This window comes from Hirundo rustica, chromosome 3, assembly GCF_015227805.2.
Source record: "Hirundo rustica isolate bHirRus1 chromosome 3, bHirRus1.pri.v3, whole genome shotgun sequence".
Classification (NCBI taxonomy): Eukaryota; Metazoa; Chordata; class Aves; order Passeriformes; family Hirundinidae; genus Hirundo; species Hirundo rustica.
The window spans coordinates 11,307,811-11,365,105 of record NC_053452.1 but is presented as its reverse complement, the minus strand read 5'-3'; the positions used below and the strand labels follow the sequence as shown (position 1 = coordinate 11,365,105).

The window sequence follows — 57,295 nt, the reverse complement described above, 5'->3', positions numbered from 1 at the left end:
TTTATTAAGAAAGATTTGCACTTCATTTCCCTCTTCATTAAATATTTTCCTTTTTTTTTTTTTTTTTTTTTTTTTTTAATTCCACTGTTGGAAATTCAAACAAAACCCCCCAAACAAGCCGCAAAAATAAGAGCATTATTAAAGCTTCCAGGAGAGCAGCAGTAGTTTTTGCACCTTTCCTAGCAGCCTCTGGCACACTGAAATAAATACATTTAATATCTCCCTGTGACATTTTTCCATGTTTTTCTGCTGTATGGGCCCTACTGATATTTATTTCTTGGTCGTCAATAAAGGTAGGGGTTTTACTTAGCAGCAGCTTATGCAGCTCCCTTTTGGCCACTTTATATCTGCCCTCTACTCTCCAGCTCACTGGATGTGCTGGTGCAGCACAGAACCCTTCTACATTAATGTTTTCCAAATTCCTTGAGGGAATTAGTTATGATCCACTCAGTCTTAAGGCACTTATTTATTTTGGCCAGGGTCCATCTGTAGCTGAACATCCAATCCTATCCATCCCCATCCTGCAGCTCAGTAAATCTCTCGCTTCAAGTGCAACAGACACTTGTAAAAAAAATGATGTGTGGCTATTTTAAGGAATAGTAAACATGGAACCAACTGCCCTAGGAAGAGTCTGTGGCCATTTTCCATGCGTTTCTCCACTGGATGTAGCTTCTTGTGGCTCAAGCTTATATGCTAAACAAGATTAAATTGAGCCCCTTACATAGTCTTGGCATAAAGCTCTACACACTTATTATTTGATTTATTATAATTTATTTTAAAGTGGAAGCCATTGTACAGACCTAGCTCTATAAAAGCAGCTCAATATAGAGCTTATAAAAACTTATAGTAAAAACAAACCCAACAAACAAACAGCCTGACAGTGATTTATTTCCCCCTTTTTTCCATCATTGCCAGTAAGGACAATGCTGATTAAGAAATTGTACCTGCAGCTGCTCGAGGAAAGATTCCCAGTAGTGTTCCAGCCATTCCACCATGCCCAGGTGGAGCATCCCATTCTGGCTTTATTGGAAACTGTGAAGAACAATATGGCATCATTAAATAGTCCTGGGAGCCCTCGGGTGCTGCACCTGAGCAAGTAATTTCTTTAGAACTGATAAACTTGTTTTAGCAGGACACAGATCTCTCATCCTAACTTTCTAAAGAAGCCTTAGGAGAAGGCTTCTTCTCCTAGGAGATTCCTAGGAGAATCCATTGAAGTTGCATGACTTTAAACCAACTTATTTTCTACTTCACTTGGTTTTCTCTCCTTATTATTGTCATGTTTAGCTGTACTTTAATTTTCTGTTGTATCTCTTGTGATGGCTTTCAGATGCCACTGGATTTCCTTAGCTGGCGTAATTCAAGTGTCTCAGTATTCTTCAGAGAACTCCAGTGGATGAACTTTGCAATCACAATGTCTGTGGCAGTAGGGTGTAATCTTTGAGTGAAATAAAAAGGGGGGCTGATTGCATTAAACAAATTGCCCATCTGCCTCCTGGACCTTGTTGCAGCACCCGTGTCTCATCCTATTTTATGGCAGCACCAGCCCTCCTTCCTTTTTTTCTCAGGTTTCTCAGGGCTCTGTGCTGCTCTGCTCCCTGAGCAGCAGGTGTGAAATTGCAGCATTCCCTGTGCCCTGGGAATGGGAGGAGGATTCAAGCAGATGTAGGCGAATAAACTGAACTCTGTGCTCATCCCAACCTGTCCTGAGATTTCTACAACCATTTCTCTTATGGGACTGCTTGAACACATGACAAAGAGTTGAAGATGCAAATCTTTCCCAAACCAGTGCTGTGGTTTCTAAAGTGAGCTGGATGTGTTGGGATTTTTAATTTTATTTTTGTACTCTATAAGGAGCAAGTAAGGCAGAAGGTTGAATAATTGTCACAGCAAACTTTTTTTTTCTGGAAGGTTTATTTGGCTATATCAGTAGTCAAAGTGCATGTGTATGTAAAGCCTGTGTGTCATGCCCACAGTGTAAAGACACATAAGGTATCATCTTTTTCTCTTTTAAGCAGGAAACTTTGAAACAGTTTGAGTCTTGGTTTTTATTGCTGTGAAGTCTAAACTCAGTGAAGGACTTCAGGAAAACTTGCCTTTTTTTTTTTTTTTTTCCCTCCTTGTGGTAGGAGACAATAGAAGCAAAACACTAAAAAAAATACAAGCTCCTTATTTGAACTAGTGGAGTCAGCTTCTTCATGTTTTCTTGAGCTCTCTTTTGTCCTATTTATTATCTTAAGTTGAGAGTTAAAGCATCTTATAATCAGCAAACTGTGATCTACCAAGCCCTGTTGCTGGTGTATGGGATGTAATGTGTCTCCATAGAAAAACTTCTAGGTGCTTCACCTAAAGGAAGGAAAAACCCAGACCTGGGCAATTGGAACTTCTGGCAGGCAAAAACAGGCTCAGCAGGTGCAAAGGGTAAGAACAGCCTCTAAAATTGAGGGGCTGTAGTGGAAAATTGTCTATTCAGCTGCAGGGACCTTGTAGCTGTGCAGGGGATTTTACCCAAACCTGTTTTGGGAGCTGGCAAGAGCACTTTTGTAAGGTAGTGGGCTGTGGTTATAGATTCTGAGAGCAACCCTCTATATTACTCAGAAACAGAGACTCTATGTCATTCTTCTTTCCAGGATTTTAAAATAACCTTGACCAGGTACTGAATTAGAGCTGCGCTGGTTTGTGGGAGCTGTGGGTTTGGGTTCTTTGACACTTAAAACCACTTGAATTCACTTGCTCAGTCTGGATTGTGCTAAAATAATTATGTACATGTGCTACAAGATTGTATTAATGTGCATTTCCATCTAATGAAATGAAAACTCTTCCCTCTAACCAACTTTGTCCTTTAAAAGGCATTACCTTTATATTTTATACCTCTTTATTGAGCTGCTTTCTCTTTCACCAACTCCCCAGGAGCCAGTAATATTCCAGGTCAGTGGGACATGTACCATGTGAAGGTTCTGCTTGTACAGATTTACTTATTAAATGCATAGACCTGTTTGTTGCAGCCTGTGAGATTCAGCAAGTTTCTTTTATTTGCAGTGTGTCTTTGAAGTAAATGTGCTTTATTTGTAGTGATTAATATGCTTTGGCAGTGGGTGTTGAGCTGGGGGTCAGGTGTGTGCTGGGGGCTGCTCCTGGAATTGGAATGAAGAAATTAGTAGATGGGCCTGGAGCACTGGCTTCACCGGAAAATCAGAGGGATGAGCAGTGGTAGTGAGAGTTACTTCTCTCTCTCTCTCTCGCTCTTTTTTTTTTTTTTTTTTTTTTTTTTTTTTTTTTTTTTTCTCCCAGCCACTTTACTAAATAACAATTGCTTTAAGGCAGTGTGAAACATCGCATTTTAATTCTAGTATCTAGCCCTTTTCTCGGAGGATCTTCACCATGCCCTGGATTTTCTGTAGTACAGAAACTGAGAATGCCGTGCCCACGTTGGCAGGAAGCTCTCTGGACAGAACAAAACCCTAAAATGCGTGATTTGGTTTGTCTTTATTGAAAATAACCCTCTGCCCCGCGGTGGCACTGGTGCGCTGAGTACGGGCTGCGCTGCGCCCGGCACCGTCCGGGCTCCGTTCTGGCTGTTTCCGGGTGCTGCCTGCAGGGTGCAGCTTCTGCCCACGCGACTCCTCCACGGCTCGCTTGGAAACTGCCAAGGACACCCTGAATGTTTATGGAATAGAAAGCAACAGCTTGGCTTTCATTTCAATTTTTAGTTTGCATGGGTGAGTAATTGGCCCAGAAAGTATTTTTTATTTGAAGTGAAGAGATAAATTTACAGAAATAGTAAATTTTACAGAATTTATGGTGGACGCTGCTCTTCCCTTTCTGTGTGCAATGGGAGTGGAGAGGGGATGAAGAAACCCTAAATTTATGGATTAAAGAGGAGCACCTAGAGGTGTGATTTTTAAGCCTTTTCAGACATGTCTGTGAACTCTGATCATTTAGTGCTGTGCCTTTAACAAAGGGGTTAAGCAGATCTAAATGCAAGAGCATTCTTCGTGTGTGGGCTAATATTTAGATTCCTGTTTTCTAAACTGAATTAGCGCCACTTCTAACGCTACAAATGATTTTGACCTGTGGCGTAAAATATGTACGTGAACATCATGTGTAATGCACAAACCTTCCTGATATGTGTGCTTGCTCTCTGTCAAGTCAATTTTTGGGTGCCCAAGTTAAAATGACCTGTAGTCTAGAAAACACTCCAGAAATCCCATTTGAGGGCTGAGCACTGCTCAGGACTCCTCCCTGTCGCCCTGAGAGGCTGTGCTGATCTTTGTTGGCTGTGAAAAGCCAAAGCTCTAATTTTAAATGCTTATTATGGGAATTTTGTTACACACCAAGGAATACAAGAAGGTCTGAAATTACCCAAGGCCCTGAATTCTTTGAGTGATTGAAGGGCAAAGTGTGATTGATCTGTGGTGTGTGTTGGGTGATGGCACAAAATCAGTCCGAAAAGGGGAATTTGGAGTGCTTCAAATCCCAAGTTTGAAATGCTTCTCGCGATTGTTTAGCTGTAGGTGTGACATTTTGAAATAGCTATTTAGTGGTTATTTGGGCTTTTTTTTTTTAACTTAGTGTGTTAATTTTAAGAGGCATTTTCAAGTAAGAGAAACAAAAGCAAGACAGTGATTCATAGATCCTCTCTATGAATCAAAGAACAAAGCTCTGGGAGCCTCCAAGCTGCTGGAGGTGCCAAGCAGAAAGGTCCAAATAGTGGAGGAGGATGGGAGAGATGTTTGCTTGACCACAACTTATCCATCATTAAAGTGTCTTGGCCTCTGAATCCTTTTTATCTTTGCTCTCTGAGAAACTCCAGGAAAAACCTTTCAAATCTTGTTAAAAGTTGAATGTTGAAGTCTGAACTTGCAGCAGTGCTGAGTGTGGTGGACAGCACACTTGAAATAAAGCAGCAGCCTTGCAGCTCAGTGTCCTGTGGATCATGGCTGTTCCCCTTTGGCATGATGCTTTGCATTTTTCTCCTCAATTTCAAAGCCAAAGTATAAATAGGAGTTGGGTACTGTGTAGATGTAGTGATTGATATGTGGTTGGTTGTTGTGGGTTTTGGTTTGGTTTTGTGGTGGTGGTTTTTGTGTTTTTTTTTTTTTTTTTTTTTTTTTTTTTTTTTTTTTTTTTTTTTTTTTCTGTTCTCACCCACTTGCATTGTAAAGGAGGTCTAAGCTTAAATTAAAAGCCAGTGGTGGACTAGTTTGTCAAACTATGCCATGGACTTGATCCATTTCCAGTGTGTTTGGCTCCATCCTCTTGCTGAGACAAGTTTCACTGGTTTCACCAGGGCTGGGTCAAGCCCTTTGTATGGAGGCTTTAAATTTTACCATGAATGCAAATACTTATTTCCCCCAAAAATAACTCTTTGGAATCCTTAAATGCTTGTGCCTTTTTTTTTTTTTTCCCCTCCTATTGACTTGAGTTTTAGCCTTCTCTGATGTTTACATTCCTGTAGTGGAGTCTTCTCACACTTGTAACATAAACAAGTAGTTGTTTTTTGCATTCCTCTCTGATGAGGGACAGTTGATGGACTTCTAGCCCAGCCAGTGGGATGGAGAGGTGGTAACCTTGTTCTCCAATCCCTGGCCATTGTCCAGAATCTCTATATACGAGGTCATCTAAATAAAGTTAGCCTTCCTTTGTTCTGGACGACTTGAGTGTGAGTATCATTTTCTATTTGTGTCCTCTAGTGACACCCTCCCTGTAGAAATTGCTTCCTCCTGCTGCTGAGGACTCCAGGACGGTGTAGATAAATGTAGATGAGAGATCTCTGAAGTTAGGTTTTAGAAGATGAGGTTTATTGTAAGGGATGTGGGGGCCTTGCTCTGAGCTGCCAGGCTGCAGCTCGTGGCAAGGCCTAGGAAGGTGGGGAAAGGGAGAAGTAGGGAGAGGAAATTCCAAGAGAGGAAAGTCCTCGGGAAAGGGTGCAAGCAAAGAGCAAAGAGCAAAGAGGCCGAGCGCCTTCGCAGCCCCCTGATCAGGGGTCTTGAGGTGGGCTGGAACAGGACTTGTGCCAATGGGGTTACAGATACCTGATACTTTGGGGGAGGGGTACAGGTGTGGGATGAACCATACATTGAGGGGTGAGACAGAACATTCCATTTGACCTGGGTCTGGCTGCAGGTAACTTTCAGCTGGTCACATAACTGTTTTCCCAGAGATCCAGTATCTAAGACATCTCAAACATCAAAACTTACTTTCAATTCTATCTCACCTACAGGTTTCTCATTCTCAGATTATAGGCAATCATATTAATAGGGTTTTTTGGCTTCCTCCTCCCCAACACTCCCCTTGGGGAAAAAATCTGTTTTATTTTTGGGGGTATGAAGTAAGAGCTACACCTTGATATAGGTCCTCTTGATGAGAGGAGATATGACATATAAAATGAAGGATGAAAATGGCAATAAAAAGTTTCTGAGGCTGATAAAAAATTGATTTATAGTCAGGACCCCATTATAAATCTCATCAACACTTACTATAGCTATACTTACTTACACGTTGCTACCTTGTTGAAAGAAAAGTTAGTAAAGAATTCAGCATGTGGTGTTTAATTCATTTAGTTACCTGCACAAGTTGCAACTGGCTTGAAAAATGCCAGTGTTAGTAAAATTAGGAGAAGAATGGTAGTTGTTTATATTAATAGGGGTCTCTGCCTTTTAAAACTATAGTCAACCCTGTTTTGGGGTCTGAAATTTGCAGAATGTAAAATTTTTATAGGGTAGTAGCAGCTGCTACTAGTAACAGGTATTTGCTCTTCAGCTGGTTCAGTGATGCAGTTGCAACCTTTGATTTATTTTGTTGTCACATAACTTCATACTGTGTGTTTGACCTTGATCTTATTTCATGTGTTGTCTTCGGAGCATGCCAAACCTGATCTTTGTAAGCTGTTTGTAAGTTTTTGTGAGGTGGGTGGAAAGAGCATCTGAAGGGAATCAGGAGTTTCATTTGGTACACCCTGATTTTTAGCTGTGTCACTGGAATGATCTTTATCAACAACTCCCAGCATATTATTCCCAGGACAGGTGATACTATATCCTTCTGGCTTCAGGGATTCCAGCACAGTTCTGAAAAATACACCTTTTAATAAATGTTTTTTTTTAAATTGTTACTGGTGTTTTCAGGATATTAAAAATGATTGTGTGTACAGGCAAATAGAAACACAAAGCCAGGGCAGCAATAGCCAGGGTATCATTAACTATGGACTCCTTGCTGAATCTTCTTTCAATGACTTTTTTCCTTTAGGATTGTACCTACTTTCCAACTCCAAGCAATTGTTGAGTAGTTTCTACCTGTGAAATCCTCAAGCAGATGTAATTCTGCCCCTGCCATGAGCAGCAAAAAATCTCTCATCTATAAATCTTTTCTTCCAGACCCTGATACTTTTGAGAGCAGTGGCACATGGTCAGCTGGACTTGTGCAGGAATTTCTACTGTAATGGGGGTACAGTGCAAGATGCTCATGGGCACCAGCAAATTCACCAACTATGAGGCTGTGCAAAAAAAAAAAAAGGTAATGCCAAGAAATTCCTCTCTTCACTTGCCATGCCACAAAATTTTGAGGCCCAGGCTGATTTTTTTTAACCCTGGGAAGAATTTGAAGCCTCTGAGGTTTGTGAGCCTCTGGCCCTGGGTGGCTGAGCTGGAATAAAACCCATTTTCTTGGCTGACTCTGCAAAGGTTGGGGTTTGTTGGCTTCTGCATTGGGATCCCTGGCCAGGGCTGGCCCTGAACATCAATGGCCTTGGTTACATGCAAGAGGGAATATGCTTTTGAGAATTACTGCTGAGGGTGCTTTTGTGGCAATCTGGGGTTTGTTCAGTACCTGCCTTTAACTGGGTGGGAATTAATTGATGCTTCCTGAAGTGGCTTTCCCTTCTACAACCTGGGGGGAAATTTCAGTTGTAATTTTTTAACAATTATCTTTGCTATTTAACATCATTAAACTCAGTCATCACAATTAAATTTGCTCTAAGGTTTTTCTTGGTGCTTTTCTTGGATTTTTTATTTAGTTGATTTACTTCCATTCCTGAATATATAGAGTTTTAATGTTCCTGGTTTTGTCAACCTTCTAAAAAAATTGAGCTTTAAAAAATTGATTTCTGAGAGCTTCCAATCAGAGAAATAGCACTCTTGATTGCATTGTGAAGAGTCTGGAGTTGTTAGTGATTAAACGAATGAGCTGTATAATTACAGCACAGGTTGAGGTGCAGAGGTTTTGCAAGCCATTCTTCCCCAGTTGCTGTAAAGCCAGTGCTTTCTGCCTTGCTGTTCCAGAGACTCTTTCCATGCAGGAACTGATTACATTTGCAGATTTTCTTTCCCCTTGTAAATAATATTCTTTCCACATGTCCAGTGCTGATTTAGTTAGAAATGGGTTTACATTGAGAGGAAACTTTTTCCCTTGTTCCAGGTAGAGCCTTTCTCAAAGGTCCCAGACTGAATCTGGTAGGCAAAATCTGTGTATAACTATTGCCATCGTCATCAGTCCTGGTCTCCAACCCTTGTTGTCTCTGGATCATGGCAAACAGATGGTGTTCAAGTTTTATTTGAATATCTGACTGCGTTGGAAATGAGGCAAAATGAATTCAGCCGTCACTAATAGTAGCAATGCGAAACCCTCAGGAAGTTCCTTTCTTCTGCTGCTTTTCCATGATCATCTTTATAACTGTTACACAACTGTTTCATCCGAACAGTTTAACCAATGGTGTTAGAGGTGCATCTGCAAAATTTTCTGGTGCTTTGTGAGCCACGATCGTGGTTCCTATGTATGCAAGTGTCCCTTTAGTTCTGTCCATCTCGGTGTGTATCGAAGTTGGATTTAATGCTGGAAAAAAAAATCTCCATAAAGTAGAGTTACTGTTCTAGCAAGATAAATGCAACATTTTAATTGTGTTTATAATTTGAGCCCAACCAGTTGTGTATTAGTAACTGTCTTCCTCACAGCAGTAACCAGCAACAACCACAGGAACTGGGCTTTCTTTGATCTAATTTTTGGAAAAATTGTCACCGTTAAAAGCTGCCTGATACTTGCGTAGCATCCAAGTTCAACTATATATTTGCCTTTCACAGGGCAGACTTGCAAACATGATCTGGCACCCAAACAGGCCTGTGCTAGACTAAAGTTGTTTACGTGTAGTTGGATAAGTAAACAAATAAGGAATTTGGAGACTTTCAAGATTATTGGATACTTTTAATGGGGTATCTGCCTTTTTAACTTGGAACCATTCAGAATAGTCTTGGAACCAAGCTTTTAGGCTTCAAACAGCATTTATTTGTTTCTAGGTTTGGTGTTTGTAATTAATTAATGGATTTCATGAGGTCAGAAGAATCTTAAGAGGGGGAATACTTTCTCCAGGATGATGGATATATCCAAGCAAACAGGTCCTGTAGACTTTGCTGTCAGGCTGATGCCCCTGAATTGTTGATCTCTATGGTACTGATGGTTCTATCCTGCTCTTCAGCAAAATGTTATTCCCTTGATGTCTCGAAATCACAGAAGAGGTAACTGAGCCCTTAAATGGAGCAAGTGCCTTTGCGATGGGTGATGCAAGGTGAAAAGGGGAAGCGGCAGCGCAGGGGCTGTGCTGGCTCCTGAGCTGCAGAGCATAGCAAATGGTTCAAATATCAGATGTGTAAGTTAAAATTGCCTCAAGGTAGCTTAATCTTATAGGGGAGGAATTGGCATGGTGCATAAACCAAACAGAAATGTGCCTTGGCAGATGCGGAGCAGCAGCTCCGGGACAAGTTGTCCTGGGCACTTTGTCACTCATGGGGCTCATGTTTGCTGCACTGCTGAGCTAGGCAATGTCTCCTGGCTTGATCGTGGCCTGATATCCCCGTTAACCAGGCCATCCTGTGCTTTATCCCAGCCTGAGCCAGCTTACCAGGGAATTTCTCCTTGCTGCCTGGGATTTTCCGTGCTAGGGAGTGCTGCAAAACCACCCTGGGGTGGCGCAGGTGGTGGCTGAAGCAGTCTTAGAGCTGCAGAAGGGAAGTAAGCAGTGTCATAGAAGTAACGCTTTCCCAAATATAGGCCATTCCCTGCCTCTTTTGGGATGGGGTGGTGTCATGGGTTGGCACAGTTTTGTTTTTAGTTACGCAGAAATGTAGAATGTATTTCCGGGTCAGGACTTGGGAATTGCTTTAGAAAGGACAGGGACCTATCAGAAGGTTAGTAAGAATATTGGCATCTAGTTTGACCACTAAAAATGTCAGTTGCAACTTTGGGAGGACACACATAAAACCCCTTGATTTCCTGCAGATCACTCTCCTTTTTTCCCTGTGGTCAGAGAGAGAAAGGTAACATCGTGTGGTAGCCGGGGGTTGGCTGGGCCCCTCTGCCCTCGCCAGGCAGCTGGGGCTGGGCTGACCTGGGTCCAGAGGAGCAGCCCTGGCCGGGCTGTGCCTCCTGGCCCCATCTGCTGCCAGCAAAGGGGGCCGGGCAGGCTCTGCCAGCTGGGCCCCTGATAAGAGCTATAGGCCCCATTTAACCCGAGGCCGCCCCAGTTTACACCGAGAGGTGGGCCAAAAAGGCATTTCTCATCCTGACTGTTTTTTTTTTTTTTTAATATTGTGGACTGCCCGGGTGGTCTCATCTCTGATCTTTTGGTGTGAGTTTTTCATCCTCCCCCACCCCTCACCAGTGCGGCCTTGAACATCTTAACACCATGAACTGCAGCAAGAGAGAAAAAGACTCTGGGCAGATTTAACCCTTTCCTGGCAACATGAAGCTTTTAAAGCCTAACCCTTCCCTGAGAGAGAAAAGGGAGAGAGTGTACATAAAGAAGGAACAGCATGAAGTCAGTGGAGCCAGAGTGAAAAGACTATTGGGACAGGGGGTTGAGGTGTTTGTTGTTCTATCCTTATTGAGCCGTGGAAATGAACTTTATATTTAGATGATCCCTTTAAATCATGGGAAAGGTATGCATTTGGGGAGAAGATTGTTTAGGTTTGTGTGTGGATTTGAGCAAAGGTGTTTGTGATGGACTAAGTGATATTAATCTCATAAGATGCTTGAACAGAGATAGAGAGGAGAAGCCCTCTGAGCCAGTGGAGAAGTGAGAAGATATCTCTGTTCCTTGAGATGAAGAATCCTTTGGTTTTGGAGTTACTCATCTTTAAACAGTGACACCCCAGCATGCAAGAGTCTAAGACCCATGACCCATAAGCAGCTTGGGAAACCGTTAATGGGAGGGGTCAGAAAAGCAACTTTCCCCCACAAGAGAACTCTTCTTAGTTATCAGTGGGATCCATGACTCTAAAAGAGACTCCTCTCCTAAAGACCGGTGAAAGATTATTTTCCAGTGGTGAAACTGACTGAAAATTACAGGTTTTATCTCTTTATGTTGTTTTGTAGGAAAGTGAACAGTTTGTAGGGAGAGGGAAGAGTGTTTTCGGAGCTTCATTCTGTTTTGTTTTAGTTTTTTCCCAACTTTCTTTTTCTATTCTTCTAGTGTATGTTAATAAAACTATTTGTTCATTTTTAAGCTTGAGCCTGCTTTGCTTTTTTCCTAATCTCTCCCCTACAGAAAAAGAGCGAGCACTAAGACCACTACACTAAACTTAGCAACCAGAATTTGGTGAACGTGGAACCACCACATGTGAGCAGGTTCCACAGCACCTCTGTGTTCAAATCCGCTTGGGCTGTTTGGTGCCTCAGGACTCATTTCTGCTCTGTGATTGCTCTGTGCTGGGACAGTGTAGAGGGGTTATTGGGGCAGAATTAAAAATGTTTATGTTGTTCTTCTGCATGGTTTTTTGGCACTGGGAAAACCTGTAGATCTTGCAAAACGTTCAGCATCCCTGAGCTTAAACATTTTCATAACATCCGACCTCACTGGATTTTGGCTTGAGGCTTGCATCCGGGAGTATTAAAATGCCTGTGTTAGACAGGAATGTCACCCTTGATATAAATTTGACTTGACTTGTTGTTTCTCCATATATTCCCTTTGTTTGTCTCACCCTGATTTCTTTTTATTGCTGTTACTGCTTGGCAAACACTGCTGTGGTCCTAGCTGCATGTAAGCCTTGGAGGGAGTTCCTACAGGGCAATGAGGCTTTAAAAAATACCGTAAATTAATATTTTAGGCTTCCCATGTGCTCTTTAAGGTTTGTCAGTGCCTGGTGAAGGAAATGTGTGAGCAATGGGTTGAGGATGATGTGGGGGGAGCCCTACAGACTTCTCCCGGTGCCTGAGTGGCCACAGCTGTGAGTTTTCCCTGTAGGATGGGACTCCCTGTCCCTTTCCCTGCATTCTCCTGTTGCTGCTGTGCTGGGTGAGATGACACACCTCTAAAGCCTCCTGAGCTCTGCACTGGCAAAGGGCTGTGTAGTTGTTGGCTCCAGCCTCGGTGCTGCAGGGCATGATTTTAACCATGTCTACGGAGACCAGTTTTCAACATCAAAACAAACCTGCGTGAGTGGAATTTATATTACCTTTTAAAAATGCCAGTCAACAGAGCTGAGGGCTCTGCTTTGAGGAAGTCTCTTGGGTTTGTTTGGGGAATTACTACAAGTATTTTACATCCTTTTGGAGACTCCAGGCAACCTCAGGAAGTTTCTCCTGAGGATAGCTGTTGAAATACCCCAGCTTAAATAGCTGGTCAGAGGGGGTTTGGGACCTGATAAACTGTTTAGATCAGACGTGTTTTAAGAATCACTAACGATGAACTTGCCCCACGATGAACTTGCCCCACTTTTTAACTTCTTGAGAAGAGACTGTGACATCAAATCTCTTAAAACTTTTAACGCCTGAAGCTCAAAAAGCCCTTGAAAAAGACACTGAAGCTTTTCAAAAAAGACAAAGCACACTGTTGTGCTCCAAAAGAGTCCTTTTTTCTTGCAGTATTAAGAAAAAAAAATTCAATTTTATAGTCTCATTTTTCAATGGGACACTTGTAATAAAATCCTTTGTTAATCATGAAGTAGGTTTTCTTCCTTATGAGTCTCTGAACACAATTTTTACAACCATAGAGATGACAACTCAAATCATAATTAGAGCCGAAACAAGATTGCTAACTATGGCAAACCAAGATTTTGTAATTATTTATTTACCCATAAATCTTGATAAGCTTTGCAAAACTTAGAAGACTTGCAAAATGCATTGTTAAATTATTCAGGTGTTTATTCCATTCATTACCCAGGCCACAAATTATTGCAAACAAAATTAAGTTTTAGAGAAAAACCTGTGCTAAGTAAAGAGCCTTTAAGCGCTATAACTCTCTTCACTAATAAATCAGAGAAAACACACAGATCAGTAATAATATGGCAAAATCAAGCAATAATTACATGAGTCAGATGTTCAAACAATAGAAAGCTCTCCTCAGATTGTTACATTAGCTGCTGTAGTTAGACCATTTCAACTCTTTTCAGAATATTTTAATTACAAATTCATCTTATGCTACTAATATTGTTAAAAAAAAATGGAAGGATCAGTTTTAAAAGATGTTACAACTAATAACATATGTGGTTAGCTTTCATGTCTTTATACAATTTTTCAATGCAAAACTAACCTATATTTTATATCTCATACCAAGGCTCATTCCTTGCTTCCGAGATTCATGACAGAAAAAAATACAAGAACAGACAAATTAACAATAGTTATTTCAAACACTTTGCCAAACATTTTTGAACAAGCAAAACTAAGTCATGCCTTTTTCCATCAAAATTCACAAGCACTTGTATAAATGTTTCACATCTCTAAAAGTCAAGCAAAAGCCATTAGCACTTGCCATAATTGTTAACTGGTACAACCTCCTGTTTCTACAAGAGCTGTCAACCCATGAGAGTTGCAAAGCCTGCAACTGTAACAGACAAATATCACCCAATACCCATCTTTTGGAAAATTTAAAAATATTCATATGTCAGCAGACACTTTTTCAAGTGCAGTTTTTACCTCTGTCCATATAAGTGAAATAGCCAATTATGCCTATCAACATTTTCTACAAGCTTTTGCTTCATTGCCCAAGAAATAAAAACAGTGGCCCTATATGCACAACTCAAAAATTAGCCACATTTTTAATAAATTACGATGTTCATCACACTTTTAGAATTCTCTCCTCCCCCAAAATTATTAAAAATACACATCACACTCTAAAACACATTTTAGACCAACAAAAAGAAGAAATGCCCCAAGTAATGCCTCAGATGAGGTTGAGTAAAGCTTTACAAGTTTTTAACTTTTTAAATAGCACATTTGCAGAACCCAATCCACCATTTTTTTAGGTACTTTTCAAATAACACACAGAAAAAACTGAAAGAAAGTACTCCAATTTTAATCAGAAACCCTGAGACAGGACAAATTGAATTGTTTTGTTTAATAACCTGGGGCAACGGGTTTTCTTGTGTTTCCACAGGTATGGGACCTAAGTGGACTCCAGTGAAGAATGTGAAGCCATATCATGCACAGGAGTGCACTGACAATTCCACGAGCATGCATATGTGAGCCACAAAGAGAGACTATGGTTCATGCCTGACATCCCCTGCACAAACCATGAACCTTGGGTTTCATGTCAATGTTAAAACTGTAAAAATAGTTGGTATCGTAGATCTCTTTTGGCAAAAGCGTGGTCTCCATTGTGTTAAAAAGAATCCCAAGATATCCAAATTTGCAAAATTGAGTTTAGAAAGGACACTATAAGGACCAGTTCTCTATAGTTGGCCAGTCCCTGCACAAATTTGGGAAAACACAAAAGCTGAATGTACCAAAAGATTTGCTTAGAAATTGAAGTACATGGAAAAGGCTTTTGCCAAGAGTAGCTGAACAAAAAACATGGAGTTAGATCAAATGATATATTGGTGCTTGTTTTGCTTGCTTACTTTTGCAATGCAGATATGCCTGGAGATAAACCAAAACCAAGTATTTGGGTTACTTTAGCCAAGCTAGCAGGCTCAGACACGATATGCTTGATTAATTTAAGCCAAGACAAACCCTTTGCGACCTGTTTGGTTGGTGTGCCAGTACCAGCCAAAGAGTGGCCAAGACCTGACCTTGACAATTACTGGCATGCAGCTGCCAATGAAACAAATCCCATAACCGATTGGTATCTTTGGGCTCCTGATCTTTTTAAGGCACCCTTTGAACCTCAAGAATTGGAAATTCTTGGTTCTTTGACAATGGAATTTTGTGCTGAGTTTCACTATCAGGGAGATCTGCAATTAAATGTTACTCCCCATCACTCTGTGTAGAGAAACTCAAGTTTTTGGTGCAATTGTCCCACCCCGTGCCCCCAAAGGGTAAGACTGTTGATCTTGACGAATTCCCATGGCAATTCCCAAATGGATATTGGCTTATTTGTGGAGATAGAGACTGGCAGGGCATTCCCTCAAAAATTAAAATTGGCGCTTATAGCATCAGACATCTCACTGTGATAGCACCTAGTGTTAAAAAAAGCTATCAAGAGAAAATACAGAGGAAAAAGGTCTGCTCATCATTATGGAGAAGCAATTTTAAACCCTGGAGCCCTGCAAAACAAATTACATAAAATTTGTTTTTACCTCAACTCGCTTCAGCTGTAGCATTAAAACAATTAGACCGATTGGGGTGTTGAGCAAAGAAATCAATGCTACTTCCATTCATAGCATAATTAGTGATATTAACGCCATAATTAGTGATATGATGACAGATGTTAATGCTGTTAGACATGCAACCTTACAGAACAGAGCAGCTATCGATTTACTGGCACATGGAGTTGGTTGTGAAGAATTTGAAGGATTGTGTTGTATGAATTTGTCATACCATTCAGAACCCATCCACAAACAGCTTCAAAACTGAAAGATTTAGCAAATCAAATGAAAACAGACAATAGATCATGGTTAGACAATTTGTTTAAAAGATAGAACTTTGCACCTTGGCTGAAGGAGCCTTGCAAATTAGGTTTATATGTATTGATTGTTATAGTAACAGTATTAGTGATAGTGCCTTGTGTATTTCACTGTGTGCAGCAGAAGTGATGAAGGCCATCAAAGAAGTTTTTACAGTTCAAGGAAGAGGGGGAGATGTGAGAAATGGGTTTGTAGAGGATTCTCAAAGCCTGACTGAAAGATGACGTAATCTTATATATCTGTATGCAAACTCTGAGATAATGTGTGCTGACTTAGAAAAACCATGGAATAGAGATGATATTGTTGAGAGAAATTGAACTGGAAACAAGTTTCAAACAATGGCCTTGCAAACAGACTGGATATTTTGGAGAATTAGAACTGTGAAAGATGCATTGCAGCAGGACCATGTGGGGTAAAATAATAGGTGATTTGTGTTAGAAGTATTAGAAGCATGGTGTGGTAAAAGCTAATAGGCTGAAAAAATTTATAGGGTATTGTAACAAAGGAATCGTTTGGCTTCATATAGAATAATGTTGAGTTTTACATCTCTGATGTCTCATCCTTCTACAAATTGATAAAAGAATAAAATGTTTTGAAACTCCTCTCAGTTGCCCTGCCGCTGTAGAGCTGGGTTTTTCCAACTGTGTCCAACTCAGCACTTTGTCAGCTTTCTGGAGAACATGAAGCCTTCACCAGCCCAGAATGCTGGAGAGGTTTTCCTGCACATGTGGAGGCTGGCTGGCAGCATGCTTCTTCAGCTTGGTGCCCATCACCTTGTAGAGGGCAGAGACCAGCTTGGTGACCACAGTGCGGACATTGGCGCTTCGCACAGCCAGCGCCTTGTTCCCCAGAGAGGACCAGAGCACGGGCAGAGCATAGTGCTGGACGACTTCAGGGCTCCTGGGATAAACCCATTCCACAAGCACTGTCAGGAGAGAGACACAAGCTTCTTAACCACCAGCCTTAATGCAAACAAGGATCTACCTCTAGGTTTGCTCCTTGGAAGCCTCTCTGGCTAAGATCAGCGAAATAACACACAGAGACCCATGAGTCAGAAATGGGCAAAGCAGCAGATCATCACCGAAACACAACCACCATCCCCTCAGGACTAATTTCTCAAACAGAGCCTTGTACCTGTGGCAGACTTTGTACCTTTACTAAATCATTTCTCCTGAAAGTACCCCAAAACAATTCTGCTAAGCAGGAAAAGGGTCTCAGTACCCATTTTACGAGGGCAGATATTTGGAGTTTAAATGTAATTAAAGACATCGGTCACTATGGAACGTGAGAAGAGAAAGAGCTGTCTGTTCCTACTAAATCTCCGAGAGAACATCAGCGCTTTCTTAAGTAGTCCTAATTTATGCTTAATTTCTTTATTAGAAAAAGAGATCAAAATAACTGCCAAATGAAATTCCCTATTCCTGGAGATCTACTTTATTCAAATGCTCTTTAAAGGGACTTGGACATTCCCAATCGCTGAACATGCCTTTTTGAGATTCCAAATGAAGACACAAAGTGCATTAAAGCTTGCATTTAAAGATGCTGGCAGAATTAGCAGTGGATTTGGTCCCAAGTAAAGCAAGGCTACAAATCTCTTCACTATTATATGGATTGAGATTATCATTTTTCCATTCCTGGTCTATTGCTGACATAGCAAGCTGCTCTGAGGAATCAATTATCAGCTGCATTTGTAGCATTTTGGACAAGCCTCCCTTTCCTGGAGGTGAGTTCTGAGATGCCCCAGTGAGAGCTCAGCCCTGAGGCCCAGCGCCGCCCCCATCTCAGAGACTGCACACCTCTGCTGCAGCCAGGGAAAACCTGCCAAATACACCTGCCAGGGCTCTGGGCACGAGCTACAAGCTCAGCACCTCCTGATCTGGAGGAGCTGCTCTACTGTCTATTGACATGCATTCCCTGTAAATACCACCTCAGAAGACCTCTTGGCTTAGAAGGGGAGGCCATACCTGTGATACGCTCCATGACATCCAGCAGAGCTTGGCCACTCAGTTTACTCCATTGGTAGCTGAACTCTTTTATCAGTTCTACTTTATCTACAAGAGAGAGACAACTTTCTGCTCACTCTTCTGAGGTCATAGGAGAATGGACAGTGAGGAGGGAAAGGGCAGAGGCAACTGCATTGTATAAAATAGAGTAAATTCCTGCTGATTTTTGAATCCTTTTCTTCTCCCCTTCCAGCCTACTTGGGAGGATCCTAAATTTCAAACGAAAAGCTCTCCTTTCACATTTGTACATCCAAAGTTGTGTGCTGTACCAGGAGCTGTGTTAGACATTACACATCAGGGATCTCAAGAATGCAATCACACGTAAGCAGTGAAAAGGTTTGGCAACCCAGAGCAAACAGGAAGAGTCCCATACTTGGGACACAGGAAGGCACAGAGTCAGGCAGTGCATGAGTTCACAGGGCAGCTGAGGTGGAGAAAGTGCAAACTCCCCTCGAAGACCTGCCTCCTCAACACTCCATTCTTCAGGCATATTTCCCCAGTGTGGCATTTTCAGAGCTGACATAAATCTGTGGGGCAAAGGAATTTACAGCAGCCCTTGCCTATGCAGGTATTTTCTACACCCACCTTGCCCCATGCAAAACAACATGTGGAACAAGGCATCATTGGCAGCTGGACTTCTACCTGTTTATTTTAAAGAAATGAACTTGGTGAATCATAGGTTCCCCTTTGGAAAAAGAAGACAAAGAAGAAGGGTGGAAAACAGGCAGCTAATGCCTCTAGTGGGGAGCCTTCCAGGAGACTGCTCTGCAGAACCTCTGATGGGCCACTGCCCCTTCATGCCAGCAGCAAAACAATTCATTTGGGAAATCAAATGGTGCTCAAGCAAACTCTAAAACCCCCTTTGCCTCTGAATTCTAGCAAAGCTGTCGTGTGGGACTTCCTCTTCAGACAAACAACACAGAGCCAAGGGCTCCTGGGACTTTTGGGAAATGCTGATGCACGTTCAAGCCTGTGGGGGGACTGCTGTGTAAGGACTGCACCTCCACAGCTTCTGCTGGATGTCAGCTGGAGCATTCCACAGACAGCAACAGCTATCAAGGCACTCAGTGCTCTCTTGTGTCGGAGAGGCAGAGACACAGTTGAGGAGAGTCCATGGCAGGGGTCAGCCTTACCTAAATGAGCAATGGATGTGAATGCTCCCGTTTTCAGGTCACTGGAATTTGATCTTACTTTTGTTATGTCCTCCTTTGACCCAAACCCTAAATCCCTGTCCCTACAATCCCTGTAAATCCCATGATCCCGTCCCAGCTCTCTCAGTCTTCACACCCTCCCTGGCCCGGGGGTGGTGGGGAATAAATGGATTCTCAAGTTCAACAAAACAGAGACTTTTTTCATCTGTTTCCCTGCCAGCAACCGTTACCTCCATAGACGAGATGATCACTGTCACCACACAATGCAACAAATGGTGGGGAATGCAGACAATCGGTGAGGACAACAGTACCGACACCTCGTAAGTCACCGCCCATCTTAAAAAGGAAGACTCAAGAGTACCTTGGCTGGAGACCAGGTTGAGAGTGACCTTAAAAACATGGGGGTAGAAAGCTTACGGGGAGGGGAACTCCCAATAAGGGGACTGGCTTACTGGGACTGAGCAATGAACTAACATCTACCATCATAAGTCTTTTCATTCTTTGTGGGAGGGAGTTTTTAAGAGCTACAAGCAGCTAGTCTGCCTGCAAAACGGACCCTGCTGGGGACTCTTACCAACTCTCCTGGCACATCTGCTGCAGCTTAATGATGGTAAAGTTCTGGTGGCTACTTATGGACAATTAGAGACAATTTGCATGGAGAGTGTCAGTGCCCTAAATCAGTGGTCCACCCTCCTGTTAAATCCAACATTTTTCAGTTTCCATGAAGCTGTCTATATCTTTCCTTCCCCTTTGTTCCTAGAGCGCGGCAAGGAGTGAAAACTGCCAGGATGGCTTGGAGTTGCTACCATCTCTTCATCACTCTGCGCCCCTCTGCCACCCCATCCCCCTTTCCCTGAAGGAAGGACAAGGTCAGAACCCTTCCTGAGGTGACCCGAGTGCGCTACTCTCCTCCCGCTGTCCTGTGTCCTCCTTCAGCCCCCTGTCTTTCCATATCTCCCGTTCATTGCCCGGGAAGGGAGTGGCCACACCGTCCCGGGTGCTCCTTCTACAAATGGTGCTTTCCACGCGGTTTTAAGATCTCCTCTTTCCTGCCAAGTCCCGTGCCTGCTTTTCCCCCGACCTACTTCCCCCCTTCCTGCCGTGCTGTGCAGCTGGCCCTGCCTCGGGCCCGCACGGCAGTGGAGGCAAGGCAGGGCTGGTCAGCCCCGTGAGAGGGCTGGCTCCACCACTGCCGCTTTCACCGTTCCTCACTTCACAGTCATCATCATCAATCCAACAGAGCTAGCACCCGTAACACCAGTACTAAAGCCAAGACCAAACACTGAGGAGAATGCCCCTTGTGAAGAGATCAAAGAACTGCACCCCTTCTGGTAGAAGATCAAAAGCCAAAGGAGATTGAACTATTACCCCATTAAGTAAAAATGTATTCATTTAATTAAGTATCATAATTTCTGTGACTTAATCCTTTGTAATGAGGTTTCAAAAGCTTTTTAAATTACTTGTTAATTTAGCTTCATAATGTTCATTTTACTTTTGTAAACCATTAAGTCATATTCCCAAGAATCCTCTTATTATGAGTTATTCAACACACCTTTTGACCTGTTAATAAATGGAGGAGTTGTGAGTGCTCTCGTTTTAGGGTCACTGGAATCTGATCTGATCTTTGGTAACTCCTCCTTTGACCCAAACCCTAAAACCCCGCCCCTGCAACACCCTATAAAAGCCCACACCCCTGCCCTGGCCCGGGCGGGGAGGAGGGGGGGAAATAAGTGGATTCTTGAGCTTAAGGAAACACAGACTTGTCTGGTCTGTTTCCCTGCTGGCAACAGTAACCTCCCTGGACACGATGATCACTGTCGCCCCACCATGCAACAAATGGATTCTTCCAGTGCTTTCACAGGTGTGGTGTGAGCCCTGGAATCCTTTGAGTTTAGGTTCTTTGTAATCCCTTTCACCAAATGGATGATCACCGCGTTCAGGGCATCTTCCAGCACGCTTATAATTTCTGCCAGCACATCCAGCGCCTTCTCCTTCACTCTCTGGTGGCTGTCAGCAATTCTCAGGACAAAAGTAATGTTGATAGGGACTCAGGAAGCTGTGAAGGCTGCCCAGGACCGGTTGCACACCCTGAAGCCCTTATCATCTTTCTCTGTGTTGTTGATGCAGAGTCAGATAAAGCTGTAGAATGTGCACAGAGACTGTCCCTCTACATGAAATCCTTGTCTTCTTCTAAGTTGTTGGTAGGGACTCAGAAGATATAGATCAGGTAAAAGGGACAAAGTGACTGAGGTGAACTCACATCTTGACCATCAACCCATCTACTGGGTGAGGCATTCACCACCAGAGAGTGGCCCAGCTCCCCCCTCACTTCTTTGTGAGGCGGAGCCACGCTCAGCCTTCACTTTGTCCTCTTTCCTGGCAGTGACCCTGGGGGCAGCGCTGCTCAGCTGCCTCTGCCAGGGCTCCTAGACCAAGGCCCTGTGAGCAGACCAGCAACAGAGCCTCCTTTGGCAAGGCCGGGGTTCCGCACATCAGCCTTGCAACCAGGCAGGGGAGGGAAGCCGCCTGGATGGGGAGGCTGCACAAGTCCCTCCCTACACAAGGTCTCCTTGCACTTTTTTGTCTGGGTTAGTGTTGTACGCTCAGAAGAAGCTGTGGAGGCTGTTCAGGGTTTGTTGCACTCCATGAACCCCGTGCATTCTTCATCTTGGTTGTTAATACGGGCTTTTAAGCTTATGGTGTGTTCAGGCACCTCAAAGCACCGTGTATAGTGGAAATATTTTTCATAGATATAATTCAAGTTGCTTTTAACATTAAATCTTTTCTCTGTGCTCTGTGACTCGCACAGTAAATATTTGAGGAAGCAAGTTTGGTGCTCCAGAAATTCCTCAAAACAGTCAGTTAAACTATAACGTGATTGGGGATGTATAATCTCAATTTATTTCATTGTGCCAAAAAATAGAAGAGCACTGTTGTGAGCTGTGTGTCTAACCTAAGTGGCCTTGTCACCAACAACTAACAAAAGTGGGGACAGATGGAATCAGAAGCACGAGGATCTGCATTGTGATTCTCCCACAGGCCTGAGGAAAGTGCCCTGTTCCACTGGGCTTTTTTACACTACATCAAAATGTTGTGCTTCAGATACATGATCTATAAGCTGAAATTTCAGGAGTCAGAAAAGCTTTCAAGAACCATCATCACTCAAATTTATCCCCCCAACAAGTCTTGGACAGGTGATAGACTGCATTTGACCTCCATAGCAGCTCCAGTCCTGATGAGTTCTGTAGCATGGTTGGGATTGCCATGCTTCATATAACATGGCTGAATGTTGGCTGCACTGGGAAGACATCAGATAAACAGCTTGTTAGTTGGGAAGGAAAGTCAGGATAGCATTAAAGATGCTCTGTTTGGTTTATTGGGTGCTAATGCTCCTAAGAGGCTGGAAACCCCAGAGGATTACTTTCCTTTTGATGAAACCAGCAGAAGAGTGACAAGGAGTTCAGTTCCTGTCTGCTGAAACATCCCCAGGGCCTGGAGCTGCCGAAGTGCAGCTGTGTTTGGTTTTCCCTCTTCAGAGAGTCATTTGGTAACACCTTTTTGCACTCAGGAGTGAATGACTGCCTCCGGCCTCCTCTGTACAAGAATGGCCCCAGCTCATTTTCCATGCTCCAGCCAGCACAGGCAGAAGGTGACTTCTGCACATCCAGGGCTCCCCTGGGCTGCAGGCATATTGCTTTGCCAGGATCATTCCAACTGCAGTGGTTTTGCTGCAAGTGAGAAAGTTCTACATGGCTTTACTGTTGATGTTTTCCATATCACTTCGCTGGCCTCCGTTAAGTTCTGTGTGCTGAATTTGGGCAACTAAGCCTTTGGGCACCATGAAGGGAGGTGCCGTAAGTACTGCCCTTCCTGGTGATGCTGTACAGCAGGCTAGTTTGGAGGCAGAACTGCTTAGGAGCAGAAAAAAACGGAGGCTTGTGGAAGCCGGCTTTTGTGTTACAGGTAAGGCAATGGCAGAGGCAGCTCCAGGATACACTAATTTCTGGTATTTAACTCTCACTTGGCCATTTTTAATACCTTAGGCAATGGGGCATGGTTCTTTTCATTCAGGAGGTGATCTTAACCAGCCAAGAATTGCTATTGACAAATTTCCTAGCTATTGTTCCTCTGAAATGAGATCTAGGAAGATACACTCGACTCCCTGCTTTCTGTACTAGTCCCACTCGCAATGGGTCCCTCAGAGAGCTCTGGCAGGAACACGGGGGAAGGGGAGAGTTTCTCATCTTTGGAGAAAGGAGCAGGCAACTCGGGAGGACTCTAAGGATGTCATGAGGTTATGCAGGGACAAAATGAGAAGGACCAAAGCCCAAGTTTAATTTGGCTACCGCAGTAGAGTCATCGAATCCCAGAATGATTTAGATTGGAAAGGAGACGAAAGATTGTCTACTTCCAAACCCCTGGCTGTGGGCAGGGTCGCCTTCCTTGAGACCAGGTTGTTCAGGGCCTCATGCAAGCTGGCCTTGAATACATCCAGACTGGGGCATCCACAGCTTCTCTGGGTAACCTATTCCCAGTGCCTCACCAGCCTCACACTAGAGAATTTCTTCTGAGAATCTTACAAAAGCAAGTAAAAATATTTCTGCAAGTCCATCAGCAACAAAAAGAGGGCTAAGGAGGATCTCTGTCTTCTGTGGGTTGTGGGGGAAAAGACAGAACAAAGGATGAGGGAAAGACTGAAGAACTTAATGCACTCTTCCTTGAATAAAAGCTGTCAGGATGGGCAGGCCCAGGGAGTGGTGGAATTCAATGGAATTAAATCCAGTTGGTGCCTGGTCACAAGTGGTGTTCCCCGGGGCTCAGCACTGGGGCCAGTCGTGTTTCCTATCTTTATCAGGGGATCAAGGGCACCTCAGCCAGTTTACAGACGATGCCAAGCTGGGTGGCAGTGTTGATCTGTTGGAGGGCAGGAAGTCTCTGCAGAGAGATCTGGACAAGCTGGATCATGGGCTGAAGCCCCTTGTATGAGGTTCAAGAAGGTGAAGTGCCCTGTCCTGCGCTTGGGCCACAACAAGCCCATGGAAGAACAGGCTGCGGGCAGAGTGGCTGGAAAGCTGCCCAGCAGAAAAGGACCTGGGGTTGCTGGTTGGCAGTGGCTGAACGTGAGCCAGCGTGTGCCCAGGTGGCCAAGAAGGCTGAAAGCATCCTGTCCTGGGATATGCATTAGTGGTGACCTTGGCAGCGGTCTCAGGTTATTGGGGTGACTCTGTGATCTTAAAAGTCTTTTCCAATGGAAACAGTTCTGCAATTCTAAACTTCCATTCCTTGTTTTGCAGGCTGCAGTCCCAAATTGGCCTGCATTTGTGTTTTTAAGGAATTTAGCATCTACCTTTCCTTGAAAATAATAGGAGTCAGGCTTTAAATGCTCTCTAGACTCTTTTATTCCTTGATCTTAAGCTGTGTCTTTGAATTGCAGTGCATTTGTACAGAAAGGTTGGACAATAGCATAAATGTAGGCAATTTAGCTTCAAAGGCACTTGTTTCATCTGCTTTTCTGCCTTCCTTTCCCCAGGGGGGACAGATTTGGGAGTATGTGTCTTTTGCTTTGAGTTCTGGTTTAGACTTGCTGATGGATGTGTCGGAAAATCTTATCTATCCATTTCTGTGTTGAAAATGTTGCAGACTGGTGGGAATTGTTGGAGACAAGGCTTACAAACCAGTCTGCAGTATGATTAGCCCATTGTCCCTGCTTAAATCCAGGTTTGCTTGAATTAAAAAGGAGCAAACTCTTCTAACTCCCCTGCCCCATCCTTTTTTTTTTTTTTTTTTTAATTATGTAGCTTTTGGGGCATGTGCTGTGTGCCATGTCAACTCCTTGTTATCAAATGTTGCTGCTGTAGCAGCAGCCTGAGTTTGGTGGGAACAACTCCAGTACAGTGAGCATGGTGAGAGACGTTTGGGTGGTCAATTTGTTCCCGACAGATATCGGCCAGCTGAATTTGTGGGTCATCTACTGGGGAGTGCAAAGCTTCTTTTACTTCCAACGCCTGGTGCCATTGTGTTGTTTGATGGGAAGAGAAATAAACAAAATCCCACACCAAGACGCTGCAACCCAGAACTGAGTGGGAAGTACAGAAATAAAGGCCTTGAAAAGTAGCTTTGGAAAGCCTCAACTTCCTGGACAATGTCAAAAGCTGAGGCCTGGCCTGGCTGGGCCTAGGGCTGGCTGACCTTGGGAAGGGGAAGGAAAAGGGGTGGAGTTGGGGTGGGGGTTTTGCAGGCATGGAAACGAGAGAACAATGGGCAAGTGTGTCACAAAGGGGCAGCCCCACGCTGAGGTCACGAAGGTTGTGGTTGACACGGACACAGCGGCAGGAGACGCGTCTGGCTCTGCCTCTCTGTGCTGACTGCTGGCGACTGGAGTCACCCAACCTTGTTCCAAGGGCTGGGTTCCAAGCTCCCGTCGCTGTCGAGTCTGAGAGCGTTCCCAAATTCAACCCTAGATACTTCTGCAAAGCAGAAGCAGGGGTTTGAACATGGATTTCACAGGAAAAGGAAAGACCACTGAAGGGAAAGGTGAGGATAGAAAGGAGATGAAAGGCCTGAGGCAAATGGAAAATATTCCCCCCAGATTTCAGGGAAGACTGGTCACCGTTGTTCAGTGCTGGCTCTGTGTCAGAGTAGGTGGCTGACAGCTACTGATGACCCTGTAAAGATGCCCATGCCATCAGAACATTCTGTCGTTAGTTTACTCTGCTTTCTCATTTTTGACAGTAGCCAAATCACTCATAGTGCCAGGCAGGGCAGGGAGTGTGGCCATAGCTGGCCACAAATTGGACATGGTCATGAGAGGCGAGTCTTGTTTCTTTCTTTGCCATCCATGTTGGATCTTGCTACAGATAAATTTCCTGTTCTTCCTCTGCTTGATGATCAGGTCCAACCCTGAGGATGGTATTACTGTGCTATTAGAAAACCATTAAGGCCAGCCTGCTTTCTGAGGAGACTTTGTGGTTTACAGAAATAGCAGTCCCAGCTGTGTGGGTGTTTACTGGCTATTCACAGAAGGCCAGGCTCAAGAATTAATCCCTTTTCCCCCTCTCATCATTGGAGATTTCTATCTTTCACTTCAGACTTGCAAACTTAGTACTGTTAAGAGGAATTAAAGGCAGATTAGTTGCATGAAAAATAAATACAAAGAAATTTTCGGATAAATTCAGAAAGCCCTTGAGTGGCTTATCCATTTTACATGTGGATGACAAAGGAGCATGTTTCCCTGGGCAGCTTTTTCAAAGTTTCCAGGAAATGTGTCCCATGAAATATGGAGCTTGAGATGTTTTATGTTTGCATTGCAGCCTCTGTTCCATTTTGTTTCTCCCTTTGCAGGCCTGACTGGCTACCCTCTGGCCAAGAGGTTTTCCCTGGCAAGTCCCTCTGTGCTCCTTCCCTCCAAGCCGTTGCCTCCCATCCGCCCAAGCTCTCCTTCCTCCAAGCAAAGCAAGATATGCAGCGGAGAGAAGGAGCATGGGGAAAATGGCAGCGGCTATGGGGAGGACAGCAGGAATAGCCAGGATCTGATTTCAGAGGGAAGAGGATGTAAGGTAAGGAGACCAAGCTACATCCTGTGTGGTGGATTTTCAGTCTAGGTACTGTAGGCAGAGCTCTGAGACCTTTTCCCTGACAGGAACTGACACTCACTGAAGTTTGAACAGGTCCTCATCTGGCTCTTTAGCTGTGCCAGAAATGATGGGATACTCAGGAAGGGTGTGCATCTGTCCCCGCTGGCTCCACATCCCTTTCCCGGCCATGGCACAGGACCCCTGGAGCAACTTGGGCAGGCAGAGACCTTCCAGAGAGCAGCAGGGCAGGGAGCTTGGCTGAACTCGCGAAATGCCAGTGAGCCTGAGATGATGGATGGGTGGGAGCTGCAGAGCACTGAGCACCCCATGAGCTCAGCCGCATCTGGGCTCAGAGGCTGCTGGGGAACTGTAGGAGGGAAGGGCAGCAGCAGAAGAAATGAGGGGCTTGAGCAAAGCAGGTTTTGCCATCCTGCAGAATGGCTTAGTGGGGGCCTGGCTGGAGATCAGCACTGGCTGTCAGGCACCTTGGAGGCAGGAAGAGAATAGTGATCTAAACCCATTCCCATACCATCCAAAGGCCAGAGGAGGCATTGGCATGCCAGAACATCTTGATGCCAAACATGTGGATGCCAGCTGTAAATGTAGGCACACTTCCAGAGAAGTGAGCATGAGGAGTGAGGTGGCAAATGTGCCACATGGTCTCTCCCTCACCACCTCCCTTTCCATTCCTCATCCTGGGCCAGTCTGCTCCATCAGTTTGACTTCCCTTTTCCTGTAAGGACCTAGTTAAGAACATGGCTAAATGTCTTGAGGCATGAATGGGGGCAAGGCTGGATGCTTGATCTGAGCACTGTGTTCTACTCTTTCCAGGCTTCCTTGCTGTATTGCACAGGTGGGGATATGAAGAAGGGGTCATTGGGACCGCCTTTGATCCCCCCTATACGCAAGGCAGTCAGTCCCCATGTCGGGAGTGCTGCAGGGTCTCTGCAAAGCCCTCCGCAGCTGGATTTCCAGGACTCCCGGGACATGAGGTAAGCCAAGGTGTCTGCTGCTCCAGTGTGCTGTTCACCTCGCCCTTCCCTTCTTGTGGGGTTATTTTGCACAGTCAGGACTCCCATGGATGTATTCAAACCTCAGTGTATTCACCATTTTACGCATCTATGATGATCGAGCACAATGTCAAACCCAACACCATATGCCCCAAGGAAGAGGAGTGATGATGCAAGTGGAAAAATGACTGCTGTGTTCCAGTCAGAGCTTGGCCAGCTCGGCCAGCTTGGACAGATCTATGTGATGCCAGCAACTGAAGGCTTGAGGACAATTAATCAGCTTTGCATCTTCTTGGGTTCATGTGTTGCATTTTCTCCTTCATCAGAGTGACCATGCTCAGAACATTGGCCTCCTTTAATGTTATGCCCGTTCCCGCTATTTCCTTTCTACCTCCTCATTTGTTCTTTTGTCCCCCATTTTCTCAAGGCCAAGATCCAGCAGCAGATGCAAAGAGAAGGACTCGGAACATGCAGGTAGGTACAGGGCGTGTCTGTCCTAAGATGCCCTTTGGAATCTTGACTCTGATGTGACATTTTGAAAGGTTGGTTATGAACCAATCTTTTAAAATTTTCTTTAAATTTGTTTCAATTCCTTGATGAGCTCAGTGTAGTCTACCCGAGCCCCGTCCCTGGGAGTGTGCTATGCTGGTGCAGTGAAAATTCCTCCAGTGTGAAATGTTGGGGAGCAGGAGCTGGAGGGGTACCTTGAGTCCCTGGAAATGCAGTGCAGGAAAAGAAAATATTCCTCTCCATCCTGCACATGCCTTTTATCTCCCTGCAGCCTTTCTAATGTCAAAATTAGCAGAGAAAAAGAAGGCATGGAGCATGAAATGAGAAAAGTTCCCACTCCTTCCTCCTGCCCTTCCAGGAGTGAATCTTTCCTTGGGGCAGATTCTGAGCTGAAGCCTTGGAGATCTGAAGGAGATTCATGGACGCGGGCTGGTTTTGCACTGAAAGAAATGAGGAAACCTCCTCTGGCAGAAAATTTCCTGTGAATTTTGCATTTAGAGAGAAGGAGACTTCCAAACGGATGAAGCCTATGCAGGCTCTGAGTTTGTCATCCTCTGACTGCACAAGCCCAAAGGCACCCATGGCAGGTTCACGATGACCAATGTCTTCCCCGACTGTCTCTGCCTGTGTCAGTGTTGCAGGCTGAGGCTGCGGGAGGAGATGCCTTCTGCCTTGTCCCCCATGGCTGCCTTGCCTGATCCGTGACAAGTAGAGTTGTGCCAGACAAAATGCGGTGCCTGGTGCATCTGTGTCAGCCAGTGCTTCCAAGCTGAAAGCCTCAATGAAAGCCTGTTGTTGTTCCTCTGCCATCTCTGGGTGTGTAATGATAGGAGAGATGATACCTGAAGGAATAATTTTGTTGATGCTGCAAAAGGGATCAGATGCCCTGTTCCTTTTGCTCAGGGTTAGTTCTGCCAAATCGTGGTTACAGCCCCTTTGGAATGACTCCTTAATTGCTGGTATGCAGCTGGAATGCAGAAAAGAGCTAGGCAGAAGTACTGCTCAGAAAATAGGGTGACATTTTTACTGGATTATTTCTGGACTAGGGATTATTTTCTCGTTAAACCTTTCCTGTTGCATTTTTATAAATGACTTGGCCATGCTGCAGGCATAAAAAAAACAAGTTTAAGAACATTCTTCTTTTTATGATCTGCCCTGTGTAATTTCCATTAAAAAACAATTGAATTGTTATGAAAATCCCACGATCAGCTTTTTTTTGAGGCAGGTCACGTTTATGTTGGGTTTGGGCAACTCTGCAGGAAAGAAAGCAGGGAAGAAACCCATGGAGCAACAAAGCTGAGCAGAAGCAGAACGTTTGAAAACCAATTTGTTCCCCACAGATTTGGGTCCTTGACTACTGAGGACATCTACTGTGGAGTGCAAAGCTTCTTTTACTTCTGGGATGGGGTGCCATTGTTCATGTGCCAGGACTTCCTTTGTGGTGAAGAGAAATAGAAAGCAACCAAAACCCAACCCCAGAACTGAGTGGGAGTTACAGAAACAAAGGCGACGAAAAGTAGCCTTGGAAAGCAATTACTTCCTAGGTGTAATTGTCAAATTCTGGAGACCACTGTTGGTTGCCAGCTGTTTGGAAGGAAAGGGGTTTCAAAGTAGTGGATGGGCAATGAGCAACACATAAGCAAAGTAGTAGAAGCTCTCTCTTGTGGCTTGCCAGCTCCATAGAGTTCAGAGGAATTCTAGTGGTGCTAGTTTCATGAAATATAAACCCAAAGATTTCTTCTGAATAATTCAGAAAGCACTTGGATGCCTCACCCATTAGTGGGATTGATTGTAAAGGTGGGAGTTCACCTAGCTTACTTGATCACCTTGCCCCTCATGTGAGCATGGCTCCGCTTCACAGAGAGGTGAGGGGGCAGCTGGGCCTCTCTCTGGTGGGAGGAAGGGTCTTGTGCCAGCCCAGAGAGCCTGTGCACATTGCCAGGGAACAGTTCTGCCTTGTATGTGCCCCCTGCAATGAGCTGTGCTGCTCCCAGTGCCCCATGTGGCTGTAGGGCTGCTCCGCTGTGGGGCAGGGAGAGGAGCAGGAGGGTGCATGTGCAGCTGACCCATTCCTGGAAAGCCGAGGGCTCTGGGATCCCTGCTGTCCCAGGGCAGCCCAGAGGCCAGGCTGTTGCTGTGGTAGCTCTGTGGAAGTGGGTCATGGTGTTCCTGTGGCCTGCCTTAAGTGACTGCCAGCAGGAGCATGTTTCCCTGGGCAGCTTTTTCAAAGTTTCCAGGAAATGTGTCCCATGAAATATGGAGCTTGAGATGCTTTATGTTTGCATGGCAGCCTCTGTTCCATTTTGTTTCTCCCTTTGCAGGCCTGACTGGCTACCCTCTGGCCAAGAGGTTTTCCCTGGCAAGTCCCTCTGTGCTCCTTCCCTCCAAGCCGTTGCCTCCCATCCGCCCAAGCTCTCCTTCCTCCAAGCAAAGCAAGATATGCAGCGGAGAGAAGGAGCATGGGGAAAATGGCAGCGGCTATGGGGAGGACAGCAGGAATAGCCAGGATCTGATTTCAGAGGGAAGAGGATGTAAGGTAAGGAGACCAAGCTACATCCTGTGTGGTGGATTTTCAGTCAAGGTGCTGTAGGCAGAGCTCTGAGACCTTTTCCCTGACAGGAACTGACACTTTCACTGAAGTTTGAACAGGTCCTCATCTGGCTCTTTAGCTGTGCCAGAAATGATGGGATACTCAGGAAGGGTGTGCATCTGTCCCCGCTGGCTCCACATCCCTTTCCCGGCCATGGCACAGGACCCCTGGAGCAACTTGGGCAGGCAGAGACCTTCCAGAGAGCAGCAGGGCAGGGAGCTTGGCTGAACTCGCGAAATGCCAGTGAGCCTGAGATGATGGATGGGTGGGAGCTGCAGAGCACTGAGCACCCCATGAGCTCAGCCGCATCTGGGCTCAGAGGCTGCTGGGGAACTGTAGGAGGGAAGGGCAGCAGCAGAAGAAATGAGGGGCTTGAGCAAAGCAGGTTCTGCCATCCTGCAGAATGGCTTAGTGGGGGCCTGGCTGGAGATCAGCACTGGCTGTCAGGCACCTTGGAGGCAGGAAGAGAACAGTGATCTAAACCCATTCCCATACCATCCAAAGGCCAGTGTCATGCCAGAACATCTTGATGCCAAACATGTGGATGCCAGCTGTAAATGTAGGCACACTTCCAGAGAAGTGAGCATGAGGAGTGAGGTGGCAAATGTGCCACATGGTCTCTCCCTCACCACCTCCCTTTCCATTCCTCATCCTGGGCCAGTCTGCTCCATCAGTTTGACTTCCCTTTTCCTGTAAGGACCCAGTTAAGAACATGGCTAAATGTCTTGAGGCATGAATGGGGGCAAGGCTGGATGCTTGATCTGAGCACTGTGTTCTACTCTTTCCAGGCTTCCTTGCTGTATTGCACAGGTGGGGATATGAAGAAGGGGTCATTGGGACCGCCTTTGATCCCCCCTATACGCAAGGCAGTCAGTCCCCATGTCGGGAGTGCTGCAGGGTCTCTGCAAAGCCCTCCGCAGCTGGATTTCCAGGACTCCCGGGACATGAGGTAAGCCAAGGTGTCTGCTGCTCCAGTGTGCTGTTCACCTCACTCTTCCCATCTAGTGAGGTTATGTTGCACAGTCAGGTCTCCCATGGATGTAGGCAAACCTCAGTGTACTCAGCATTTTGCCAATCTGTGATGATCCAGCACAATGTCAAACCCAACACCATATGCCCCAAGAGCAGCAGGGGGGTGGGGAAGTGGAGGCAGGGCTTAAAAGCACCTCAAGACAGGTCCTCAGCTGGACTTGGCTACTGATTCCCACTCTAATGTTTGTGGTGGCATTTAGGAACTGTACTGCATGGGTCTGGATGCTGCAGATCTTTGATTGCTGTGATCCTTGACTGTCAACTTCTGCAGCCATGGGAATATGTTTGGGCAAATATTGGCTACTTCAGAGGTGCTTGCAAAGTCAGGTGCTGCTTCTGTAAACATGAGGCGTACCTTCTCTGTGCCTGGGCCTCCACTGTATAATGAGATACCAGCTAAGTGTTGGGGTATAGATGTATAATCTGATTGATATTCAGTATTTTGTTCTGGGCTTAAGCTCAAAGAGGGCAAGGTGCTGGAGATGAGTTTTATAGCTGTACCTGATGGAAAGATAGTGGCTTGGGTGTGTGTGACAAGATGTAGTTGTCAAGCTTCTCCAAGTCATAGTAGTAAAGAAGGAGTCACAGAAGTATCATTCCAATAGAAAAGCTTTGGTAGGGCTTTTAAAGTGCAACCTGAATATCCTTACCCAGCAGGTGAGTTTGGAAAAAGCCTTTTTCTTCTTGAAACAACAAGGAGGTGTCATATCCTTCTCAGGAGACAGCAGTGCTCTGACCACATGGAGCACGAGACTGTCACCAGGGTAAGGCACGAGCAGACCAAGACAAGTTTGGGTAGCAGTAAAAAAGTAGCTGCCCTCCATATGGACTTGTGTCTCAGCTCAGCAGCTCCTGCTGTTTCAGAGAGGCTGTAGGAGCCACTTGGCTCCAGAAGGAGAGACAGCAGAATTTGGGAGTGATGATGGAAGTGGAAGAATGACTGCTGTGTTCCAGTCAGAGCTTGGCCAGCTCGGCCAGATCTATCTGATGCCAGCAACTGAAGGCTTGAGGACAATTAATCAGCTTTACATCTTCTTGGGTTCATGTGTTGCTTTCCCTTTTTCATCAGAATGACCATGCTCAGAACATTTGCCTCCTTTAATGTTATGCCCGTTGCCACCTTTCCCTTTCTACCTCCTCATTTGTTCTTTTGTCCCCCATTTTCTCAAGGCCAAGATCCAGCAGCAGATGCAAAGAGAAGGACTCGGAACATGCAGGTAGGTACAGGGCGTGTCTGTCCTAAGATGCCCTTTGGAATCTTGACTCTGATGTGACATTTTGAAAGGTTGGTTATGAACCAATCTTTTAAAATTTTCTTAAAATTTGTTTCAATTCCTTGACGGGCTCAGTGTTGTCTCCCTGAGCCCCGTCCCTGGGAGTGTGCTGCGCTGGTGCAGTGAAAATTCCTCCAGTGTGAAATGTTGGGGAGCAGGAGCTGGAGGGGTACCCTGGGGCCCTGGAAATGCAGTGCAGGAAAAGAAAACATTCCTCTCCATCCTGCACATGCCTTTTATCTCCCTGAAGCCTTTCTAATGTCAAAATTAGCAGAGAAAAAGAAGGCACGGAGCATGAAATGAGAAAAGTTCCCACTCCTTCCTCCTGCCCTTCCAGGAGTGAATCTTTCCTTGGGGCAGATTCTGAGCTGAAGCCTTGGAGATCTGAAGGAGATTCATGGACGTGGGCTGGTTTTGCACTGAAAGAAATGAGGAAACCTCCTCTGGCAGAAAGTCCTTGTGAATTTTGCATTTAGAGAGAAGGAGACTTCCAAACGGATGAAGCCTATACAGGCTCTGAGTTTGTCATCCTCTGACTGCACAAGCCCAAAGGCACCCATGGCAGGTTCACGATGACCAATGTCTTCCCCGACTGTCTCTGCCTGTGTCAGTGTTGCAGGCTGAGGCTGCGGGAGGAGATGCCTTCTGCCTTGTCCCCCATGGCTGCCTTGCCTGATCCGTGACAAGTAGAGTTGTGCCAGACAAAATGCGGTCCCTGGTGCATCTGTGTCAGCCAGTGCTTCCAAGCTGAAAGCCTCAGTGAAAGCCTGTTGTTGTTCCTCTGCCATCTCTGGGTGTGTAATGATAGGAGAGATGATACCTGAAGGAATAATTTTGTTGATGCTGGAAAAGGGATCAGATGCCCTGTTCCCTTTGCTGAGGGTTAGTTCTGCCAAATCGTGGTTACAGCCCCTTTGGAATGACTCCTTAATTGCTGGTATGCAGCTGGAATGCTGAATAGAGCTAGGCAGAAGTACTGCTCAGAAAATAGTGTGACATTTTTGCTGGATTATTTCTAGACTAGAATTGACCTATCTCATTAAACCTTAACTGTGGCGCTTTTATTACAGACCAGAACTTTCTCCAGGGTGAAAGAATACGGTTTTAAGACAAGTATTCCTTTCTTACTGCTTGGCTGCCATATGAATTTGTCCTTTGTGAAGCCATCTATAGCATTAGTTCTCTTAGTTCTAACAGGTCTGTTGGAGAGTATTTCAGAATGGGCTCTACCATTTCCATTAGGAAAATTTTGCATTTTCAGTATTAGTCAAGATCAGAAATATTTTGAGGCAGGTAATGTTTATGTTGGGTTTGATTATCTCTGCAGAGAAGAAAGCAGGGGATAAACCCCTGGAGAGTTAAGCAGAGCAAAAGTGTAACGTTTGCATGACCACTTAATTCCCTTCCAATACAGGCACACAGATTACTGGGGACATCTAATGGAGAAAGCAAAGCTTCTTTTGCATCTAACACGTGGTGCCACTGTTTGTGTCCCAGCACTTCCTTTGTTGTAAAGAGTGATATAAACATTCCCAAAAGTGCAAAAGGTGGCCTAGAATGGAGTGGGAGATACAGAAGCAAAGGCCTTGAAAAGTACTTTAGAATACAATTACTTCCTAGACAGTGTCATATTCTAGAGACCACTGGGAGTTTCAAACTGTTAGGAAGGAAAGACATCCTTCCAAAGGTTGGATGTCACAGGGAGGGAGTAGTAGTAGGGAGGCAACAGGCAACACATAAAGTAGTAGAACCCTTCTGTCCTGGCCTGCCAGCTCCATTTCGGTCCAAGAAGTTAAACTGATGCTAGTTTCCTGAAAAATAAAAACCAACCAATCATTTCAGTAACTCAAATATGCTTTGAATTCCTCACCCATTAGATGGGTTGACTGTAAAGGCGTGACTTCAATTAACTCACTTCTTCTCTTGTACCTGATCTACAGCTTCTTCAGAATCTACAACAAACACCCAGAGGAAGAAAGGAAAGAGCTCTTGGTGTCGGATCGGACCTGGGATGCCTCTGTTCCCAAGGAAACTCGCTGAGCTGTTTGGGTTGAAGACTTATGAGCAGAACCCAGTCCTTGGGAATGGAGGTCTCGGCTCCCGGCCTGCTGAGGGGCCCTTGGCCCAGGAGCCCCGGCAGAGGCAGCTGAGCAGCGCTGTCCCCAGGGTCGATGCCGAGGAGGACAAGGTGAAGGCTGAGCATGGCTCAGCCTCACCAAGAGGTGAGGGGGGGAACTGGGCCACTCTCTGGTGGGAGGAAGGGTCTTGTGCCAGCCCAGAGAGCCTGTGCACATTGCCAGGGAACAGTTCTGCCTGGTATGTCCCCCTGCAATGAGCTGTGCTGCTCCCAGTGCCCCGTGTGGCTGTGGGGCTGCTCCGCTGTGGGGCAGGGAGAGGAGCAGGAGGGTGCATGTGCAGCTGACCCATTCCTGGAAAGCACAGGGCTCTGGGCTCCCTGCTGACCCAGGGCAGCCCAGAGGCCAGGCTGTTGCTGTGGTAGCTCTGTGGAAGCGGGTCGCTGTGTCCCCCTGGCCTTCCTCAAGGGCCTTCCAGTGGGAAGCCTGTGCATCTATTTAAAAGTTTCCAGGAAGTCTGTCCCATGAAATATGGAGCTTCAGATGCTTTATGTTTCCATTGCAGCCTCGGTTACATTTTGCATGTCCATTTTGCAGACCTGACTGGCTGCAGTGGTCCCAGGCAGGTTACCCTGGGGTCAGTAGTCTCCCTACCAACTTCCCAGATGCTCTTACATGCCTACGCCTTGTCTTCCATCCACAATTGCCCTCCTTCCTCAAAACCCCTATCTAACTCTCCTTTATTACTAAGGTGATCATTTTGCAGGGGAAAAAATCCTGATTTAAGATTATGGGTTTTTTCCTACTTTGTTGCCATTTGATTATATCCTCTGTGAAGCTGTTGTATAGAATGATTAGTTCTCTGAATTTTAACAGTTCTGTTGGAGAATATTTCAGAATGAGCTACATTGTTCTACTTGCATTACGCAAATCAGCCTGGCCCAAAAGTGGCCCAATCTCATACAGTTTAGAATGAAAATCCTTGAGGAAGACAAAATATCCAGTGTCAAGAACACAGTTCACATTTGGGTAACATTCCTGCAATCCCAAGCTTTTCTTTTAAAGTCCTCTAAAATATTCCAACAAAGAGAAGAAAATGTTGATCTAAATGCATATAGGTATTAGAACCTGACACTTCTTCCAGGAACCATAAAGGAGAGGTTTATTAAAATCAGCATAAGGGCAGATAAGAATCTGTCAAGCAATCTCCCTCTCTGCCCTTCTCTATCAAACACAGCAGCTCTCCAGCCTCCAGGGGCTGAGGCCTTCATCATGCAGCAAGTTTCATTCTGCTGGCCAACAGAGTAATGTCATGTCTGCTGCCAGTAGCCCATCCATTGGGAGAGGGTCTAGCATCTGCACCTTGCTGCTCTCCTACACAATCTCTGTGTCTTATGTGAGCTCTGCAATCTGGAACCAGTCTTGCCTGTTGCCCAGCATGGCGTTTCTGGGCGCTTGAAGTCTGCCAGAGATTTACATGAACCTTTGCTTCCATTTCCAGGCCTCCCATGGAGCCAGGCCAAGGAGATGGGTCATTCCACCAGTCCTGGTCCTACCCGTTATGAAGAACTGAGGGATGGCTTTGAAAAGGTGAGGGATAAGGAGAGGGATGAGCCCACTGAGGTCTCCTGGTCTCAGAGACCCAGTCATTCAGAGTCCTTCAGAAGCCAGGAAGTGAGAAGCAGCTGCAATTCCTGGCCATGAGTGTTAAGCAGCAGCTAATTGACCCCCCTTGCTCTGTATTGCACATGGTTTTTATTCTCCTGCCATGGCCTGTAGGAGCTGAACTGCCTGCTCACTGGTGATGGGAGCTCTTCATCTCCCTTGGAGCACTCCTATGACTTCCATGCTTTAAGCAGAGCTTCCCAACATAGGTTGCACTTGGAGCAGCGTAAGGCTGTGGCACTAAAGTGTTCCACCTCACTGTGTGTAATTGCCAAGGTGAGGATGGGAGACATTCTTTGGAAACCATTGGAATGTATATGGAGCTGCATTAAAGACTATGCCACTCTATGCACTCTGGGCTCGTGAGGAGATGCTGTGTCTGGTTTGTGTGTCTCTGCTTACATCTCTGATGTATTTCCATTGCAACTAGCTCCACGCTGTGTTGTACTGGTTGGCTCGAGAGAACCTAGACCAGAAGGACGTAGAGCGTTGGGTGGAGGAGATCAAGGAAAGGAGACAAAAGAATATGTTCTTGCAGCTGCCTCCTCAGACAGCTGACCCTGGGGATGCAGCTGAAGCAAGTAAGTGGTGGCTACAGTTGTGGTCCTTTTTGACCACTTGCTTGTCCTTTGCGCAGTGTTGCAATCAGACCGGGGGGCTGTTCTGCTTGCATCTGAGTGCAAGCTTGCACAGCATTTATTTCCATTCCACAAAGAAAAATACAGAGGCATGAAGTGTCTTGTGCATGGCCTCACTGAGTCAGTAACAGAATATCAGCTCCCCACCCTCAGCTCTAAAGTGTTTCAGAGTAGAAATTTCTGTCTTGCAAAGCTGACTGGGGCTTCAGACTCTCTCCTGGAGAGCAGCCTTCAGGGATGGTGAGTCCAAAAGAATGCTTTTCAACCAAGGGGCAACCTGGAAGAAACAAAATTCAACTCCTTCTGAGGAAAACACCAGAGATCCTTCTCCCACCACTCCCTGCTGTGGAGCTGGTGCTGTAGAGCTGTGCTGAAGCCTCGAGCCAGTGCTTCTGTTGTAGCCCCAGGAGCAAGCGGCATTCCAGACTGAATCCTGGCTGAGGGACTCTGTCTGCAGTGCTGTGTGCGCTGCCCCGAGGGCAGCAGCAGGGACCTTAGGAGGCAGCACTCAGCCCGAGAGCATCACACAAGGTTATGTGCACTTTCATTTGAAAACTGCCCTAGCCAGCCTCAGAAACATGAGAACAAAAGCAAATACTGGGTTTTCCTTGTTTCTTAGAGGAAGCATCACTGCACTTTGGTTTTAAGTTAGAAGAGGGTAGATTTAAATTAGATATTGGGGGAATTTTTTTATGATGAAGGGGATGAAATGCTGGAAGGCTTCACCCACAGGAGCTGTTGTTGATCCACCCTTGAAGATGTTTAGGGCCAATTTATATGGGGCTCTGAGGAACCTGATCTAGATGAAAATGTCCCTGTTCACAGGGCTTGGCCTAGATGGTGGTTAAAGGTGCCTTCCAAGCCAAATTCTTTGAGGATTCTGTGATTCTTTGATCATTGTCCCATGTTAGTGTGCCTATGTTATACTTGAAGTTCTTTGGGATAACAAAGAGATGTTACCCAACTCCGGCACGTTTTCTGGCCCTTTCCATCATCACCCTGTCCAGCTCCCCCTGCTTACAAGCTCCTCTTTGTTCCCCTTCAGGCTTTAGCCTACCACCTGTCAATGGCACAGCTTCCGGTGTGCAGAGAAAACACCCCAGTAGTGCCTTGAAGAAGAAGGTCTTGGGGAAGGAGGACAATGTGCCCTTACATTCCAAGAAACCCATCATCCATGGGGATGGCAGCTTCCCGCGCAAGCTGCCATCAGGTAAGCCTGCTCCGTGGCAGCTTTTTCCCCACACGGGTTTTTTCCTTGCACAAGGAGCACAAACTGCCCCCTTCCTCAGCCAGCACAGCTGGGATCTTGGGTCCATAGCCTGACCTGAGAACGAGCAGCAAATCTACTTCGGACAGCAGGGAAGTCTCTGACCCAGTGCCAGTTTGTACCACATGGAAGCCTGGCTGGGAGATGGGGCTGCAGGCCGCTCCATGGTGGGGTGCCTTGCCCAGGCTGCAGCGCTCATGGCTGACCTTCTCCTTACAGTGACCTCGCAGACGGCCACGGGTGCCGAGCGCCCAGAGGAGCCGCTCCGTGGGCATGGGCAGAAGGGCACAGCCTCTTCTGATCCACAGCAGTCCTTGCTCCAGGCACTCTCCCTGCTCAGCAGTGATGACTGGTAAGAAAGGCCCCGTTGACTCTGTCTCCCTTCTTAGCGTTAGGGTAGGTTAGGAGTGAATCTTGCTAGCGCTCCTGAGCCGCCACAGCCCAGAGGGCCAAAGGGCACTCGTGAAACTACTCCAGAGCAGCGAGAGGATTAATATTTGAGAGCTGTCTTTTCTTGGCCTTGGTCTGCAGCTGTGCTCCAGCTACAGCAGTTCCGTGCTCTTTCCTTGCTTTGCCTAGTGCTCCATGGAGCTACAAAGAAAATCGTGAGGGAAGAGGGAAGGCTGTGGGAGAAGATGATTTGCTGTCTGAAGCCAGAAGCAGGATGGCAGCAGTTTTGAGTGTAGAGATTTGGGTGCCTTGGGGCACTGGCTCAGTGGGACTGGTTAAGATTTCTCTCTAGTCTCACTGCTGACAGCAATGGCAGGTGACAGGCTCTCCATGTGACCACCTGCATGTCCATCCCTGAAGCAGCTCCAGGGACTTCCTCTTTCTGACAAATGGACTGAGTTGTGCTTTAATGTCCCTCAGGCCATCCTTTCTCCTGAAGGGCTCATGGCAGAAGAGAAGGAAAAAGAAATATTATCCTCTAGGAATCTTGTCCCTTTGGAATTCAACTTTTCCCTTCTCACTGCTTCATATTGGCCTGAGATGTTTTGTGAATCGTCAAAATGTGTTCCAAAATTAGACACAGACCAGAGAAGGCCCAGGAGTGATAACCCTACAAATGTTAGGTGTTATTGGTTGTCTTTTTGATGTCTGGCTTAGCATCCACACACTGGTGGGTGCTTCATTCACACAGGGATAAGAATGAAAAGTCTGCCACAATGCATCTCCTTGTGCAGCCACCTTTGCTTTGCCCTTTCTCTTCTGCCTTCTCTTCCCTGTTGTGCATTATTGGGGTTTATATAGTATTTCATTTTTATCTTGGGTTTTGAAATGGTTTCTTCTGTACCCCCTGTTCCCCTGGAAAATGTATCACCCCTGAGTTTGTCCCTGCTCCTTTTCCCCGCTCATTCTCCCCCACTGGAATGTAATCCAACTCTGTTCCACTTCCACCTTATCCCTGACTGGGTAGTGACTTGCCCCCACTTTTAGCCCCTTCCCCACCCTGGAAAAAAGCCAGGGAGAGCAGATGGAAAAACCTCTTGGCTCAGGACGGGGACAGGGATGGGATCTCCGGACCCTGCAGGGGCAGGACCACAGGAGAAAGACTGACTAAAGCCATGATTCTCCCCAGACCAAGGGCAGACTCTTTCCTTTGGCCATCGACAGATGCCTGCGCTCCCTAAAGGAAAAGGTTCCAGCCACTATGAGTTCTTTGGGACACTGAGGGAAAAATCCTTCCAGCTGTGGTTAGTCTCTCAAGCTAGCCGAGGCAAAAACGGAGCTCGGGGGCTCCGAGAGAGAGAGACACCGCACTTCTCTTTGGTGCCCTGTGAGGTACAGAGAGATTCTGCAGGGGTGAGGGGTCCAGGTGACACTCAGGGATGCCCGTGGGATCTGTTGCCAGCCCTGTGCTGCAGCCCTGATGCCTCTCCTACCTTCCTGTAGCTCAGGGCCTACACAAAGGTTTGCACCTTTTAAATAATAAGTTGCTGTTGTGGGGGTTGTTTTAGGCAGGGGATAGTGGGAAAAGCCAGAGTTTCAACTGTTCTTGCCCAGGTGTGGAATCCTCTGGGACATCCTGCTGCTTTGTTGGGGAATGTGGAGGTGGAGTGCAGTGGGTGACAGACAGGCCTAGACTGTGGAGTGGAAACTCAGTTCCAGAGTGCCATTGCACACTCTCACTGCTGAACTGCCCGCTGGGGCGGGCAAAGGAGGAAAGTGCCAGGAACAGCCCGATGGGACTGTGTCTCAGGGACAGGTACAGGGAGGTGACAAGAAGCAGCAGCATGGCCCACTCTCACAGCTTCTAGGAAGCAGTTACACAGGGACTTCATGTGCCAGAGATTCCAGAAAGGCTGTCTTCTTAAAACAGCCACAAATGAAGACCCTGAAAGCCCTCTCTTTGCCTCGAGTATTTGTGTATGCTTTTGACCACCACAGCATCCTCTGGCAAAGAGTTTCATGATTTCATTAAATACTCCTTGAAAAGCACCTCCCATTGTTTGACTGAGCTGCCAGCTTGGTCATTTCAGAGGGTGTTGCCTAGTTCATGGGTGGAGAGAGAATTCAATCTTTTTGGTACTTGCCTTTCAGGGAGCTGAAGGAGAAGGGACTCTTCAGCATCAAACATCTGGCTGGGTCCCATTCGGAAGTCCTGCTTTGTCGACTTCATGACATTTGCTGGGCAGTTTCCAGCGAGGTGAGAACACTGTTCTGAATTGTCCCCTGTACTTCATACACGGTGTGCAGAGTAGCTTTGTGCTTGTACAGCTCCATGTGTGCTCAGGGATTGCCTTCATTTCTGTTTTTAGACCTTGTATTTCTGATGTCTGTCAGCTATCTGTCGCATCTGTGTGTCGCTTTTCTGCACAGTGGCACATGACTCTTTTGTGTTGATGATGTTTGCCTTTATGGCTTGAAAGCAGCCCTTGCTTTAATTTGGTTCTTTGTTTTTCAAATAAAAGCACCTAAAATCAAAGCAGTGGACATTCTCAAAGGGTTCAGTAGAAGGCTTTGTTGAAATGTTTTTTTTTTGTCAGGCCTGCAGTAAGCAGGTCTGAGGCTAGGAATTGTGCCAGAGTGAGTGCCTTTCTGTGCTTGTGCTCTTCGCCACTTACTGTGCTTGTGCAATCTCCTGGACACAGTGAGAAGTGTTGTGATTTCCTGGGACTTTTGTGTAAGGCAACTGGTCTTCTGTTCAAGGTGATTCTTATGTTTCCCCTCATGACTTCCCCAGGTGACCAACCTCCGCTCAAAGGTGTCCTACTCTGCAATCGTCGCTCTGGGAGAGCTCTTTGCAGCCTTCAAGAAGGACATGGACTCTGAGGTGGATGAGGTGTCTCGGGTCCTTCTTCAGGTGGTGTGGAACTCCCCAGAGTTTGTTCAGGAAGCAGCCACTCAGACCCTGGGGATCATGGTGGCCAATGTGACTCCTGCACGAGCAATGACTGCTCTCATGGACAGGGGAGTCAAGTAGGTTATCCTTCTTTCAGTCATCTTCTTCACCTTCTAGTGAGCAGGTGGGGGAAGGGATGAGAGAATGAATAGGAATGGTGGGAGGGAAGGGTCCTGTATCCTGCATCTTCGGTGAACTCAGTGATTTGATTCTCCAATCAATCTCATTTCTTTCCTCAAGTCACCTGTTTCTGCCCTCCTACAGCCTATTAGTTCACAGGATCACAGAACTGTAGAATATGGGGAGTTGGAAGGGGCCCCTCAGGATCATCGAGTCCAGCTCCTGGCCCTGCACAGAACACCCCAAGGGTCACACCATGTGCCTGAGATAGTTGTCCAAATGCTTCTGGAACTCTGTCGGGCTTGGTGCTGTGACCACTGCCCTGGGGAGCCCAACCACGCTCTGGGTGAAAATCCTTTTCCTGATATCCAACCTAAACCTCCTCTGACTCAGCTTCCTGCTGCTTCCTGGAGTTCTCCCGGTCTGTCAGAGTTGCCCAGACGTGGTGAATGGTGGGGAACTGAAAGTGCAAAGGCTAGGGATAGAGCCTTGTGCTTGTGTGGGAAGAGGGACAATTGCAATTGGAGCTGTGAGCGCTCTTCGATATTTCGCAGCGCTAACCACAGAGGTCCTGGGAAAATCCATGCATCCTCATTATGCCATTAACTGGAGAAATCAGGAGGGTATTTGCAGGGGTGTGGAGCACATGGAGGAGAATGTGCTGAGTGTGGCACAGCCTGCAAGGAAGGTGCAGCTCCTGCCGAAAGGAGTCTTGTATGACTGGCCTGGCCTTGGAGCTGTGCTTTCTATTCCTACTGATGTTTCATGTTAGCCTTGAGATGATGAATCCCTTTGCAGGCACCTTCACAGGCCAAATGCCACGGGACAGCTGAAGCAAATGCTGCCTTAAGTGTTGGTGCTGGGCCTGATAGTTCCCAAGAGACACTCTCTAGAACGGGACAACCTGGCTGAGCTGACTGCCACCCTTTCCTCAGCTTTGCAATAGGCTAAAGCATTCAGATGTATCCCTTGCCAAGACTCACAGAAGAAACTGGCTGCATTGCTGGATAGTCTGCAGCTTCCCTGCCCACAGCGTTTTTTCCCTGCATTTGTTTTTTTCCAAAGGTCTGCAGGTTTGGGGATAAATGGGTGGAAAGAGGCTCAGTCCTGCTGAAGCTCTGTGTAGCGGGTGCCCTCTGATGGGTCAGCACGAATTGTCTTTAATTTCTAAATACTTTGTGTGGAATCAATTTCTTGAATCTTTCTCAGAGTACATTTTGGGAAAGAAATTGAGTATCAGATGGTGCAGGGAGACTGAATTCCTCCCTCTTCCTGTCAGGCAGTCCTTCTGTACAATGCTCACTTTGGGTTTATCTGAGGACAGAACCTTCTAAAGTTGTGTCTAAAGTTGCAGAGAGAACCCAGGCCTCCTTCCCCCAGCAACGACAGGGAGCACACTCTGGCCAAGGCCTGTGCAGCTGGTCCTCCTTCTCCCTGTGTCCCAGTGTTTGCTCTCTTCTTCCCAGGAGCCGCCAAGCCCAGGTGCGGAAGTGTGCGGCCAAACTCCTCCTGTCCTTGATGGAGAAAATCGGAGTCACGGAGCTCGCAGACACACCCAGGGCTGAGAGGCTGGCACACGTGGCAGGGAAGCTTGCTCAGGACTGTGACAAGGATACAAGGTAATGGTCTTCATTTCACCTCCTAAAACAGGACAACCCTTTGGTGGCTGGCTACCAAGGGTAAAACCACAAAAGAGTGGGAACTGAAGGAAATAGGAAGTTACCTCAGTGCCTGGGTAAGGGTGATAAAATCATGGAATATGTTGAGTTGGAAGGGATCCATCAGGCCCATCAAGTCCAGCTCCTGACCATGTGCAGGAGACCCCAAGAGTCACTCCATGTGCCCAAGAGCATTTTCCAAACGCTTCTTGAACTCTGTCAGGCTTGGTGCTGTGACCCCTGCTCTGGGTTGCCTGTGGAAATGACTGTACTGGGTAACCCGAGGCTGGCCAGCAAGAAGGAGCATTGCCAACTTCCTGTGACATGAAGGATTCTTTAGTGAGATCAAAAGAGCTCCGATTAGCCAGTCCAACAGTTTTGTTTGGCCATAGGTGCACAACATAAAGCCAAAGTGTTGGCTGCTGTTCCTCCCTGAAGGATCCCAAACACTTATTTCTCATTAGCTGAGGACTTGCCTCGAAATACTTCAGGGGTCTTTTGCCAATGTATTCAGTCTTTCTAAACTTCTTCTGCTTTCTCAATTGCTCTTCTGATTTCTCAATTGCTGTTACCTGTGGCTCAAGGACTTCCAGATTTCTTTGTGAAGAAGCATGTGTCTCCCTGGTGGCAAAATCAAGTCAAACCACCAAAATCCCCTTGCTTTGATGATTAAATTCCCGTTAACAGCTGCCAAGAACACAAGAGCAACTAGCTGCCCCTGCACATACATATGGTTTCGAATAATCAAAAGCAATCATGAGGTGTTTTGTCCTGGCGTCCCTGCCAGTTAAAGAAAAGCAAATTATTTGCAGTGGCAGCGAGACACTGCTAGTAGGCTCTGACAACAAAGCAGATGTGTTTCGCTTGTTCCCTGGGGTCCTTCCATCCTACAGAAGCAGAGCCACAGTTCCAGAGGGAAATAGTATTTTGATGTTGCCCCACATTCTCCTCTTGCCTCTTATGTTCAGCTGACAGCTCTGAGCAGTGACAAGTGGAGGTAAATCTCTCTCTTTGCTGAGTATGTAATGCCTTCTCATGCAAGGAGTGCACCTGATGAGTCTAGGCATCAGCCCCTCCTGTTAACACTCTTCCTTTCTTTGTTTGCTTATCTTTCCTCCTTCCCTCCCTCGCCCCCCTCCTTCCTTAGGCATTACGGCCAGGAGATGGTGAAGATGTTTCTGAATCATCAAAAACTTAAAAGGCTTTTCGAACAATCCGTTTCCACTCGCGACCTAGAAGATATTATGACAAGAATTAGGAAGAAAGTAAGTGCTTGGCAGGAGAAATGTCTCCTTTCTGCAAGTATTGCCACTGCTAATAGGAGATCAAACATATCTGGTCTGTCTTTATCTCATTCCTCTTCTGATGAATCATTTTGTTCCTGGGAATGAGCTGTTAATGCTCAGACCGTTCATGTGCACACCACAAAGCAGCTGATATTATTAGGGAAAAGAGGGGTTTGGAATATTTGGAATATTGGTCACCAACAGGAAAGGGGAGGAGGAGAAAATGAGTTTACCTTTAAGTGTAACTCTCCACCATGCTCTCCCTACTCTGCCCTTAGTGAAGCAATTAAGTGGGAATAGTGCTTCTGAAGATAACAGAGTCTTTGCAAAAGACACTGGAAATAGTAGTACCAAGAAAATTTCCAAATACACAGAAGTTGTCCAAGTAATTCTGAATTGCTACAATTACTGTCTGTCTTCTGGGAATACTGCCCTGCTGTCAAGCCCTGTGGAGTTGGAAGTAGCTTGGTGAATCCAGCAGCATCCAGTGGAAAATTATTTGTTTGATTGGGGGGGGTGGGTGGATTTTGTTCTTTTTATCTCCATGATAGAAGGCAGTGTGCCTTTGTGCAGGAGCAGGGAGAGTGAGTAGTGAATCAAATCAACTTCCAACCCCCAAAGAGTCCAGTTTTGTTCTGCTGCTTCCTTTAAGAACAGTCGTTGCCTACCAGTTTGCATTAATCCCCTTTCTGCTCAAGACAAATGAATTTGGGAATTTAGACTGCTGCTCAGTATGGTAGCACCCATAACTTGCCTTGGGTTATTGAAAACAAAGAGCTGGCATCCCAGAATCTCTGGTCTGTTGTTTCTGTAAGTTAGGAAATGTTTCCCTAAGTCTTGAAAGCAGTGATCCTGGTTGTAACTTGTATTTTAAGCAGAGAATTTCCCATTTTCTATTCAAAGGATTCGTGGGGTTTCTCTATGTCTTTATAGGGGATGGAAAACCAGGAGGGTGAAAAGCCATCTGTCAAGAAGCTGGAGAAGAGGAATGATGACTCGAAGAAGCCCCAGGCCACATTGCCTTTGAGTAAACGGTACTGAGCACTTGAGTTAGATGTGACAAAGCACATGACAAGCTTTACATGTCTCTTCCCAAGGAAAATCTTTCTGGCAGAGATGATCTGTGCCAGAGATTGTTTCCTTTCCCTACAAATGCTCTATGATTCAAAATGTCTACTTTGGCCTTACGCGGAACACAGCTCCTCTGGAGGGGTTTCCACAAACACTGGGCGGCAAAAAGACACCCATTTGTTGCAGCCCAGACGATTCAGAGCAGATTCAGATGCCGTTCCCCAAAGAAGCAGTTCCCATGCATGTGGTTTGGCCTGGCTGAACCTTGGTTTTCTTACCCTCAGACAGTATCAAGTTTGAGTAGTAAGTAGCAAGGCAATTCCTGAGCAACTCTGGTCAACAGGTGCCTCAATGTGGACTTCTTGTCTTGATATTCCTGTCTTCACATAGTTTGCTTGATGGACAGCACGTTTGGCTTATTTCTCCCTGTGCTGCAATCAGCATTTCAGACAGGAATTTGGTCCTTGCTGTCTCTTCATGCCAGGGGCAGAGCTACTTGCACCTGTCATGCTCAGAGGTGGCAGGAAAGAGACCACATGCCTCACAACATAGCTAGGATCTTTCTGTGCTCATGGAAGAGACAGGTTGATCGGGACAATTGTTCCCAGTGGGTTTGTTAAGCTGTGCATCTAGTCTCTAGGGAAGCAACCGTAATGTGAGTGTAGTGCTGGGATGTCTGGCTTCTGTTTTTATCTCTGTTACTGATTTTCTGCAGGCTTCAGATATGCCCCTGTTGATCTGTTCAGATGCATCTGAGCTACTTTTCCTGGCTGTTAATGCCTGGTGTAGAGACACTTCTGCAGAGTGATGTGTTTCCTTATTAAAATACTCACACCTCCCATATGAGGAGGCATTTAAACTTGGAAGTAGTGTCTCCCTTCCCCCACAAAGCAATGTGACCTGTGTGCCTGGGAAGCCATCTGAAGATAGATCAGATGCATCTCACCCTTGGTTTTCCTGAGTGAGCACTGGAGAGAAAGTTATTTGCAGATTGTCTGCTGTAATGATGGTCATGAGGTCCATGTGGTTTTTCAGAGCCTCATGGTTTTCTAGTTTGAAATCACATCATCAGGAAAGCTCCTCAAGATGTTTTGCTCACAATTATCAGAAGGTATTATCACCAACAAGTTGTAATTTGGTTTTTATTTTCCAGCGTGAATTCTGCCTCTGATGGATGCCTCCTTCAGCGTGCAAAATCCCAGGTGACGTTACCTCCAGCTGTGGAAGAAACGGAGCTGCTCCAGAAGCTTTACCATCTCCTGGAAGCCAAGGGGTTTCAGACACGGGTGGAAGGAGTGACACTCCTCCTAGACCTGTGCAAAAGCAGCCCCCAGCTCATCTCCACTAACATTGTCCAAGTATGTAGGGTATCTTCATTATTCCTTTCCTTTAGCTCCTTTCCCAAGCCTGTAGCAGTGAAGTTAATTCAGTGTCCCTTGGCACTGCTTCCTGGCTATTTGGGACAGGCTGGTCTCTCTCATCCAGACAAATTTAATTCAGGTCCAGGCTTCAGGACAAGTTACCTCAGTCCAGCTGTGTTTGTCTGGCAGGTGCCTATTGATGCTGTTCATCAGATGATGACAGAATTTTCTGCTGCTGTAACATCTGCTGTCTCCTACTCCCAGCTGGGTTAACTGAAGGGAATCCAGTCACTGAAAGCTTGGAATTTTTTTTTCTAGCTAAAGAAAGGCTTTGCATAGGGAAGAGATGTATCAGGCTGGGTTGGTTTCAACCCAGGAGTTTTTCAAGGATACTTCTGTAAACTGCATCTTGTCTTGCACAAGCACAAATCGGGCTGCTTGTTTCCATCCTCGTCCCGATTCCTCTTGGTAAAGGCAGTGCTTACCTTTTTTATTTTTTAGGTGGTTTTTTTTCTCTCTTTGGAAAAGGAGGCAATTGACTAACGATGGATTTCTTCTGCCTCCCCCCAGTAGCTGCTTTTTCCACTTTTCCCAGAAAATGGTGCCTAGTAATGTGGCTGTCAAGGGACTGAACCTGCTGTAATGCGAGCTGCAAAGCACATTAAATTTCAGAAGTCTGTTTGTTAGTTAGACAAATGGTCTGCGTCCCGGAAGAGGTGATCAGAGCCCTGCACTCTCCAGACACAGGTTCTGAGACAGACAAAAGAAAACCTGGATCTCTTCCAGCCATAATTTTGGCAAAATCATGATTGCCCTCAGTGCTTGAGGCAACTGTCTAGCAAACTGGGCATTGTAAAGGTGTGCTTCCATATTTCTACAGAAATGATACTGGTTTGCATTAATAAATGGTATTAATTTAATGATTTATAGGTGGAGAGAAACACCATAGGAGCTATTCTGTCCCCAACCAAACCTCTTAAAGAAAAATGAAAACCGTTCAACCAGCATGAGGTTGCACAACCATTCCAGTGAGCAGCCCACAGGAAAACTGTGAAATTGCACAAGCAAGTGCTGCCCAGACAGAAAGGATCCCTTTCATCTTTTACATTGCTGAGTGCCCATTTCTACATCCCCTCTTCAAAGAAGGACATTTTAATGCAGCTTTCATGTTGTTTGTTCTCTTCACAGATTTTTGATTATTTTGTACGGAGAATTGCTGACAGCCATAAGAAAGTGAAGCAGAAGGCGCTGGACGTGCTGGCAGAAATCATAGGCGTCCTGGAAGATGCCCTGAACCCGGTGATCATTGGTTTGGTGGAAGGGATTACAAAGAACCTCAACTCAAAGGATCGCAGGGTTCACGCCGCAGCTGTGAAAGCGCTGGAAGAATCCATTGCTCATTTAGGTAAGGCTGACCCCTGCCATGGACTCTCCTCAACTGTGTCTCTGCCTCTCCGACACAAGAGAGCACTGAGTGCCTTGATAGCTGTTGCTGTCTGTGGAATGCTCCAGCTGACATCCAGCAGAAGCTGTGGAGGTGCAGTCCTCACACAGCAGTCCCCCCACAGGCTTGAACGTGCATCAGCATTTCCCAAAAGTCCCAGGAGCCCTTGGCTCTGTGTTGTTTGTCTGAAGAGGAAGTCCCACACGACAGCTTTGCTAGAATTCAGAGGCAAGGGAGGTTTGGAGTTTGCTTGGGCCCCATTTGGCTTCTCAAATGAATTGTTTTGCTGCTGGCATGAAGGGGCAGTGGCCCATCAGAGGTTCTGCAGAGCAGCCTCCTGGAAGGCTCCGCATTAGAGGCATTAGCTGCCTGTTTTCCACCCTTCTTCTTTGTCTTCTTTTTCCAAAGGGGAACCTATGATTCACCAAGTTAATTTCTTTAAAATAAACAGGTAGAAGTCCAGCTGCCAATGATGCCTTGTTCCACATGTTGTTTTGCATGGGGCTAGGTGGCTGTAGCAAATACCTGCCTAGGCAAGGGCTGCTGTAAATTCCTTTGCCCCACAGATTTATGTCAGCTCTGAAAATGCCACACTGGGGAAATATGCCTGAAGAATGGAGTGTTGAGGAGGCAGGTCTTCGAGGGGAGTTTGCAATTTCTCCACCTCAGCTGCCCTGTGAACTCATGCACTGCCTGACTCTGTGCCTTCCTGTGTCCCGAGTATGGGGCTCTTCCTGTTTGCTCTGGGTTGCCAAGCCTTTTCACTGCTTACCTGTAATTGCATTCTTGAGATCCCTGATGTGCAATGTCTAACACAGCTCCTGGTACAGCACACAACTTTGGATGTACAAATGTGAAAGGAGAGCTTTTCGTTTGAAATTTAGGATCCTCCCAAGTAGGCTGGAAGGAAAGAAGAAAAGGATTCAAAAATCAGCAGGAATTTACTTTATTTTATACAATGCAGTTGCCTCTGCCCTTTCCCTCCTCACTGTCCATTCTCCTATGACCTCAGAAGAGTGATCAGAAAGTTGTCTTTCCCTTGTAGATAAAGTAGAACTGATGAAAGAGTTCAGCTACCAATGGAGTAAACTGAGTGGCCAAGCTCTGCTGGATGTCATGGAGCGTATCACAGGTATGGCCTCCCCTTCTAAGCCAAGAGGTCTTCCGAGGGAGTATTTACAGGGAATGCATGTCAATAGACAGTAGAGTAGCTCCTCCAGATCAGGAGGCGTTGAGCTTGTCACTCATGCCCAATAGCCCTGGCAGGTGTATTTGGCAGGTTTTCCCTGGCTGCAGCAGAGGTGTGCAGTCTCGGAGATGGGGGCAGCGCTGGGCCTCGGGGCTGAGCCCTCACTGGGGCATCTCAGAACTCACCTCCAGGAAAGGGAGGCTTGTCCAAAATGCTACAAATGCAGCTGATAATTGATTCCTCAGAGCAGCTTGCTATGTCAGCAATAGCCCAGGAGTGGAAAAATGATAATCTCAATCCATATAATAGTGAAGAGATTTGTAGCCTTGCTTTACTTGGGACCAAATCCACTGCTAATTCTGCCAGCATCTTTAAATGCAAGCTTTAATGCACTTTGTGTCTTCATTTGGAATCTCAAAAAGGCATGTTCAGCGATTAGGAATGTCCAAGTCCCATTAAAGAGCATCTGAATAAAGTAGATCTCCAGGAATAGGGAATTTCATTTGGCAGTTATTTTGATCTCTTTTTCTAATAAAGAAATTAAGCATAAATTAGGACTACTTAAGAAAGCGCTGATGTTCTCTCGGAGATTTAGTAGGAACAGACAGCTCTTTCTCTTCTCATGTTCCATAGTGACCGATGTCTTTAATTACATTTAAACTCCAAATAACTGCCCTTGTAAAATGGGTACTGAGACCCTTTTCCTGCTTAGCAGAATTGTTTTGGGGTACTTTCAGGAGAAATGATTTAGTAAAGGTACAAAGTCTGCCACGGGTACAAGGCTCTGTTTGAGAAGTTAGTCCTGAAGGGATGGTGGTTGTGTTTCAGTGAGGATCTGCTGCTTTGCCCATTTCTGGATCATGGGTCTCTGTGTGTTATTTCACTGATCTTAGCCAGAGAGGCTTCCAAGAAGCAAACCTAGAGGTAGATCCTTGTTTGCATTAAGGCTGGTGGTTAAGAAGCTTGTGTCTCTCTCCTGACAGTGCTTGTGGAATGGGTTTATCCCAGGAGCCCTGAAGTCGTCCAGCACTACGCCCTGCCCGTGCTCTGGTCCTCTCTGGGGAACAAGGCGCTGCCTGTGCGAAGCGCCAATGTCCGCACTGTGGTCACCAAGCTGGCCTCTGCCCTCTACAAGGTGATGGGCACCAAGCTGAAGAAGCATGCTGCCAGCCAGCCTCCACACGTGCAGGAAAACCTCTCCAGCATTCTGGGCTGGTGAAGGCTTCATGTTCTCCAGAAAGCGGACAAAGTGCTGAGTAGGACACCTCCGGATTTGACTTTGCAGCTGTGCCAAAAATGACAAAATACTACGGAAGGGTGTGCATCTGCCCCCACTCTCTTCAGTGCCCTTCCTAGTCGTGGCATGGGGGGCCAGAAGCAACTTCCGATCAAGGACAAGGTGAAGGCCGAGCATGGCTCAGCCTCACCAAGAGGTGAGGGGGGGAACTGGGCCACTCTCTGGTGGGAGGAAGGGTCTTGTGCCAGCCCAGAGAGCCTGTGCACATTGCCAGGGAACAGTTCTGCCTGGTATGTCCCCCTGCAATGAGCTGTGCTGCTCCCAGTGCCCGTGTGGCTGTAGGGTTGCTCCGCTGTGGGGCAGGGAGAGGAGCAGGAGGGTGCATGTGCAGCTGACCCATTCCTGGAAAGCCGAGGGCTCTGGGATCCCTGCTGTCCCAGGGCAGCCCAGAGGCCAGGCTGTTGCTGTGGTAGCTCTGTGGAAGTGGGTCACGGTGTCCCCCTGGCCTTCTTCCAGGGGCTGCCAGCAGGAGCATGTTTCCCTGGGCAGCTGTTTTAAGGAAATGTGTCCCATGAAATATGGAGCTTCAGATGCTTTAGGTTTACATTGCAGCCTCTGTTCTATTTTGTGTCTCCAGTTTGCAGACCTGACTGGCTCCTCTCTTTCCAAGAAGTTTTCTCTGCATACTTCCCATGTGCCGTTACACACAAAACCCTTGGCTCCCGTCCAGAAGAGCTCTCTTTCCTCCAAGCTCAGGAAGAAGCTGCCATCTCTCTAGAAGAGTGAATGAAGAATAGGATTTATGGATTAGGTTTTATAGATAGAGTTGTACATATGTTCTGATATTTAGCTGTAGGTTTGAATAAATGTGTTTTGATTGTATCTTCTAAATTTTGATGATATATTTTTAATTATATATAGTATATTTTATAATTAAAAATATAATAATCTCATTTAAAAAAAAAATCAAGCAGAGAATTCGAGACAGCTGCTTGTGTGGAGAAAGTGTGGTGAGGTTATGGGAGTGCAGCTCACTGACCATTCAAGTGTCTCACCATTTCTTTTCTTCACTTGAACCTCTCTTCTTCCTCTTTTGCCCTGTTTTCTTTTGTCATTCGTGCTGCTCTTTGCAGCATGGCATTACAATGGGGCCACCTACAGACATGTTTGGGGGACAATGGACACCAAACATCCTGTATAGTCTATAATGTTTTCTACCTCAATGTACTTCGTGCTCACAAAAGGCCGGGGCAAAGAAACAAAGAGAAGTGTGCACAAATCACAAAGGTTTGCACTTTTGCAATGTCACACAGATCTGGCTCAGAGGTGTCTTCAATCACAATTTCAAAGCTAAGTAGAAGTCATGCGAAAAGATGCGCTGCTTTGGAAAAGTCATCTGCATGTATATTTATCCAGCTGAGAAGTCCAGCTGTGTTCTTTGCAACATGTTTGCAGAAGGATGGATGGGGGACTGTGAGGTCTATAACAGGTGACAAGGGCTCCTCAAATCTATCTCTACTCCGGCTTGGATGCCATTCAGCCCAGAACTATGGGATAACATTGTAGTGCATCCCACACACATTCTGCCTCCAAGAAAAGCTTGGCTTGGCTTACTAGAGTGAAATAAATAGAAGAGTAATATAATGGGCATTTAAGATTGTCACTGTAGAATGACTCTCCTGCTTTCCAATGCAAACCCTGTACCTCATGCTCCCCAGGCTTCTTACAAACAAGTGTTTGAGACTGCTTAAAAATTCACCAGGAAGGTTATCAGGAAAAATCAGATTGAATATTAAGCAACAGCTCTACAAGACTCATTGGCAATATCCACACTATTACTTACTAGTTGGTTAAGGCACAACAAGAGGAAAAAAACCCTGCAAACAAAATGCAGTCAGTCAAACCAGAAATGAACCGAGAACTATCTTTTTGTGTGTGTTTGTGTGTGTGTGTGCATATGTTTGTGTTTAGGTGTGTTTGACAAAGGGACAGAAAGGACAAGGCTAAAAAGGAATACGGCCTAAAAGTTTAACAGCACTCAAACTTAACAGTAGTTAAACTGGAGTCTCCAGGAGTGGGAATATCGGCCCAGGATCCATTGTTGATCGCTGATCCTGCGAGTGCAGCAAACTTGAGAGCTCGCTGGCTCTGACAGGCCCCACTCAGAGGGAGGTTGCTGCTGGCAGCCACTGTGGTCCAGGAGAGCTCCCAGGGCCTCCTTTTGGACCGCTGCTGATGGGCCACACGAGAGTGGGCCTCAGTCATAAAGTGCTTCAGCATGGCCGCACTTTGGGACAGCACCCTGTCACTCTGTCTTTGGAAGTGTGAGAAGAAGGATGTTATGCCATTGAGGCAGGAGAAGTCGTTTCCAAGGCCGTTCCCAGAAAACCCCAGGAGCTCGTTGGACAGCCCAAGTTCCTGGGAGCACTCAGTGTTTCTGATAAGCTCAAGAGGAGCGGAGCCCAGGGGCTGCTCAGCAAGGCCGAGGCCTAACAAGCGTCTCTCAGATCCCACTGCGGCCTGACAAGGCCGGGGGAGTTCACCACCACAATCCGAAGCATGAAGTTTGATGCTGTGTAAAAAGCCTGGCCCAATGGAAGTGGGCCATTTCCTCAGGCCTGTGGAAGAATCACAATGCAGATCCTTGTGCTATGGATTCCATCTCTCCTCGCTTTTCTAAGTTCTTGGTGGCAAGGTCACTCCGGTTAGACACACAGCTCACAAGCAGTGTTCTTCTCTCTTTCAGCACAACGAATACAAGGGAGATTACACATGCCAAATCTGTGTTCTCTTACTGGCAAACTGATGGTTTTGAGGAATTTCTGGAGCAGCAAACTTGCTTCCTCAAATATTTACTGTGCGAGGCAAGGAGCACAGAGAAAAGATTTAATGTTAAAAGCATTGCCCAGGCAATGCTCTTTTGACAAGTTCTGTCCTGAACTTCCCTTAGCAAGATCTGAAAGGTTCAGTGTCTCTAACAAAGCTCCTGCAATGGCTGCACACCAGCAGAGCAGGGCTGTCAGCTGTGAAACAAGTGTGGCCACAAGCAGCAGCTCAGCCAGGGCAGGAGATCAAGAGGTGGGAAGGAGCTGATCTCAAGGCCAAACCTCTTTAGCTCTTTCTAAGAGGGCTGCAACAGTTCCTCATTCCAATGAGCTGGAGTGCTGAACACCACAGCTCTGTGTGAGGACTGGACACAAGTTGCTCCCACTGAGTGCTGTGATGGTTTCTGAGGGAGCTGTGGGCTCCTGTGCATGCCCGACACAATGAGGAGAGAAAAAGCCAAGTGCACGGACACACCCTTGCTTTGAGCATAACCCAGCCTTGACCAAACACACTGAAAGGTTTCCCCTTTGGCCAGTGTCTCGAAATGACAGGTGAGCTGTTTGATGACTCAGGTTGGTTTGGTGCCAAAGAATTTCCCTCAGAAATACTAGGTATGTCTTCCTCTGTGCCTTCTTCTCAGCAGCCTAGGGAAGGTTCCTGTGTGAAGCCACCTGTCTCACAGTTGGAGAAAACTTCAAACAGGACACTCTGGAACAAGCTGTCTCTTCTGAAGTGTTCCAACAATCCCATTCCAGTAAGAGAAAGTGAATACTAATAGATGAAAGTGGAAAAACCCAATGGTTTGTTAACAAACCGAATGCCCACAAGGGGAGGAAAAAAAATCAGTAACCTCTAGATATCAAACTGTCAGAGACCTCAGCATCCCCCCACTGGAATAAAGACCCCAAATGCCGGAGGGAAATCCCCCCCTTGGCACACATTACAAGATGGTGCTGGCTTCTCCCTCGGGAAAAACAGGAGTTAACATGGAGTAGCCCTACAGCACATGAAAGCTCGGTGCCTCATCCAGCATCGACTTTCTCCCAGTGGCAGAGCTCTGCAGAGTGGTCGCAGCAGGTGCAGCAGCTGGGCTGCAGCTCCTCTGTGTCTTTTCTCCCCAGCACAGCTCAGCCCACAGACTCTTGGGCTGGGAGCGGGGCCACTTCTCTTCTGCCAGCACGATGTCCCTGGGCTTGGTCAAACAGTTTTCTGCTTCGAGAGCCCTGCATACTGTTCCACACATCTTTCATAAAGGCCATAAAACCAACTCCAAACACTCTGCCTACAGCAGCTTTTCACACAGGGCGGCAGAAATCCAGGACAACTGCAAGTGGGTGTCGGAAGGATTTTGTCCTGTACCTGCCAGCAGAATTCTTGCTGATCTAAAGCAATTTCATTTAGATGAAACATGGGATCTGAGTTTTTTCTTCTGAAATGTTGCATGATGAGTAACAAGCCTTGGGAGCATGAGGTACAGGGCTGACATGCAAAAGCATGAGCGTCTCCTCCAAAGAGACCAGTTTAATTGTCCATTTTATTACTCTTGTATTTATTCCACACTAATAAGCAAACTACAGCCTTTCATGGAGGCAAAACAGGCATGGGATACACTATACACTACAGTCCCTCACGGAGTCACCAGGGCTGGCAGTGCCAAAGCAGGCAATCTGCTTCATTGTGAACCACTAGAGAGCTACATCCCAATCTGTTTTTAAGTAGTAAGATATTTCCAAGAGCTCCTTTCCTTCATGAGATACAAAAAGAAGGACTCTAATGATCTTCTTGCAAACATACAGTAAAGAACTGATCCCGCTATCCTAGTGAAGCTTTGGCTTTGGCAATTACTCTCTTCCCGTGCACCTTTTGACACAGACACTTCAGGTTTTCCCCCACACTCTTGCAATGCTGACAGTGGCTGTTTCCCGTTTACTGTTCTTCCCTAGAGTCGGTACAGCGGTTGCTGTGAAAGAAAAAGCCCTGAGATTGGGATATCTTGAAGGAGCATGAGAAGCGAAGTGTTCATATTGGTAGCTACCCAGGTCTTCACTTCCCAGTACTCTGAAGCACCAGCAGGAGGACCTTGTATCACTGCTGTTTGTGGATGTTCCTGTTTCTGGTGTGCAAGAGCAATGACTTTGACGAGGGACAAAAACGCCCCTATTCAAACAGGGAGTGTGCAAGGAGATGTGAAGTTTCAGTGCCTTTTCTAGGATATTTTAGAAAGATCTAAGAGAATATTGCAGCATGGAACAGCTCCCTAATTTTGTCTCCAGAGGAATCCCCAAAGGCAACATTCACTCTGTTGGGGATGGCAACCCCATAAGCTCACGGACTAGTTTTCCCTGGAACATGCCACCCTGCCTGGACCTCTACTAGGCCACGACTAGGCCCCTAGCTAAGCAAATACATGCAGCCACATGACATGGAGTTTTTTCTTCAGAAAACCTAATCACACATTCACATGCATTTTCTTCTGTAACATCAGAAGCTGGCAACCATGAGGCCTTTGCTGTCCAAAGGTTACAGCTTGCACTGGGCCCAGAAGTGTTTTTCCCTAAGACAAATCAAATTGAACTGTGAAGCTTAAAAGCTTCAAATGACCATGAAAGGAAACGGTGGAATCATTTCTGGAAAGGCAGCATTGTCAGTGATCTGGAGAACAAGAATTGCTTGTTCTAGCCTTGCAGGAATGCATTATGCTGGCAAGCACTGGTCCATGGTAGCAAATGATGCCACAACCCTGGGCTGAATGGCACCCAAGCTGCGGTTCTGCCTGGGCAGTTATCTGGAGGTGCGGAGGTCCTGTGCCAGGGCTCCAATAAACTCTTGTGACCCGCTCAGTAGAGTCTGCCTTTCTTCATTGTTTGGAACACCTGTGCCTACCGCTGAGGTCGCATGGGAGCCAAGACCCAGAGGACTGGATTAGCTGGCGTGGCCAGCTATCCACACCTTTCCACACTGCGGTGTCTGAGGTTTGGGTTTATATTGTATTTCATTTTTATATTGGGTTTTGAAACGGTTTCTTCTGTAACACCCTATTCCCCTGGAAAATGTATCACAAGATTCGTCCCTGCTCCTTTTCCCCACCCATCCTCCCACGCTGGAATGTAATCCAACTCTGTTCCACTCCCACCTTGTCCCTGATTG

At 46.2% G+C, this 57,295-nt stretch overlaps 1 protein-coding gene across 1 annotated transcript; it reads left to right on the top strand.

Moving 5' to 3' along the window:
- The first annotated feature begins 28,666 nt into the window (after positions 1-28,666).
- Positions 28,667-52,158, top strand: LOC120751242 (TOG array regulator of axonemal microtubules protein 2-like). Its single transcript, XM_058420093.1, has 19 exons — positions 28,667-28,675; positions 29,934-30,030; positions 30,394-30,608; positions 31,451-31,611; positions 32,865-32,911; positions 36,545-36,633; positions 37,139-37,289; positions 38,392-38,556; positions 38,833-38,965; positions 41,155-41,260; positions 41,798-42,033; positions 43,543-43,695; positions 44,882-44,999; positions 45,954-46,054; positions 47,245-47,449; positions 48,641-48,857; positions 49,942-50,028; positions 51,069-51,518; positions 51,960-52,158. The coding sequence occupies exons 1-18, from the start codon at positions 28,667-28,669 to the stop codon at positions 51,302-51,304; spliced, it is 2,526 nt and encodes an 841-aa protein (XP_058276076.1). The 3' UTR covers positions 51,305-51,518; positions 51,960-52,158.
- The last annotated feature ends 5,137 nt before the right edge of the window (positions 52,159-57,295 follow it).

Bases quoted from the DNA above. Each gene is read 5' to 3' on its own strand.
- LOC120751242 (XM_058420093.1), top strand. The intron at 37,290-38,391 runs GTAAGTGGTGGC...GTTCCCCTTCAG, and splicing joins TGGGGATGCAGCTGAAGCAA to GCTTTAGCCTACCACCTGTC. The intron at 46,055-47,244 runs GTACTGAGCACT...TTTATTTTCCAG, and splicing joins ACATTGCCTTTGAGTAAACG to CGTGAATTCTGCCTCTGATG.